The sequence below is a fragment of the Aegilops tauschii genome, chromosome 1, assembly GCF_002575655.3.
Source record: "Aegilops tauschii subsp. strangulata cultivar AL8/78 chromosome 1, Aet v6.0, whole genome shotgun sequence".
NCBI lineage: Eukaryota > Viridiplantae > Streptophyta > Magnoliopsida > Poales > Poaceae > Aegilops > Aegilops tauschii.
The window spans coordinates 47,955,861-48,027,359 of record NC_053035.3 but is presented as its reverse complement, the minus strand read 5'-3'; the positions used below and the strand labels follow the sequence as shown (position 1 = coordinate 48,027,359).

Genomic DNA, 71,499 nt, shown 5'->3' with positions numbered 1-71,499 from the left:
ATTTGGGTGATTTGGAGGTGGTGGAAAAAATCACGTATGTTCAAAAACTGGCTTAAGTTAAGACCAAATGGTCCCTCCGGAATGCGGGCAGTTTTTCGACCACCTCCAAATCACCTCAATTTTGGCACACATGATCTCTTGCACAAACAAAGCTAGTTTTCCAAAGTTTTACATTTTTTTGAATTTTTTATTAATTTATAATGCCCTCTAGACTGACTGGTCAAAACATCGGTCTATACCTCAAGGGGGCATTGTAAAGTATTATTTTTCCAAAATTTCTTTCATAGCCATGTTTGGCACATGTGGGTCACCATGTACAAGAAAATTTGGGTGATTTGGAGGTGGTGGAAAAAATCACGTATGTTCAAAAACTGGCTTAAGTAGACCAAATGGCCCCTCCGGAATGCGGGCATTTTTGCGACCACCTCCAAATCACCTCAATTTTGGCACACATGATCTGTTGCACAAACAAAGCTAGTTTTCCAAGGTTTACATTTTTTTGAATTTTTTATTAATTTATAATGCCCTCTAGACTGACTGGTCAAAACATCGGTCTATACCTCAAGGGGGCATTGTAAAGTATTATTTTTCCAAAATTTCTATCATAGCCATGTTTGGCACATGTGGGTCACCATGTACAAGAAAATTTAGGTGATTTGGAGGTGGTGGAAAAAATCACGTTTGTTCAAAAACTGGCTTAAGTTAAGACCAAATGGCCCCTCCGGAATGCGGGCATTTTTGCGACCACCTCCAAATCACCTCGATTTTGGCACACATGATCTCTTGCACAAACAAAGCTAGTTTTCCAAGGTTTTACATTTTTTGAATTTTTTATTAATTTATAATGCCCTCTAGACTGACTGGTCAAAACATCGGTCTATACCTCAAGGGGGCATTGTAAAGTATTATTTTTCCAAAATTTCTTTCATAGCCATGTTTGGAACATGTGGGTCACCATGTACAAGAAAATTTGGGTGATTTGGAGGTGGTGGAAAAAATCACGTATGTTCAAAAACTGGCTTAAGTTAAAAGACCAAATGGCCCCTCCGGAATGCGGGCATTTTTTCGACCACCTCCAAATCACCTCAATTTTGGCACACATGATCTCTTGCACAAACAAAGCTAGTTTTCCAAGGTTTTACATTTTTTTGAATTTTTTATTAATTTGTAATGCCCTCTAGACTGACTGGTCAAAACATCGGTCTATACCTCAAGGGGGCATTGTAAAGTATTATTTTTCCAAAATTTATTTCATAGCCATGTTTGGCACATGTGGGTCACCATGTACAAGAAAATTTGGGTGATTTGGAGGTGGTGGAAAAAATTACGTATGTTCAAAAACTGGCTTAAGTTAGACCAAATGGCCCCTCCGGAATGCGGGCATTTTTGCGACCACCTCCAAATAACCTCAATTTTGGCACACATGATCTCTTGCACAAACAAAGCTAGTTTTCCAAGGTTTTACATTTTTTTGAATTTTTTATTAATTTATAATGCCCTCTAGACTGACTGGTCAAAACATCGGTCTATACCTCAAGGGGGCATTGTAAAGTATTATTTATCCAAAATTTCTTTCAAAGCCATGTTTGGCACATGTGGGTCACCATGTACAAGAAAATTTGGGTGATTTGGAGGTGGTGGAAAAAATCACGTATGATCAAAAACTGGCTTAAGCAGACCAAATGGTCCCTCCGGAATGCGGGCAGTTTTTCGACCACCTCCAAATCACCTCAATTTTGGCACACATGATCTATTGCACAAACAAAGCTAGTTTTCCAAGGTTTTACATTTTTTTGAATTTTTTATTAATTTATAATGCCCTCTAGACTGACTGGTCAAAACATCGGTCTATACCTCAAGGGGGCATTGTAAAGTATTATTTTTCCAAAATTTCTTTCATAGCCATGTTTGGCACATGTGGGTCACCATGTAGAAGAAAATTTGGGTGATTTGGAGGTGGTGGAAAAAATCACGTCTGTTCATAAACTGGCTTAAGTTAGACCAAATGGCCCCTCCGGAATGCGATGATTTTTTCGACCACCTCCAAATTACCTAAATTTGGGCACACATGATCTCTTGCACAAACAAAGCTAGGTTTCCAAGGTTTTATATTTTTTTGAATTTTTTTAATTTTATAATGCCCTCTAGACTGACTGGTCAAAACATCGGTCTATACCTCAAGGGGGCATTGTAAAATATATATTTTGAAATTTTTCTTTCATAGCCATGTTTGGCACATGTGGGTCACCAAGTACAAGAAAATTGGAGTGATTTGGAGGTGGTGGAAAAAATCACCTATGCTCAAAAACTGGCTTAAGTTAGACCAAATGGCCCCTTCGGAATGCGGTGATTTTTTCGACCACCTCCAAATCACCTCAATTTGGGCACACATGATCTCTTGCACAAACAAAGCTTGGTTTCCAAGTTTTTATATTAGTTTTAATTTTTTTGAATTTATACTGCCCTATAGACTAATTGCAAAAAATCACCATGTAAGTTTGACCAAATGGTCCCTCCAGAAGGCGGTGATTTTATCGACCACCTCCAAAATTTCCACTTTTTAAAATATATTAGAAATGGACGATTCAATCTTGCTAACTTATGAACATTGACAAAAAAAGATTTTCAAAATTTTCTAATTCTTATAATATATTTCAAATGGAAGTTTCAATCACGCTAACTTATGAACATTGACAAAAAAGATTTTCAACATTTTCTAATTTTAAAAACATATTTGAAATGGAATATTCAATCATGCTCACTTATGAACATTGACAAAAAAGGATTTTCAACATTTTCTCATTTTAAAAATATATTTGAAATGGAATATTCAATCATGCTCACTTATGAACATTGACAAAAAAGGATTTTCAACATTTTCCAATTTTTATAATATATTTGAAATGGAATATTCAATCATGCTAACTTAAGTACATTGACAAAAAATAATTTTCAACATTTTCTAAATTTAATAATATATTTGTAATAGAAGATTCGATCATGCTAACTTATGAAAACCTCAAGTCAATGTTTTTTACTATCTATCCTATGTAGATAAGGCTTGTTCTTTGCACACACCATTACCAAGCACATGCCCACTGTATGCAGCATGTCTCATTAGTCAAGCAACATTGAAGCACCTACTGTGATCATTGCAGCATCAGAATATAAACACTGCAACAAAACATAGCTGACCTGCATCTAGACAGTTGATATACTTCAGAGACATACTAGATTAATTAAGTCTCTGCCATACTTAAGAGTCTGCCATACTACTTAAGAGTCTGCCATACTACTTAACAGTTCACAAACACTTCCACCTTCCAGATTCACAGTTCACAACCATACTAGCGCAAAAGTTAAACATCATCAACTATATTGATGATGAGTACCACTACCAGCTTCACAGAGGGTGACTAGATGGGACCCATAGCCTTTAGGAGGGCTGCATGCTCTGCCCTGATCTTCACGTCGCTCCCACTCATTGCTACACCGCGTGCATGGGACATAAGGTGCTCATACAGCCCATCCTTGGGAATTGGCTTAGTGGTGCAGTATGGGCACCTGAACTTGCCCCACTTGTAGTACGCCGCCTTCCCCTTCTCCCTGATCTTGTTGGCTTCATGCGCAATGAAGGTCTTGTGGTTCCACTCTTCCACCTCATCTCCAGAGTTGTACTGCACATACAAATGATTTGCATAAATACATACTTCCCATTTAGAGTAATGTAATTAACAAACATCAAATAATTGCCATTATTTGCTCGTTAATGAACAAACAAACATAATAGCCCATTTACAGCTAATTAATGCACAAACTACAGAATAGTTCCATTTAGAAGAATTTAATGGACAAACAACAGAATAGTTCCATTTATATGCATTCATATATGGTTTCATGAAAAAACATCACACATATCCCATTTACAGCTAATTAATGCACAAACAACACAACTTTGAGAGGAATTAATTGAAAGTACAACAAAACTTTCCATTTTAGAATAATTCAATGGACAAACAACACAATATTTCCATTTATGTGCATTCAGATATGGTTTCATGATCAAAGACCACAGATATGCCATTTAGAGCTAATTAATGACCAAACAACACAACTTTATGATATCAATGAATAAACTATATAACATTCCAATTTAGAGGCATTCATATAGGGCATCATCAACAAACAACATCTCACACAGATTAATAAACAGACCAAAAACAACTTGGGGTTACCTCCTCGTCGTCGTCAGAATCAGACGGGTCGTCGAACCCAGCGATGTCCAGCTTCCTCTTGTTGCCAGCAGCTTCCTCATTCTGCAATATAAGTAATTAATTCAATTATACTACTAACTACATATAACATAGTATGCAAAGGTCAAGCAATCTGCAATGTGCTTCTAATAACCTAAAATGTTACTTTGACCTAAAATTATCCAAAGGTCAAGCATTCTACAATGATAGCTTGGTCAAACTAAAATTTTAGATCATGCTGACTGTGGTCCTTCAAACTATAATGCCAGACTGGGCACCAACAATAATTTTGTGAGTGCTCAGGTCTGCCAATTAATGGAAGTAGTACATTGGTTGACAACAAGTAATTGCATTTACTTCATCTGGCTCATGTAATGTACATAGTGGTGCATCAGCTGCCCTATAATCTGAACCTTATATTGGATAGTATATTGTAATGCCATGAGCTTCAGGAAAGGAAATCTTAGTGCAATTTTTGGTGCTAGGTGTGAAACTATTTCATATGACATTCATTCATGGAATTATGCAACATAAATTTAATATGACCTGGTCATCTGGCATAGTTGCATGTCTAGCAAATCTAATTATGGTTTACTTTATAAGTACAGCAATCCTACAGATCAAAAATAAAACCTACCTACAATTTTAGTTTATGGATAATGAAGTGAAGCTCCTAACTATTTTGAAATTGTGCACTAGTTAAACGTACTGTGTTCATTTCAACAATTAATTGATAGACATCAAATGAACAAAGTAGGATTTTAACCTCATTTGTACAATATCAACTTTAATAGATACACTGGGTGGCGGCTCAGCCCCTGCCGTGGCCCACTGAGAGAATATGCAAAACAAATCTAACAACATATACAGCATAGAACAAAATCTGAGCACATGAGGCAATCCAGATTCTAATATAAAAAACCTAACTCTCATTATGATCTCTCTAGCATTCAACCACGAATCAACTACAAAAAACCCTAACTCTCAAATGGGGTTCCCCATTCAATCAAAAAACCCTAACAATCAGAAGGGGGTGCCGCATTCAATCACAAATCTACAATAAAAACCCTATCTACTAAATCTTCTGCTTAACAACTACAACTAAGAGAGGAGGGGAACGAGAAGGATTACCACATCCACCACCTGCTTGTCGCTCGCCTCCGCACCTGCATCCAGTGCGCCGCCAGACGCCGTCACCACCAGGTCCGGCACGACGGAGTCCGAGCCCACCACCCCCTGCTCCACCAGATCCGCCGCCGCAGCGACCGATCCAGCGACTGCGGGTGCAGCATCTCCCGCACCGCCAACGGCGGCCACTTCTTGGACGGCATCTGCCGCGGTGTTCGCGGCCTCGACCGCAACTCCATGCGCAGTGGCGGCAGCGCCACCACCTTGCGCCATCGAAGCCTAAGAGAACCCACCGGAGAGAGGGAGGCGGTTGGGTTGAGCGAGTAGGTGCAGTGGCGGGGCGATGGAGACGAGGGGGAGACGATGCGGCAAGGAGAGAGGGAGTGAGCCGATTTGGGGGAAATGGTGGGGGCGATGCGGCCGGTGGTGGTTCCCCTCCCTCTTTATAAGATGTGACATTTTTGGAAGTTTCGTGCGCCGCGTGGCCGCGTGGCTAGTGCACGACCGCCGCCGCCCACGCCCACGACCGCCGCACGTGACAAGGGAAAACGAATCGCCCACGTACAATACATGTATACCCCCAGTGTACAAAAGTAATCGGGCCGGTGCGGGCTTGTACAGGGTTGTACGCGCGCTCTCCGCGGGCATAAAAACACGATCGTGCCCCTCTTCACGAATCGTTTTTGACAGATCTCAGTCGTCCTTGTGTTTCTCCCCCTCGCGTTCAGCCCAGGGGGGGTGCATCGGAGCAAACATTTTAATAGAGGGGTTGGGCGTGCTTCGTTACGTTGTTGTTGCAAAAATCCAAACAATCTTCTAAATTGTGATTTTTATGAAAAAATAAAATATTTTCAATTGTCTCAACAAATTTTGGTAAATACGAACAATTTTAAAAATTATGATTTCTTGGATTTTCATATTAAGGTTTTTATTTTTACTTTTTCTTGGGTTTTCATTTTTTTATTATTTTAAATTTTTTTTCCTTTGTTATTTATATTTCACTTCCTTAGTTTACTTTAAAAATTACATTAACATGTTTTATATTTATGTATCAATACATGATCTTAAAAAATAGCTGTATATTTTTAATATTAGAAGAACATTCTATGTAAATATGTGATTACCTTTATCAGTTAGACAATGTTTTTTCTTAAAAGCATGAATACATTTACAGAAAAAGGACATTTTTAAGATATCATTGGTCACTTTTACAATTGCACGAACATTTTTTACTTACATGCTTTTTTCTTAAAAAAATAATTGAATATCTCTACTCCTAATGTCTCAGTTAGTAGTCTCCGTTGGTTAATTTTCGTCCCATCTACCATAGTTTTTCGGATTTGCTATTTTACAGTCGAGTGTTTTTCAATTCGTCGTCAATCAAATCCGTGTCCGTCCATTCTTGCACAGATATTCGTGTTGATTTCTTTTTTCTTCGTGCTGGCGTTCCATTTGTTCGGGTTGATTTGTGTTGGTTTCTCGGGTTTGGTTTTCCTGTCTCAGCCCGTTACCGCCCCCGGCCCGGCACTGCCTCCACTTTCATTTGGGGGGTTCTGTTTTGATAAGGCAAGGAGAAGGGAAGGAGCTCGAGCGGCGGAGGAGAGGAAGCGATTTCTTATGTTCAAGGCGATTCCGGGCTATTCCACCGCCCGATTTCGATTTCTCCTCCCTTTTCTCTTCGATCCCCACTGTCGTGGTTGGTTATCCTTGTCTCTCGCGTTTCCCTGTGTTGTGGCTGTGTAGTTCCGGATCTAGGTAAGTTTTGGATCCGTGGTTCATCTGTTATTGGTGTTGTCCGTGGATCCGTGGTAGGTGCATGTTGCTGCCGTGTTTGTTTCTAGTCCGCCATGCCTAGCGCTCCATTTCCCATCCTTCTGCCCGCCTGAGTTCTGTAGGAGCACTAGTAGAAAAAGAGGCTTCCATACGCCCCCATTAGTCCCCAAAATAATCGAACCGCGACCAAAGGGGTCTTTAGTCGCGGTTCGGGAGGAGACCCGCGACCAACTATCTGGGCCCAGCGCGCTCGGTCGACAGCTGGCGGACGGGAGGGGCTTTAGCCCCGGTTGGCCTGGCCAACCGGGACTAAAGGTCCTCAGGCTGGCCCGAAGGCCTTTAGTCGCAGTTGGCCAGGCCAACCGGGACTAAAGGCCCATCCCTATATAGGACTCAACTCACTTCACTTAGCCACAATTGGTGCCACTTCTATTCACAATATTCAGAAGGGGGGTGGTGGGTTTGCTTTTGGTTCCTCCTATGCACACAAGGTGTTCGATGAAATGCCCGAGAGCATGAAACAAACATGATATGAACTGTCCGAGCCACACTTGAGCTTTCTCATTTATTTTTCCTCCGCGATCGCGGTTAGCAACTTGAACCTTTCATGTGTCATTGATAAAATATGCATGTGTGTAGTTCATTGTTTAATTTGTATTATTTCTAGCTAGTTAGTTTAACAAATGCATGATGGTTAATTATATACTTTATATAATAATAATGCAGATGAATCGGCAATGGATGTACGGTACCCGACTCTCCGGCGAGTTCACTACGGGTTTGAAAGATTTCCTCGTAGTGGCAAATGCGAACAAGCAGCGAGGTTTTATTATCTGTCCATGTGCTGTCTGTAAGAATCAGAAGGGTTACTCCTCCTCAAGAGACGTTCACATGCACCTGCTTCGGCACGGTTTCATGCGAAGCTGTAATTGTTGGACCAAGCATGGAGAAAGAGGGGTTAGAATGGAAGAAGATGAAGAAGGGGATGATATCGATGACAACTATCATGATCATTTCGGTGATACTTTCATGGAGATGATGCTGAAGGTGGGGAAGGGTTAGGTGAAGGTGAAGAAGAGGCACATGATGAGCCTGCTGATGATCTTGGTCGGACCATTGCTGATGCACGGAGACGCTGCGAAACTGACAAGGAGAGGGAGAATTTGGATCGCATGTTAGAGGATCACAAAAAGTCGCTGTACCCAGGATGCGATAATAGTCTGAAAAAGCTGGGCTGCACACTGGATTTGCTAAAATGGAAGGCACGGGAAGGTGTAGCTGACTCATCATTTGAAAATTTGCTGAAAATGTTGAAGAATATGTTTCCGAAGAATAACGAGTTGCCCGCCAGTACGTACGAAGCAAAGAAGGTTGTCTGCCCTCTAGGTTTAGAGGTTCTGAAGATACATGCATGCATTAACGACTGCATCCTCTACCGCGGTGAATACGAGAATTTGAATGAATGCCCTGTATGCACTGCATTGCGTTATAAGATCAGAGGCGATGACCCTGGTGACGATGTTGAGGGCGAGAAACCCAGGAAGAGGGTTCCCGCCAAGGTGATGTGGTATGCTCCTATAATACCACGGTTGAAACGTCTGTTCAGGAACAAAGAGCATGCCAAGTTGTTGCGATGGCACAAAGAGGACCGTAATTCCGACGGGGAGTTGAGACACCCCGCTGATGGAACGCAATGGAGAAAGATCGACAGAGAGTTCAAAGATTTTGCAGCTGACGCAAGGAACATAAGATTTGGTCTAAGTACTGATGGCATGAATCCTTTTGGCGAGCAGAGCTCCAGCCATAGCACCTGGCCCGTGACTCTATGCATCTACAACCTTCCTCCTTGGTTGTGCATGAAGCGGAAGTTCATTATGATGCCAGTGCTCATCCAAGGTCCAAAGCAACCCGGCAACGACATCGATGTGTACCTAAGGCCATTAGTTGATAACTTTTATAGTTGTGGGGCAGACCTGGTGTACGTGTCTGGGATGAGCACAAAGAAGAGGAATTTGACCTACGAGCGTTGCTTTTTGTAACCATCAACGATTGGCCTGCTCTCAGTAACCTTTCGGGACAGACAAATAAGGGATACAATGCATGCACGCACTGCTTACATGAGACTGAAAGTGTACGTTTGGGTAATTGTAAGAAGAACGTGTACCTGGGTCATCGTCGATTTCTTACCCGAAATCATAACGTAAGAAAGAAAGGCAAGCATTTCAACGGCAAGGCAGATCACCGGCCGAAGCCTGCGGAACGTACTGGTGCTGAGATATTTGATATGGTCAAGGATTTGAAAGTCATCTTTGGAAAGGGTCCTGGCGGACAATCAATTCCGCGGGGAGTTGACGGGCACGCACCCATGTGGAAGAAGAAATCTATATTTTGGGAGCTACAATATTGGAAAGTCCTAGATGTCCGCTCTGCAATCGACGTGATGCATGTTACGAAGAATATTTGCGTGAACCTGCTAAGCTTCTTGGGCGTGTATGGGAAGACAAATGATACAAAGGAAGCACGGCAGGACCAGCAACTTTTGAAAGACCCAGATGACCGGCATCCGGAATGGTTTCAAGGTCGTGCCAGCTACGCTCTTACCAAAGAAGAGAAGGTCATTTTTTTGAATGCCTAAGCAGTATGAAGGTCCCGTCTGGCTTCTCGTCGAATATAAAGGGAAAAATAAACATGGCGGACAAAAAGTTCCAAAACCTGAAGTCTCACGACTGCCACGTGATTATGACGCAATTGCTTCCGATTGCTTTGAGGGGGCTCCTACCGGAAAATGTTCGAGTAGCCATTGTGAAGCTATGTGCATTCCTCAATGCCATCTCTCAGAAGGTAATCAATCCAGAAGATCTACCACGGTTACAGAACGATGTGCTCCAATGCCTTGTCAGTTTCGAGTTGGTGTTCCCACCATCCTTCTTCGATATTATGACGCACCTCCTGCTCCACCTAGTCGAAGAGATTTCCATTCTCGGTCCTGTATTTCTACACAATATGTTCCCCTTTGAGAGGTTCATGGGAGTATTAAACAAATATGTTCGTAACCGTGCTAGGCCAGAAGGAAGCATCGTCAAGGGCTATGGAAATGAGGAGGTAATTGAGTTCTGTATTGACTATGTTCCTGACCTTAAGCCGATTGGTATTCCTCAATCGCGGCACGAGGGGAGACTAAGTGGAAAAGGCACGATCGGAAGGAAATCAACGATATGTATGGACGGTCATTCTATGACTGAAGCACACCACACAGTTCTGCAAAATTCAAGCTTGGCGGCTCCGTACTTCGAGCAACACAAGAATATTTTACGCTCGGACAACCCGGGGAAGCCTGAATCCTGGATTGGAAAGGCCCACATGGAGACTTTCGGCAGTTGGTTGCGAAAACATTTAATGAATGACAATGATGTTGGAGATCAGCTATACATGTTGGCCAAGACACCATCTTCGACTATAACGACTTTCCAGGGGTACGAGATAAATGGGAATACATTTTACACCATCGCCCAAGATAAAAAGAGCACCAACCAAAACAGTGGTGTCCGCTTTGATGCAGCAACCGAGAATGGGCAAAAGGTCACATATTATGGTTACATAGAGGAGATATGGGAACTTGACTATGGACCCTCCTTTAAGGTCCCTTTGTTCCGGTGCAAATGGTTCAAGCTAACAGGATGTGGGGTAAAGGTGGACGAGCAATACGGAATGACAATGGTGGATTTCAACAATCTTGGTTACCTTGACGAACCATTCGTCCTTGCCAAAGATGTCGCTCAGGTTTTTTATTTGACGGACATGAGTAGCAAACCGAGGAAACGGAAAGATAAGAAAACGATCAGTACATCATGCGATGATCCAAAGCGCCACATTGTTCTTTCAGGGAAAAGAAACATCGTGGGAGTGGAGGACAAGACAGACATGTCAGAAGATTATAATATGTTTGGTGAAATTCCGCCCTTCAAAGTGAACACTGAGCCAAGCATTAAGTTAAATGATGAGGATGCTCCATGGATACGGCACAATCGTAAGCAAGCAGGGACACAAGGGAAGAATTGATGTGTAATAATTTATTGTACCAAACTTTGTTGAATGGATCATGTGAATTAAAACGTACGATGGCGAATCCGGATGATTTGTATTTGGTCGATGAACTGAATGATGTATCAAACCTTTTGTCAAACCTTCAAGGGATCGAGGATGTAGAACAAAACAATCGGTATCGCCATCATACAGCCCTGCCGTGGCTACTGAGTGCATATATGCATACCAAATGCACGGCAGGACGTATGATGGCGAATCCGGATGATTTGTATTTGGTCGATGAACTGAATGATGTATCAAACCTTTTGTCAAACCTTCAAGGGATCGAGGATGTAGAACAAAACAATCGGTCTGAATTTTTAAAATAAATTAGTTTTATTTTTCTGGATTTTTTGATATATTATTTGTATTTTTAAGATTTTAAAATGAATTAGTTTTATTTTTCTGAATTTTTTGATATATTATTTGTATTTTTAAGATTTTCAAATGAATTAGTTTTATTTTTTGAATTTTTTGATATATTATTTGTATTTTTAAGATTTTCAAATGAATTAGTTTTATTTTTCTGAATTTTTTGATATATTATTTGTATTTTTAAGATTTTCAAATGAATTAGTTTTATTTTTTTGAATTTTTTGATATATTATTTCTATTTTTAAGATTTTAAAATGAATTAGTTTTTTTTTCTGAATTTTTGATATATTATTTATATTTTTAAGATTTTAAAATGAAAGTATTTGAAAAAGGACCTTTAGTCGCGGTTCGTGACACGAACCGCGACTAAAGGCTCTTTCCGCGCGGGAACGAAAACGGCGCAAAAAACCTTTAGTCGCGGTTCGTGACACCAACCGCGACTAAAGGTACCCCTTTAGTCCCGGTTGGGGACACCAACCGCGACTAAAGGCTTGCCCTATATATTCTCCGTGGCCCTCGTCTTTTCCGCGCTAAGGACCAAACGCATCCAGGACCTCGTCTTCTCCGCGGCGCCGCCCTCGTCTTCTCCGCGCCACCCTCGTCTCCGGTAGGTGCCCGCCGCCGCCTACCGTCCTCCTCGCGTGCCTAGAAGAAGAGGGGACCTCCGCCGTCGTCTTCTCGCCTGCCTTCTCGCCCGCCGCCGCCTGCCGTCCTCCTCGTCGCCGCGTACTGGATGCGTGCCTTGCCAGCCTCGCGCGCGTGCGGAAACGGCGCCGCCGTGCGTGCCCGTGCTGGTGGTCACCGCCGCGTGGGCAAACTAAAAATTGAGCAAGAGAGCAGAGAGAGAGAGAAGGAGAGCGCTCGGGGTCGTGGGGCCCACCCGTCAGCGAGCGAGAGAGAGAGAGAGCAGAGAGAGAAAGGGACTTGAGCAGTTTCTGTTTATAGATTCATAAATCCATAACTAATTCATAAATTCTCCAATTTGAGTGATTCAAATTTCTATACATTCAGGAACTCGAGCAGTTTCTGTTTATAGCAAAATTCATAACTTGAATTCTGTTAACTCAAATTGAGCAAACTTGAGCTCTAAAATTTTGTCTTAACAAAATATACACAATGGTATTTTATTTGGGAATAATTGTATAAATTTGACCAAAAAAACATCAATTTTCTGTTCTGGTCATAAAAGAAAAGGAAAAAGAAAATGGCATAACTAATTAAATAATTATCCAAAAATTATGTTTAATACCTCAAAATGTTCAGTGAAACATTTGGCACATGTTTTCAACCTTATACATGCAGTTTGACATCTAAAGTATTTTTGTTTTTGTTGTTTTCGAAAAATGGCTGAAATGAAAGCAAAAATTAATAGCTCTTAATCATTCAACCGTCGCTGCTCCTCCTCTATGTCCCCTTAATCTTATTTTTTAATTCCTTTATACTTATTAATTTTTACTACATGCAGGAGTGACATATGGCGGACGATAGAGCCGAGCCGCTTAGGGATCCGGAGGCTGAACGTTATTTAATGGGCATCATAAACAACGAGATTCCTTATGTGCCGGGCTCAGAAGATGAGCAAGAAGAGGATGTAGTCTCTTCTTTTCTGAACCTTGACGGTGGAACAGACATTGTCGATGATCAAGAAGGTGAAGGAACGGACATTGTCGACGGAGGTCAACCGTCAACAAACGACGATCTCGAATTGCAAGTAGCAACCACCTCCGGCGAGGTATATATATACATTGAGCCTCTCGTGATACAAACTTACTGAAATGTGAATACATATGTATTAACGCGCGCGACTCTCTTTCTTTTTTTAGCCCTCGGCCGGATCGAGTACGACAAAGCGTGGCAAATCCAAGGCGATGAAAACAGGAGAAACATATACCATTGATTTTGTCAGTGAAACCGGCAAGCCCCTACAGCACACCTCAAAGTTTATCAACCAATGCGGAGTCGTTGTTAGAGACAACGTCCCGATCACCGTCCAGGAATGGAAGGAGCCAAAGAAGGCACGTCTTGGTTTCAGTTTTGTCGACAAGAGAACGAAAAAGGATTGCTGGAGAAAGCTTATGGAACATTTCATTCTACCTCCGGAATACAACAAAGTCGATGAATTCGGTAACGAGGTTCCAGGTGGACGTGAGAGGAGGAGGCTAGTTAAAGAGTTCGCTCTTCAGAAGATGGCCGAAGCATTCCGGAACTTCAAGAAAAATTTAACCCGTGACTATGTCAACAAGGGCAAGACTCCGGATTTCAATGGACAACATGAGAAACTGAAAGATGATTGGCCAGAATTTGTGAGGCAAAAGAAATCGGAGCATTTCAAGGAAATATCGAAAAAAATAAGGATAATGCGAGTAAGAAAAAGTACCATCATATTATGGGGCCAGGAGGATACCGCCTTTCGGAGCCTAAGTGGCAGAAGATGGAGGAGGACCTGAGGGTGCGAGGAATCCCTCTAGGTACAGAGGGATGGGACCCAAGGGCCAAAAGCTGGTGGTACGGGCATGGGGGGTCGCTAGACCCGGAGACAGGGGTGTGTGTTCACCGGAAGAAAAAGTTTGCTCCCACCCAAGCCCTTATTGACGCAATGACCCAAGCTCAAGAGGGCTTGATCAAGTTCAACAGAGAGAAATACGCACTGACAACAGCCCTCGGGAATGATGAACACGGAGGACATGTACGAGGCAAAGGCAGAATTCCGTGGAAAGTAGGGTTTTCCCAGGACAATGACCCGTACTGTTACAGAAGCCGTAAGAGAAAGACGGACCGGGATGCAGATCTTTTGGCGAAGTTTGCATCGGAACTCCATGAGTTGAAGCAGACCGTGCATGAACTAGTAAATGAAAAATCGGCTGCAGGGCCATATGAAGATCATGAAGCGGATCGCGGAAGCCAGCAGCGGAGAAGCAGCATGGCTTCCACGGATGCCCCGCCTGGTGCTAATGCACCGACGATCGAGATTCGTGCACCGGAGCCTCACTACCCCGTGGATGATGTAAAGGAGATGAAAGAATGTGATCTGCATTATCCCGTGGGGAACGTTTCCACGAAGGTAGCTACCGGCAGTGCTTTACCTTGTACACCTGGAGCACTCCACCACAACAACCCCATTGCATATGGCTATGCTCGTGTCACGGTGGAAGACATAGTCCAAGAGTTTGAGGACCTGGAGATTGACAAAGCTACACCCGAAGGGGAGAGAAGACTTGGAGATGTCAAGCGCCAGATCATTCTATGGAAAAAGAAGTACATAGTATTTCCAGGCGAGGCGCCAAGGCTAACAAGTCCACCCCCCCTCCGATGGTGGTGGTGCTGGTGGTGGTGGCGGTGGTGGTGGTCGTGGTGGTTCACCTACACCTCCTTCACGCCATTCGACGCTGTCCCCCGATCCACAACCTCCGGCGGGTAAGCAGCCGCCGCCCCCCAATCCTCCTCCGGCGGGTACGACGCCCCCCAATCCTCCTCCGGCGGGTATGACGCCCCCCAATCCACCTCCGGCGAAGAAGCAGAAGCAGGCGGACAGCAAGGAAACCCGCTCCTGGACTATTAACCCGGACCCTTATGTACCTAAGACCACAACGGTACCGGAGCCATCACTGAAGCCTCTCCTCCCAAGGCCTTGGGAACTTAGTGAAGCTGAAACCAAATTGGCCGCGTCTGCTCATTATGAGAAATGGAAGGCGGATACGAAGGCGATAAAAGAGCCTGAGCCCAAGCAAGTATTCACTGAGAAGCAAAAGAAGTGGGCTAAGGATTTTTTGACGACACCGTCCCAAGCCGAGCTGAATATGCCTGACGACTATGGACATGAACTTCGTAGGCAAGCAGAAATATTGAAGGAGGAGAAAGAAGAAAGTAAAAAAAGCGGGAAACAAGTTGACCAGCTCAGGATGCAGAATAAACAATCGATCCCCCCGCTCATAGTGAAAGCCGGTCCGGAAGAGGACCCCGAGATCATAGCAGCTGCGGCAGCACTTGGATTGACTGTAGCGAGTGCCATGAAACAAGCATCCGAGATGGGTTTGACTCTTCGTGCCTCGTTAGACCTTGAGGATGCGCCAGTATGTGAGATAGCATTACAATATGTGCGGAATGGGCCTCTCGTCGAGCCTGCGCGGGAAAAGAGTCTACCACCACAAATGCGAAATCTGCTACGTTGGTACAAGAATTTCATAACATGGGCCGGCAAAGAATATGTTTATGCGGATGTTACAGAGGAGCATCACACCAAACGGTACTCTGTACAAGTTCATATGAGTGAATTGTTCCGGCTGTTCAATCTGCGCGAGCTCGACAAATCTATCCTGAGTTGCTACGTTCTGTAAGTGATTTATTTCTACCTCATCTCGTTCTTCATTGCCTGCACTATATATATATATATATATTGTCCTAACTATATTGTTGCGTACGCTATTATGCAGATTGAAGATTTGGGAATGCAAAATAAGAAACATCCATGATGTTGGGTTCATTGACCCACATATCGTTAATGGACATGTGTTACAAAATCACCCCGAAGACGTGGAGAAATACTTGTACAAGTTTCTTAGAAAGCATCAACTCAAAAGTCATATTCTATTTCCTTACCATTTTGGGTGAGTGTTTCTCTCTTGTGCCCATTCTCTTTTGTTTACTCCATGCATGGTATGTCTAATCGATGAGTTATGCATGACTGTGCATGTAACGTGTCCGCAGGTTCCACCGGATTCTGCTAAATATTGAACTTCACACCTCCAGAGTTCTAATCATGGACTCTATGGATTCGGATTCAAAGCGTTGGGCCGACATGAGAAAAATGCTGCAAAAGTAATTATTTTCAATCATTTGAGCTCTATATCGATCGGTCTCTTTCGTTCATTTCCTAATATCAAGTAACTAATAACTCCCTTGTTCATTTAATTTTCTTTGCCCTATAGGGTTTGGAGACGGTTCTCAGAAGAAATTGTCGGTGAATTCAAACATGAGCTAGATTTTAGAAGGTTAGTTAATATGGATAAGCAGCCACCGGGGACCAATCTATGTGGATACTATGTTTGTGAGAACATCCGGAGACACACCTCTGAGCGGAAGGCATCGGATAGCGTGCGGAAGGCGACGGATAACTTGCGGAGGAGGCTTAGTCCAGAAGCTCGCTTCCGACCAATTCAAGATGAATTAGCAGGATTTTTCATGAGGGAAGTCATCAATCCTAAAGGAGAACACTATACCGAGGACGAAGAAATTTATATGCATACCCGAGATTGAAACTTGTTCGAAGTTGTATATGGTCATCCATCCTAATTGTGTATGGAAACTTGTTCGAAGTTGTATATGGTCACCCGAGATTGAATATATATTATATATTCCTCTTGAATTCTTCTTGTTTGAAATTTCATATGCATGTATATAGTAGCGTAGAATATGTGTACTGAAACTTCATCAAAATTAAAATAAAACACAAAATAAAATATAAAAGAAATAAAACACTACAAATTAAAAAGAAACCAGGTATAGGGGGGCTAAAACCCTAAACCTGCGGAGGAGGCCTTTAGTCCCGGTTAGCCACGAGAACCGGGACTAAAGGTCCTCCGCCCCGACGGACTCCTGGCGCCCACGTGGACGGGCCTTTAGTCGCGGTTCGTAAGAGGCGCGACTAAAGGGGGGGGGGCTTTAGTCGCGCATATTTAGTCCCGGTTGCACAGCCGGGATTAATGGCCTTTGCGAACCGGGACTAAAGGCCTATAAGAGCTTGTTGTATGTGGGGAGTTCTAATCCATCTGCTTGTTGTGGTCCTTTTCTCTCCTGCTTGTAGATGTAGAGGTAGGCGTAGGTTGTTTATTCTGATGTAGATGTAGAGGTAGGCGAAGTTATAGTTGCAGCGGTGGATTCGCCCTATCAATTTTATTTCTGCTGGCCTGGGTGTCTGTTCCTTTGTCGTTAGATGTAGTTGCAGATGGTCTAGCATGGGTTTCTGCCTGCTTCTGCAGTTTACTTGTAGTTGCTGTTAGCTGCTGATGTTTGCTGTTGTAGTCCCTGGAATTCAGTATGATTTTTTTTTGTTAGATGTAGGTGTTCATTTCACCCGGTACCTGAATCTCTCTGAATTTGTGTGTACTAGGCTGCAGTGTTGTTGTAGTGTTAGTCCAGGAATCTCTCTGAATTTCATGCTTCTTTACGGTGTATTTTTACTCCAGACTTGAAGTGTAACTTACCCCTAGAATTACAGTGTATCCCCATCCAGAATTACTGTGTAATTTAACTCATAATTACAGTGTAACTTGCCCCATAATTGCAGTGCATTTACAGTGTATCCTGATGCTTCTTTATTTGTTGTTACTCTGTAATTTGTCCTAGTAGTACTGTGTATTTCCCCCCTAATTACAGTGTAATCCTGATGCTTCTTTCTTCAGTGTAAATTTTGCTATAATTACTGTGTAACATGTCGTAGAATTACACTGTAGGTTACCCTGCAATTACAGTGCAATATACCGTGATTACCGTGTGTTTTTTGTGCTTCTTTATTTGTAATTACTGTGTAATTTGTCCTAGAATTACTGTGTAATATTTCCCCCCATTACAGTGTAATTCTCATGTGTCGTAGAATCACACTGTAGGTTAGCCTGCAATTACAGTGTAATATACCGTAATTACATTGTTTTTTTCGTGCTTCTTTATTTTGTAATTACTGTGTAATTTTTCCTAGAGTTATTGTGTAATATTTCCCCCGTTACAGTGTAATTCTCATGCTTCTTTCAGTGTAAATTGCAGTGTATATTTTTCAGTGTAATACTGCGCCAGTTTCTTTGTTATTTACATTGTAATTTTTCTCAGATGTTTTGCATGCATTCATGTGGTTTTGCACTGTAATATCCCCCATTCTTACTATATAATTTATCTTCAGTTTTTGGCAGTGTACTTCCTCTACCTTTTCATTGTAAGTTGCCCTAATTATTGTGTATTTTGACTCAGAGTTTCACTGTATTTAGGTTAGTTTTTACACTGTATTTTAAGTGATTCTTGCACTGTATTAATATGCCCCATTATTCTATAATTCCCCTGATTGCTGCCTTTCAGTGTATTTGTTGTGAGATTTCCCTTGTAATTGAGCCCCATTACCCTATAATTTTCAACTTTCTTTAATTTCTTTTTTTTCGTGTGTCATGTATTCTGTTTTGTTAGGTTTAGGTCAATGGGGAGACTACGGAAAGTCTCTCACAAGGATGTTTCGGTAGTTTCTTCTATCATGAGTGCTGATTCTTGGAATGATCCTTTTGTGCCTAATGCAAGGTTTACGAGTCGACAAGTCGACGAGTCGACGAGTCGTTCCGAGGTTGAGACTCATAGACTAATCGTGACTAGTCTAGACTAGTGCTGGACTAGTCGACATGGTACTGTAGTACTCAATTATTAATAACTAGTAGTAGTATATAGTATATATATTTTCTGAGCGGTGTATGTAGTATATACTAACAGTACAGTATGCAATAACACCAGAAGTGCTAGGCGACGCTCACCAAGCCCAGCCCAGCGCCACGCAGCAGCCCCCAGCTGGCCCATTTGGGCCCAAGTGGCCAGCCTACTTAGCCCCCCCAGTAACTGGAACCCTAGCTCCCGATCGATCCCATTGCAGCCGCCAGCATCATCACACAAGGGAGCACGCGCGCGCAACCCACGCCTCCGGCCGCTGCCACCGATCACCGCCATGCCTCCTCTCCTCTCCTCTATCTCTCTTCCTTCTCTCTTGTCTCAGGGCCGCGCACTCCTACGTGTCACGGCTATGGCCTCTGCCCAAGCACGAGCTCCGGCCAGGCTGGGTGACTTATCCCCTCAAAATTTTGAGTCGCTCGACTCAAATAGCTCGACTAGTCTGTCAACTGCTCAACTAGTCCCTCGACTCGTAATCAGTGGCCTATTGACTTTGCGGAAGATGGTTCTAATGCTATGTCTTTGGTAGTTATTTCTGTCTTGTTCTCTACTTTTATTTTCGTTTTTATTCTTTCTTTCAGTTTATTAATTTTTTTGTTTGTTGACTGAATTATTTTTCAGGATCTTTCTAGTGATGATAGAGGGTTTGATAAAGCTATTTTTCAAGAATTTCATTGCAATCCCCATGCTTCCTTTTTGTAATTGCAGTGTAATATACCCTAGAATTGCAGTGTAATTTAGCCCAGATTTTAGTGTAATCCCAATGCTTCATTTTTTTAATTACAGTGTAATTTTCCTAGAATTATAGTGTAAACTCCATGCTTCATTTATGTAATTACGGTGTAATTTTCCCCTAATTACAGTTTAAACTTCATGCTTTATTTATGTAATTATAGTGTAATTATTCTCCGAATTGCAGTGTAATTTTTCCTAGAACTTCAGTGTAAATTTCAAAAAAAAATTCTAAACAAAGTAGTGTAATTTTCCTGCTGAACCTCTATTACTTGATATTTGAGCTTCATTCTTGTTCAGCTTTGCTTGAATTACAGTGGATTTTAACTCTGTTTAGTGCGATTATCCTGTGTAGTTCCTTGGTTATTATCATTGTAATCCACTAGTGTGATTATTCATTTCCTTCACTGTCCATGTGTACGAGCACTGTAACAAGCTCTGCTTTTCATTGTCAATATTAATGCCTTCATCTGATAGGACTTGTGTTCTTTATGCTGATAGGTATCTCTTTGTATTCATGACTTCGTCTGAACTTGCATGTGTCTCTGTAATCCACTGAGTTCATGTTAGTTACATTGCCCTGTATCGCAGCAAAGATTTTTTCATGTGTACTACAGCAAAGTTTTTTTCATGTAATTTCCCCATGGTTCATGCTACCTACATTGCCCTATACTGCAGCAAAGTTTTTTTCATGTGTACCTTACACTGGAATTCGTGTTGGTGTAGTGTTTTGACAGTGAAATATTAACAGTTTTACCTTCCGACAGTTAGAACTTTTCCCCCGATGATTACAAACTTTTCACTAGATTGTATGATGTTTTTTTTTTCTACAGGCTAGTTCATGTAGGAGGTGTATGTAGAGCAGCGGGGTGAGGAAAAACATGGAAGAATTCAATAGAAGTGTGATCAAAAGGAGTAGGACATTACGTGAGCTGTGGACCGTCTCTTGGATGATCTTCCTCTGTCCTCCACCAATTATTCGGATCTGTTCTTCCCCCTTGCTTCTCTCCAGGTACTTGCCCCTCTGATGTGCCTCTCTGACTTGTTTTTGTTCTTCCTTCTTCTCACTCCCTCTCTCCCATGACGTCTCTCTGATGTTTTTCTACTCTTTCTTCTCCTCATTTCCCCTATCCCATGGCGCCTCCCAGATGACTTGTGTGATGCAAGTTAAAGGAGGGTCCTGGGAGACGCCAGTATTCTGCTGATTTTTGTTCCTTTTCTTCGTCAGGTGATTTGTTGTCCAGGAAAGGAAAAAAGAGCGTGGGCAACAGTCCAGGTGGGTTTCGTGATAGTTGCCTTGTTTTGTTTTGGTTATTAGTTAGAACCGGGTCAGATTTTAGCCGCCCGACCCATTTTTTTGGAAATACAAGCATACAATTGTCCATGGTATTTGGACATAGGTGTCAGCGCTTGATTTGTCAGGAAATTTGACTATAATATAGTGCTTTTTACCTTTGTATTGGATGACTTTCTTGGTTATTTAACTTGTTTACCCCTAACCCGGGTCTGATGTTCACCCCACCCCTGACCCGTTTAGGCGTTCTTTTTTGCTTTATGTTGATTTTCCTGCTCATACAGGTGTAATGTGTTGATTGGTCAGGAAATTTGACTGTTTTTGAATTAAAAAACAGTCAAATGTCAAATAAACAGTCCCTTTTCTAGTTTTTTTTCGTCCTCCCTCCTACCTCCACCGATTCCCCCTGAACCGACGAGCAGCAAAAAAAAAAACTCGAAGCAAACCACCTAACGATGCGTCTGCGTACTCCCCTCGCAACCAACATAACCAGACGAAAAAAATCTACGAAAAAAAACCAGCGAAAGAAAACGGACACAACCCGCACTCCCATCAAGCCGCCGCCGATCCTGGAGCTACCACCATCCCTTCGGCGCCGCCGATCCTGGAGCCCCCCCCCCCCCCCTCCCGCGCCAACGCTCCAGGCGCACGGCCGCCTCCACGCGCCGTCCGGGCCGCTGCGCCCACGTTCCAGGCGGACGGCCGCCTCCACTCGCCGCCCGGACCGCCGACCGCCGCGCTCACGTTCCAGGCGGATGGCCGCCTCCACTCGCCGCCCGGACCGCCGACCGCCGCGCCCACGTTCCAGGCGGACGGCCGCCTCCACTCGCCGCCCAGACCGCCGACCGCCGCGTCCACGCTCCAGCCGAACGGACACGTCCTCCACGCGCCGCCGGAAATCCACCCTGCAGGTCTCAGATTCTGGTTGCAATGACATTTTTTTGTTTAATTGTTCGCATGTTCAATAACACAGGGGAAGGTGGGAGAGGGCGCCATCGGCATCTCTGTCCTCCTCTACTTGGTGGCCGCCATGTACGCGGAAGACCACGAGGTCGCCGGGTCCGTCGCTGGCTGACCGAAACAGGGTACCCAGATCCTGCCGTCGGTCGCAAGCCTCGCCGTCTACCTTCACCAGCCACCCCGAACGCCATTTGTCCGGCTGGGCGGGGATGGAGCGACGATTCGGAGATGTAGCAGAGCGCTTGGCGGCAGCTGCTCTCGGCACGCGACGGCGTGCCCCACATCCAGAGGCTCGCCTCGGCGCCCACATCGTCCTCCTACTACTTCTCGGTGCCGCTGACCCGGCGGGTGCCAAGGGAGGTGACGTACATCCAGAGCGTCTGCGCGCAGATGAACCGGCTCTGGTGCTCCATCCCCGCCAGGCGCAGCGCGAAATCTGGAAGAGGTGAGGATGCTCTTCTTAATTTGCTCGGTTATACGTTTCTGTATGCCGCGTGAGTTTAGTACTGATGAGTTCCTCGTGCGGGCGGGTGGGCGCAGATCACATCTTTACTGTATGCTATTTTCGTCATGTTGATTCCTTCGATAATAGCTACAATGTTAACAATTTTCGTTACTTATTTGAACAAAATAGCCAGGGATGCTGTCCAGCTGATGCTTGGTATCGACTCGAAGTTCATCATCCATTGTATTGAGGTTATCTACCTGGACTCTATAGTGACTTTATATTTTCTATAAAAATATGAATTTCATGCTAGGTTATTCCCACAAAGGCACTGAATAACTGTACATTCCGACCCTTTCCTCGCCCATGTCAGCAAACATCACAAAACAGAACCTGTTTATGTCATCAAAGTCACACAACCCACTAACTACAATCAAACTGAGACTTCATTTTCCTTTTACTTTGTTGCACATTTGCATCCAGGTCAAATTTCCCATTTGTACCTGAGAGTAAACCATGCTTGTATGCATGAAAAAATGAGCACGTTTTCGACAGTCCTTGGTAGAAAAGATACATACTGATGATTGCCATCTCAAGTTTAGTGTTGTCAACTTCAAGTCCCTGGTCCCTGCTGCTCTGAACTGAGACATATTTGACCCACAGTTGGCTGCACACTAACTGTTGGACAGAATGTTGACATGTTGTGCTTACTTTATATCATGATGTATGATTACTTTATAACATGTTATATGTCTTCGTAAACGGTCCCAAAAAGGCAAAGATAACTTCAGTTTTGTTTGGTGATTGCCAATGCGGCCCTAGCACAGCACCACTCCAAGCTCGAGAAGGATTGCATTTTTTGTGTTTTGTGCCATCACATATTGTTCCATCGTCACGTATGTATAACAGTATAAGTGAAGAATTACTAGACCTCTCCTAGGCACATGCTGATCCATTTCATATTCTTCTAAATTTAAGAGTCACATTTAAATTGCCCTGGATTAAAGCTACGTGCACTGATATTTATTAATTGTTTAAGCTCTATTTTTTGTTCAATTTTGGCTAGGATCTCTCGATGATGATCAGCAGTATTGCAAGTTCGGCAGAAATAAGTGAATACTGGTCAGTATAATTATATGACGATAATATTGGGGTACAAGATCATTTCCTATTTTTCATGGAGTTAGAGAACAAGATGGTGCGTTGCATGTTGCACATTCAGTATTGCTACATAATTAGCAGGTGATCTTTAGACAAGTGAATGTCTAACTGCCATTGTCAAGTGACAGTGAGAAGAACAACGTTTACAGCCTGTGGAGTATCTTCCAAGTTAGATATACCATCCCGCAAGGTCAAGATTTACTGAAATGGATTATACTTAGAGTTGGGACGTCGCCTTACTTTTAACATTTCAAACAGTTTCCCTTCTCTAGGTATGGGTGTTTCTCAAGCTGTCGCTCGAGTTTCTCATCATGCTCTGCAATTATATTTTCTACCTCTTCATGATCATTGTCCTGACAAGCGAAGTCCAAGATGGGTAGATTGTCGTACATTCGCTTGGTATCTGGTACTTAATTACTTGCTTACTCTTATTACTCCCTCCGTAAACTAATATAAGAGCGTTTAGATCACTAGTGATCTAAACGCTCTTATATTAATTTAAAGAGGGAGTACTTGACTGCTGAGCTCACAATCAGAAGTTCAGAACCACAGCTTGATGAGAACATTCTGAGCTAACTAAATATAGTGTGCTTCTCTTTTTATTCTACATTCTTTGGAATACTAATTATAGCATGGGAAGGTATGATCTTGATGGCCCTCTCTGCTGCTATCAGGTCAGATTAGTTACAACTACATGTATAAAATGTTACTCTTTGCTCAGATAGTTCTTAGTAGTGCATTTTCCCAGTCACAAAATTTTCCTTTATACCCAAGGATAAGTTAGAGCATAAAAATGAAATCAGAAACTGGGGTGGATATTGTTAGGAAGGGCATATTGTTGTACATCTATGCCTGCCTGCACTATGCACCATTTCATTCACGCGGGAAGGTATTGTAACATCCGAAATAACAAGCTAGCTGAAAAGACATGCATACTATTGACTTAACGGTTGTGAAACTCAAATATTTGGAGTTGCCCCAAAGGGAAATAGAGGTTCAGAGTTACAGTGGAAGCCACCACCCACTGAAACTGCAACGAGTTGACTGGGAAAAACCACCTTCAATATATAAGAGTTCCTTCTTACACCTACACTATAAAAAAAAAAGGAGTATGAAAAAGTCACCTTGGATCATAATTCAAGGAATCTATTACTCTTTGCTCCGTTCTATTTAAATTACATATTGTAACAATTAACATGTTAATGTGTGTCTGGTTATGTCTTGCCTTGCTACTTGGGTGCCACCGATGTCTGCTTATTGTCTTCCATGCAAATAAAAGAATCCAAATACATCAGGTCTCTTAATATTTGTACCTACTACTGATATTTGTTTCATTTTTGGCTGAAGCTCTCAAAGGTTTAGCCTTCAAGCTTTACAATATGGGTTGGGATTTCAGAGATGATTTGTGCATTATAATTGTAATTTGGGCAATTTCTTGGTTTGAGGAACATAACTGCAACTCGAGTGACTGAGCACATGCAACACTGCAGGCGTACACCTTGAAACAGACACCTGATGGCCTGGCAAGTTCTACTCCTGAAATCAACGTCTATGGCTTGAGTAAGTGTCAGCGGCATCCCTAGGTCCGACAACAATCATGCGAGAGCAATCTGTGGTGGTAGATTTCTGCATGATGTATCTTGAATAAGGATGTCACAGTTGTATTAATGTATGTATCCTGCTAATTTTGCAAGACAGTTTTTGAAATGTAACTCCAAAATTCAAATGACTTCCTTTCATCACTTTATGAATAAGGAAATTGGTGCATCTCTGACGGCCGCTCTCACGGCGACCCCGGAGGACGCCGCCGCTCCCCCTCCCGCGCTCCCCTAGCTCGCGGCGTCGTCGTCGTCGTTGCTCTGCACAAACGCGTGCAGCATTCGATTACTCGCGAACTCGAAATGGCGAGTTGAATTAACTTCACAGGAAACTCGAATTCGACTCCAAAACTCGACCACCAGCGCGCTCCCAATCCCCGATTCGACTCGAATGCTCCCCACTCCGCCCGAAATGGTGAGGCCCGAATCGGACTCGAAATCCCCCAAGCCAAATCAAAAGCGCTCGACCACACGAACTACCACCAGGGAATCAACTCGAAACTCGGAACCGAATCGCTCGAGACAACAGAGATGGGGAACAGCCGCAGCTTCTCGCGTCCCCGAACCCCTAACTCCGGAATTGGCCGCGGCGAGGCACGCACCGGCCCGAAATTCGCAGACGCGCTCGGGAACACGAATCGAACAAGCGCGAGAGGGAGAGAGAGTGAGGGGAAGGAAGGTAGGGTGGTAGGATCGTGCCGGTGGTGAGCGCCCGCTTGGCGATCTCCCGCCTCGCCTCCATCCCCGGCAACTCCTCGCTCGCGCGCTCACACCAGACGAGGGAGGGTCGGAAGCAGCAAGAGTAGAACACGAGAGAAAAAAAAAATAAGACCAGATTACAGATCAAGGTTCTCAGATTACACGGGAAGGATTGGGCGTGTGCAGTTTTTTTAGTCTATTGGACGTGTGCATATACTCCCTCCGTTCCCAAATATTTATCTTTCTAGAGATTTCAACAAATGACTACATACGAAGCAAAATGAGTGAATCTACATTCTAAAATATGTCTACATACATCCGTATATTGTAGTCCATTTGAAATGTCTAGGAAGACAAATATTTGAAAACAGAGGGAGTATATAGCAGCAGAAGAGGACTGGCGACTATTGGGCCAGGCCGATTGGGCTTACGCCAGATGTTTCAGTGGGTTAGAGCCTGTTCGTGAGCTCGCCAGATTCTGCACGTGGAGCGGCGCCGAAAAGAGGACAGTTAATATTTTCTTTTGCGTTGAAAAAAAGAAACAGTTACAAGAGGACAAGTCACGTACAGTACTGGGGCATTGGAGCATGTGGATGACATGCTGCAGTAACAGTTGTGGCCAGGAGCAGCAACGGCGATCGAGTTTCTGGGAGCTTCTTCAGTTGTTTTCTCAGGTTGTATGGATGCAGAGATTGTTGAAGCCCTTGCAGTAAGGAAGGCGCTATCATTGACAGATGACCTGCCCGAAGAATTAAAATCTCTTCAAACTGTCTTGAGTTTAGCAACACGCTGAAGGAGGGATCCAAATCAGTGTACTATTATCTCGCATGAGATTAAGGCTAGAGGTGCGCAGTTTAGCGGGGTTGAGTTCAGTCGTGAGAAGTGGATTTCAAACTTTGAAGCCCACAGGCTCGCCCGATCATCGCTCCGGAGTAATGTTGATTTGGCTTTTAGATCAGCCCGAGGGCTTATGTATCCCTAGAAATATTGTAATTTGACGTGCTGGGGTACTACACCACTAAAAAAAATCGTATAATACATTAGGCCAGTTATGTAAGTCTGGCATTATTGGGGGCAGCCCAGTGCAAATTGGCCGAGCGCGATGCTCGGCGAAGGGGTCGGTAGAGGACTGCCCCGCTTTGATGGATCCTACTCTATCCTCGTTGCCATCGATAAATTCTCGAAGTATGGACACTTCATACCTCTTAAGCACCATTACACGGTGGCCATAGTGATGACTTTGTCTATCGTCTGCACGACATGTCTCAAGTTGTCATCTCATGAGTATAAAACCTACACTTTTTGCTTCCTTGCCAATTGCGACTCTTGGATGTGTATGTACGTATAGGTTAGGGTCATGTATTGTCACGCCTCCTTTCTCCTACATACAATGTATAGCTTGGGAGACAAGTCGAGGTTGTGCACCATTGTACCTATATATGTGCACTTGCACATGATCAATGAATTGAGTCGCATGCAATCCAATCTTTCCTAACAACAACGACGGGCGAGGTTGTCTGTGGTTAGCACAACTTCCCTTCGAAGATACCACATAAAATTTTTAACTTTAGTGGAATCTTCGACATCCAAATTTTCTTGTTATTATCCACTGGGACCTTTGAGTGCTTGAGCGCACAATATATAGAGTCGACTGTGAAAGACCCAAATATAGTGAGGTTCAAGCGAAACACATTCCGTCCTTGTGTCGGGTTAATCGATTCCAATTGGAATGACAGATTTTGCCATGACATAAGACAGATGCCAATTAAGTCTGGCCTGAAAGAAATACTCGGCGGGGATGAATTATGCACATTCGCAAGAGTATCATTCTGATTACGAACAATGGCCCTGTTTGGATATTCTAACTCAGTTAGAGGTTAGAGTTAGATTCTAACCCTGAACTAACTCTAGTTAAAGAGGTGTTTGGATGGCAGGGTTAGATGGAGCGCGGATACGGCGATGCGCCTTCACGGGCGGTGCGAGAGGGAGGGAGGGAGAGGACGAGAAGCTTCGAGGAAGTGGGGAGGGATCTGCTGCGGGGAGAGCGAGAGAAAAAGGTGTTTTTAGTGGTCCTAAGAAGAACTAACCCAAATAAGCACATGTAAGTGCATCTAGTGCCACCCCTAGTTGGTTTTGGAGTATTGACGACAAACCTGGTTGAGGGACTAATGTGTTTGTGAGAATTGCAAGATAACACAGGTAGTAGTCCCTCATTGATTCGGTTTACCTACCGGAGATGGCCCCTAAAAATGTATGAAGACATTGAAGACAATGGTGGTATGTGAAGACATTCACATTGAAGACTATGACAAGAGAAGACATCACGTGAAGACTATGGAGCGTGAAGACTCAGTTGTTTCGTTGTTTCCTTTTCTTCTTTGTTGAGTCATAGGGACCACCGTACTGTTAAGTGGGGTCCCAGTGAACAAAGTCAGAGTGACTGAAGTGATGCTCAACCAAAATCCTATTTCTTCGAGCGAAGACAATGAGAGCAAATCTTATCCAGAGCTGGATGAGTCAGCTTTACTTGTAGCCCAAGTCAAGCTGCCGCGTATGTATGAAATCTGACCGTTGGAACACGTGTCAGTTCCTTAGTGACCCAGGGTCATTTCGGACAAATCAGGTCGGGTTGCCTAGTGGTTATAAATAGCCCACCCCCTACACCATAAATTGGTGGCTGCTCAGAGTTAGTGCACGGCTTTTGTCGTTTGAGAGCAACCCACCTCCGAAGCTTTTGAGAGAGAGAAATCCTTGCGAGGGCAAAGCCCAAACACCCAAAGCCAAAGAGTGTTAGGCATCACTGAAGTCTTTCTGTCCGCGTGACCTGAAGACTTGTTACACTTGAGGACTGTGAATCCTCCAGCCGGTTAGGCGTCGCGTTCTGAGCATCCAAGAGTCATTGTGGATCGCCGGTGAACGAAGTCTGTGAAGGTTTGGAAGTCTACCTTGAAGACTTACCAGAGTGATTGGGCGAGGACTGGGTGTCCTTAGCTCAAGGGGAATAAGGCGAAGACATGGTCTTCTGAGTTGAATCTCAGCCTCCCTAACCAGACGTACAGTTGTCACAACAGCTGGAACTGGTCCAACAAATCATGTGTCCTCACCAAGTGACTGGTTCTATCCTCTCCCTCTCTTTACTTACAGTTTGTCTTCGTGAAGTCATTGCCTGCTTGCACTACCTGTTTGACTTCGCTGTGTGACTACTATCATTGTTTGGCTTCATACTATCTTTCATCCTGATCTTTACTACCTAGTTGCTATTAGTCTTCGTGCTTTCACTTCATTGCATACTTGACTATGGCTTGCTTAGTGTAGTCTACCTTCCGCTGCATATCAATAGGTTCATTTCTATTGTTTGTCTTCGAAACTTTCATGTTTTGAAGACTTTCATAAAAATCGCCTATTCACCCCCCCCCCTTCTAGTCGATAACTAGCACTTTCAGCACCTCTTGGGTGGGTTAGATTTTTTGGATGGGATAGATGCATCTAACCCAAACTAACCCTCCTGTTTGGATATTTTTGGGTTAGTTGAGTTCAAACTAACCCAAACTAACTCTAACCTATGGATCCAAACAGGGGCCAATGCGGTACAAAGGTGGATATTGTTCTTAGAGACTGACATTGCCTAGCCAAATGTTGTCTCAGAAACGAATTTCTGACCCATCTTTTATCATGAAGGATCCAAAATGAAAAAGATGTTTGTTCGCAGCATTAGACCAGCCCAAAAGTGCAAATCACCAGGTTTTCAATAGGTCTGGGACACATATTTATGGCCTACTCCCTCCGTTCCTAAATACTTGTCTTTTTAGATATTTCGAATGGACTATCACATACGGATGTATGTAGACTTATTTTAGAGTGTAGATTCACTCATTTTGCTTCGTATATAGTCACTTGTTAAAATCTCTAAAAAGACAAATATTTAGAAACGGAGGGAGTAGATACTTATTGCGAAGTAGGGTTTGCCAAAACCATCCTCAATAAGTAGTTTGAACAACCATTTACTAAGTAAGACATCATTCTTAATTTGTAGGTCATGAATGCCAAATCCACCTTGGTCTTAATTTTGGCTTACAAACCATGCTCCAATTAGCGAGTCTGCACCTTTCCTTTTTATTTTCTCCTTGCCAAGAGAATCTGGATCTGAAATACTCCAACCTCTACAAGACCCCTTTTGGGAGTTGAAAAAAAAGAAAGCATACAGAGAACCATATTTGTAAGGACGGAGTTGATCAAGACTAGTCAACCGCTTCTCTAAGCGTGCCTCTACATATTTCCACTCCGCATTTATGAGACATCGATAATGAATCAGAATTTTCAAATATTTAATCGAGAATTGACATTGCGCACAACCAAATAGGCCAGCGTAATCAGCCGCCGCCTCACTGGCTTCTCCAAAGCAGAATAATTTTCTTGTATGAAGATTAGTTATGTGTTTATTGTCGAACGATATTTCATTTTTGTATTTTTTTTTTCTTTTGAAGCCAAAGCCACTGTGCATAATTATGTCCAGCTGAGACAGCCTGTGGGTCTTACGGAGGCCCTACTGGGCAGTCAGATCTCGACACATGCAAGCTGAGCGTGTGCCGATAGATTCTTGCCGAGCTGCTCGTTACAATATTTCCTCAAAAGGGTCACCCTTCTCTAAGAAAATAAGATCAACCCTAGAATACAGTGGCATCCAGACCATTATTGGAGTAAAATAAACCAACAATTCGTCTACTTGGCCATACATATTTTTCTATTGAAGCTGCAGTACTTCGGTTCAGAGGGGTAGAAACATAACTATTCTTTTCCAAATTATGAGATCTACTAATTTTTTCTAAATCGGATTTTCCGAATCAAATGTATATAGACATGTTTTAGTGTGTTTGTTCACTCGTTTTAGTCCGTTTGTACTCCATATAAAAATATCCGAAAACATCTTGTAATTTGGAACAGAGATGATAGTATATTCTTCACAAAAAATAAACTTAAGTACTAGTATATATTATACCTATGACATATGTGGTGCAGTGTGAGTTCTGGTCCGGTTCCATTCGAGGGAGGCTCCAAGTAGGGATGTTGCCAAGTGCGCAGCCCCAGTTGACTTGCCCTTTCCCCTCTTCTAGTTCTATCCCAATCCCCCCATCGATCCCTATTCATGTCTTCTTCCCTAGCTACTTATTGAAATTCCTGTTGAATCGTCTGGGCAGATCATATGCATACTGTTGCTAAATATAGGATAGGGTTAGCGAGATGTTCCCAGATGCCGGTGCAAGCCCATACTTCCTACAAAATCAGCAGCAGCTGTTCCATGGAATCAATGGCATTGGAGTGGACGCCGCCTTCGCCGGAGACGGCGGGCTGGCGGTGCCGGTGCCCGACACCCACCGCAGCGCCCTGCTGTACAACCTGTCCGTGCTCAAGGACAAGGTGCAGCAGCTGGAGCCGCTCGTCGGCCTCGCGGTCGGTCGCGGCCACGGCCACGTCGTCGACCCCGTGCTGCCCGGAGCCAGCGCCGTCGTCCAGGAGATCATCACCGTGGCCACATCCATGCTGTACGCCCTACAGCACCCTTACGGCCTCGGCGCGTTGACAACATCCGGTTATGACGCGGCCACGCGGGAGGGTGTGGTCGACGGCCATGCAAAGAACGGCGCAGCGGATGATGACCAGGAGGCCATGGTGGATGCCATGCGGCAGTGGCAGCAGCAGCACCATGGTGGCGGCCACGACATCCCCGGAAACTCCGCGGAGGCGGCCGCCGTGTCATCTTCGACGCAAGCGACGACGGCCTCGGCGGTGGACACGACGATCATCGAGTTAGACGCGGCCGAGCTGCTGGCCAAGTACACGCACTACTGCCAGGTGTGCGGCAAGGGGTTCAAGCGCGACGCCAACCTGCGCATGCACATGCGCGCGCACGGCGACGAGTACAAGAGCAAGGCGGCGCTCGCCAACCCGACCACCAGGTTGTTCGCGACCTCCGGCGAGGACGCCGCCGCCGACGCCGCGGGGAGATCAAGGAACAGCAAGTACTCGTGCCCGCAGGACGGCTGCCGGTGGAACCGGAGGCACGCCAAGTTCCAGCCACTCAAGTCGGTCATCTGCGTCAAGAACCACTACAAGCGCAGCCACTGCCCCAAGATGTACGTCTGCAACCGCTGCAACCGCAAGCACTTCTCCGTCCTCTCCGACCTCCGCACCCACGAGAAGCACTGCGGCGACCACCGCTGGATATGCTCCTGCGGCACCACCTTCTCCCGCAAAGACAAGCTCGCCGGGCATGTCTCCCTCTTCGCAGGCCACCAGCCCGTCGCGCCGCTCGCTGCCGGCAGGCACGGTAAGAGATCCTCGTTATTGTCCACGTCCTCCTCTGACCTTGTTGGAAACTGCGCCACCACCGGCTTCTCCATTACATGACATGCATTGTGCAAAGTAATGTGATACACGTACCTACCTACGTGAGCCCATGAAACTGTAGATAGATACCCTGGAAAATATATAGGGCTTGATTACAGTATGCATGGATTGTTTTGAAAATATATAGGGCTATCATACCCTGGAAAATATATAGGGCATTCGTACGTCTAAGTTTTCTCTCCTCTTCTTTTTGATATCAACTAGCCATACCCCATGATGCGTTGCCTCCCACGAATGGGAGATTTGATTTCTCAGTGTCGTATGCAATATAAATTCATTTCTTAAGATACGAAATATGCGAAGATTTGTACGACAAAACAAAAATATTAACTTGAAAGGTTGAAGATTTCATAACTAATTAATTGTGATCAGATTTAAAATCCACTTGAAACGCACTAATGCATGCTGCATGGTAGTAATAGGGAGGCTCATGTCTAGATCGGACGGATGATAATGGACAAGCTAGCAAATCCAGCGGCTGGACAATTTTGATGATGTGTAGTGGGGCTTGTCTATTGATGATAAACATGGCTTGTCATCAAACTGTTGCCACCCTGCCTTGGTGACTCCTGCTGCAAATGCAAGGGAGGATAAATTATAATCAACAGAAACGATGGGCGTGACGGTTTTCTTGGGATAAGCCCTAGTAGTTCTTTGATGCAATTTAGAGAGAAAGGGCAGTGCGAATTAGAAAAAAATTGCGATGTGTAATCATCATGTAACAAAGAGCTCCATATATAAATGTCACTACATCCTCACGAAGACCACACCCAAAATGTTAGGGGCTGTTTGGTTGCTGCCCACGTTCACTTTGCCAAATCGTAGGCCGACCAAAAAATTGGCGAGCAAATCACTCGCCCTGTGGGCGAGCTAGGCGTGTCAAAAAATCGGGAGCGATCCAAACTGACGCCCTAGTCCCAGTCAACGACAATATTTTGGCTTGGCAGTTGAGGGCAGCGATCCAAACGGCCTCTTAGTACCAAGCCTCGTCTCAAATTGTCCAATTTTCGCCATGCATGTACTCCTACCGAGCCCTGTCTGGTACGCCTCCTTGGTTGTATTGACAAAGCAACGCACATACACCTCCTTGGCTATATTGACCAAGCAGCGCACATACACCTCGATCGGAAATTTTGATAAGTAAGAGTGTCGAACCCAACGAGGAACATAACAAAATGATAAGCGGTTTTCAACAGGGTATTTTTTGCAAGTACTGAAAATAGCGGTAACAGGTAGTTTGATAGCAACATAATTCGTAACAAGTAACAAGTAGCAATAGTGAGAAAGGTGCAGCAAGGTGGCCCAATCCTTTTTATAACAAAGGACAAGCCAGAATTTTCTCTTATATAAAGCAAAGCGTTCTCGAGGACACATGAGAATTATCGTCTAGTCACTTTCATTATGTTTAGTTGATTCACGTTCGCTACTTTGATGATTTGATACGTGGGTGGACCGGTGCTTGGGTGTTGTTCTTGATTGAACAAACATCCTACTTACGATTACCCCCTCTCGCAAGCATCCGCAACTACAAAAGAAGAATTAAGATAAATCTACCATATCATTAAACATATGGATCCAAATCAGCCCATTACGGAATAACGCATAAACTAGGGTTTAAACTTCTATCACTCTAGCAACTCATCATCTACTTATTACTCCACAATGCCTTCCCTTAGGCCCAAGTATGGTGAAGTGTCGTGTAGTCGATATTCACATGGCACCACTAAAGGAAGAACAATATACATATCATGAAAATATCAAACGAATAACAAATTCACATGATTACTTATAACAAGACTTCTCCCATGTCCTCAAGAATAGAAGTAACTACTCACAAATCATTTTCATGTTCAAGATCAGAGGAGTATTGAATATCATTAAGGATTTGACCATATAATATTCCACCAAATAAACCAACTAGCATCAACTACATGATGTAATCAACACTACTAGCAACCCACAGGTACAATTCTGATGTTTTGATACAGAGATTAATACAAGAGATGAATTAGGGTTTGAGATGAGATAGTGTTGGTGAAGATGTTGACAAAGATTGGTCCTCCCACGATGAGAGGATCGTTGGTGATGTCGATAGCTTTAATTTTCCCCTCCCGGAGGAAAGTTTCCTTGGTGGAATCGCTCCGTCGGAGAGCAAAAGTGCTCCTACCCAGGTGAGGGAGTCCTGGACTAGGGGGTCCTCGGGCTGCCGGCCTACCTCTTATGGGCCGAACAGGCGGACCATTGTATGATTACCAAAAAACTGAGCTATAAGGCAACTCCGTGTCCAGACAGGAAACCCTCGGAGTCTTGGTGTGTCCTCCAAGTCAAGATAGAAGATTCGGCATGCCTATCCCCTTGTTTTAACCGACCATATGTAACCCTAGTATCCCTGGTGTCTATGTAAACCAGAGGATTTAGTCTGTAGAGGCTAGAACAATAACCATCATCCTACTCGCCTAGGGTTTAGTTCCTTTGATCTCGTGGTAGATCGACTTTGTAATCATCCTATACACTTCAATATATTCAAGCAGGACGTAGGGTTTTACCTGTTGGGAAACGTAGTATTTCAAAAAAAAAATCTTACGATCACCCAAGATCTATCTAGGGGAAGCATAGCAACGAGCGGGGAGAGTGTGTCCACGTACCCTCGTAGACCGAAAGTGGAAGCGTATAGTAACGCGGTTGATGTAGTCGAACGTCTTCGCGATCCAACCGATCCAAGTACCGAACGCACGGCACCTCCGCGATCTGCACCCGTTCAGCTCGGTGACGTCCCTCGAACTCTTGATCCAGTTGAGGCCGAGGGAGAGTTTTGTCAGCAGGACGGCATGGTGACGGTGATGATGAAGTTACCGGCGCAGGGCTTCGCCTAAGCATTACGACGATATGACCGAGGTGTAACACTATGGAGGGGGGCACCGCACATGGCTAAAGATCAACTTGTGTGTCTATGGGGTGCCCCCCTCCCATGTATATAAAGGAGGGAGGGAGGAGGAGGCCGGCCAAGAGGAGGCGCGCCCAAGGGGGGGGAGTCCTACTCCAAGTAGGATTCGGCCCCCCTTTCCTACTTCCACAAGGAGAAGGGGGAAAGAGGAGGAGGAGAGAAAGGAAAGGGGGGGGGGCGCCCCAACCCCTAGTCCAATTCGGTTTGGGCTTGGGGGGACGCCTCCCTGGCTGCTGCCTCCTCTATTCCACGAGGGCCCATGAAGGCCCATTAACCCCCTGGAGGGTTCCGGTAACCCCCCGGTACTCCGGAAAATACCCGATACACTCCGGAACCATTCCGGTGTCCGAATATAACCTTCCAATATATTAATTTTTATGTCTCGACCATTTCGAGACTCGTCGTCATGTCCGTAATCTCATCCGGGACTCCGAACTACCTTTGGTTCATCAAAACACTGTAACTCATAATACCGATCATCATCGAACGTTAAGTGTGCGGAGCCTACGGGTTCGAGAACTATGAACCTGGATGCTCATATTGGCTCCTACATATTCTACGAAGATCTTTATCGGTCAAACCGCACAACAACATACGTTGTTCCCTTTGTCATCGGTATGTTACTTGCCCGAGATTCGATCGTCGGTATCACCATACCTAGTTCAATCTCGTTACCGGCAAGTCTCTTTACTCGTTCCGTAATGCATCATCCCGCAACTAACTCATTAGTCAGATTGCTTGCAAGGCTTATAGTGATGTGCATTACCGAGAGGGCCCAGAGATACCTCTCCGACAATCGGAGTGACAAATCCTAATCTCGAAATACGCCAACTCAACAAGTACATTTGGAGACACCTGTAGAGCACCTTTATAATCACCCAGTTACGTTGTGACGTTTGGTAGCACACAAAGTGTTCCTCCGGTAAACGGGAGTTGCATAATCTCATAGTCATAGGAACATGAATAAGTCATGAAGAAAGCAATAGCAACATCGCTTAATCCGTAGTCCCTGTTTCGAGTTGCAAATATTAGCAATAGAACTAGTATCAAATACCCAGGTGCTACTTCGAGCTCTAGTAAGGTACATATCAATAACATGTATATCACATATACCTTTGTTCACCTTGCCATCCTTTTTATCCGCCAAATACTTGGGGCAGTTCCGCTTCCAGTGACCAGTCTGCTTGCAGTAGAAGCACTCAGTCTCAGGCTTAGGTCCAGACTTGGGTTTCTTTTTTTGAGCAGCAACTTGTTTGCCGTTCTTCTTGAAGTTCCCCTTCTTCTTCCCTTTACCCTTTTTCTTGAAACTGGTGGTCTTGTTGACCATCAACACTTGATGCTCCTTCTTGATTTCTACCTCCGCAGCCTTTAGCATTGCGAAGAGCTCGGGAATTGTCTTATCCATCCCTTGCATATTATAGTTCATCACGAAGCTCTTGTAGCTTGGTGGCAGTGATTGAAGAATTCTGTCAATGACACTATCATCCGGAAGATTAACTCCCAGTTGAATCAAGTGATTGTTATACCCAGACATTTTGAGTATATGTTCACTGACAGAACTATTCTCCTCCATCTTGCAGCTGTAGAACTTATTGGAGACTTCATATTTCTCAATCCGGGCATTTGCTTGAAATATTAACTTCAACTCCTGGAACATCTCATATGCTCCATGACGTTCAAAACATTGTTGAAGTCCCGGTTCTAAGCCGTAAAGCATGGCACACTAAACTATCGAGTAGTCATCAGCTTTGCTCTGCCAGACGTTCTTAACGTCGTCAGTTGCATCTGCAGCAGGCCTGGCACCCAGCGGTGCTTCCAGGACGTAATTCTTCTGTGCAGCAATGAGGATAATCCTCAAGTTACGGACCCAGTCCGTGTAATTGCTACCATCATCTTTCAACTTTGCTTTCTCAAGGAACGCATTAAAATTCAACGGAACAACAGCACGGGCCATCTATCTACAACATAGACAAGCAAAATACTATAGGTACTAAGTTCATGATAAATTGAAGTTCAATTAATCATATTACTAAAGAACTCCCACTTAGATAGACATCCCTCTAATCATCTAAGTGATCACGTGATCCAAATCAACTAAACCATGTCCGATCATCATGTGAGATGGAGTAGTTTTCAATGATGAACATCACTATGTTGATCATATCTACTATATGATTCACGCTCGACCTTTCGGTCTCAGTGTTCCGAGGCCATATCTGCATATGCTAGGCTCGTCAAGTTTAACCCGAGTATTCTGCGTGTGCAAAACTGGCTTGCACCCGTTGTAGATGAACGTAGAGCTTATCACACCCGATCATCACGTGGTGTCTCGGCACGACGAACTTTGGCAACGGTGCATACTCAGGGAGAACACTTTTATCTTGAAATTTAGTGAGAGAACATCTTATAATGCTACCGTCAATCAAAGCAAAATAAGATGCATAAAGGATAAACATCACATGCAATCAATATAAGTGATATGATATGGCCATCATCATCTTGTGCTTGTGATCTCCATCTCTGAAGCACCATCATGATCACCATCATCACCAGCGTGACACCTTTATCTCCATCGTAGGATCGTTGTCCTTTCGCCAACTATTGCTTCTACGACTATCACTACCGCTTAGTGATAAAGTAAAGCAATTACAGGGCAATTGCATTGCATACAATAAAGCGACAACCATATGGCTCCTGCCAGTTGCCGATAACTCGGTTACAAAACATGATCATCTCATACAATAAAATATCGCATCATGCCTTGACCATATCACATCACATCATGCCCTGCAAAAACAAGTTAGACGTCCTCTACTTTGTTGTTGCAAGTTTTACGTGGCTGCTACGGGTTGAGCAAGAACCGTCCTTACCTACGCATCAAAACCACAACGATAGTTCGTCAAGTTAGTGTTGTTTTAACCTTCTCAAGGACCGGGCGTAGTCACACTCGATTCAACTAAAGTTGGAGAAACTGACACCCGCCAGCCACCTGTGTGCAAAGCACGTCGGTAGAACCAGTCTCGCGTAAGCGTACGCATAATGTCGGTCCGGGCCGCTTCATCCAACAATACCGCTGAACCAAAGTATGACATGCTGGTAAGCAGTATGACTTGTGTCGCCCACAACTCACTTGTGTTCTACTCGTGCATATAACATCTACGCATAAACCTGGCTCGGATACCATTGTTGGGGAACGTAGTAATTTCAAAAATATTCCTACGCACACGCAAGATCATGGTGATGCATAGCAACGAGAGGGGAGAGTGTTGTCCACGTACCGTCGTAGACCGAAAGCGGAAGCGTTAGCACAACGCGGTTGATGTAGTCGTACGTCTTCACGATCCGACCGATCCAAGTACCGAACGTACGGCACCTCCGAGTTCAGCACACGTTCAACTCGATGACGTCCCGCGAACTCCGATCTAGCAGAGCTTCACGGGAGAGTTCCGTCAGCACGACGGCGTGATGACAGTGATGATGTTGCTACCGACGCAGGGCTTCACCTAAGCACCGCTACGATATGACCGAGGTGGAATACGGTGGAGGGGGGCACCGCACACGGCTGGGAGATATCAACAGATCAACTTGTGTGTCTAGAGGTGCCCCCCTGCCCCCGTATATAAAGGAGCAAGGGGGGAGAGGCGGCTGGCCAAGGAGGGCGCGCCAAGGGGGGAGTCCTACTCCCACCGAGAGTAGGACTCCTCCTTTCCTTGTTGGAGTAGGAGAAGGGAAGGAAGGGAGAGAGGAGGAGAAGGAAAAAGGGGGCGGCGCCCCCCTTCCTTGTCCAATTCGGACTAGAGGAGGAGGGGGCGCGCGGCTGCCCTGGCCGCCCTTCCTCTTCTCCCACTAAGGCCCATTAGGCCCAATATACTCCCCAGGGGGTTCCGGTAACCCCCCGGTACTCCGGTAAATGTCTGAAACCTCCCGAAACACTTCCGGGGTCCGAACATAGTCATCCAATATATCGATCTTTACGTCTAGACCATTTCGAGACTCCTCGTCATCTCCATGTTCATATCCGGGACTCAGAACTACCTTCGTTACATCAAAACACAAAAACTCATAATACCGATCGTCACCAAACTTTAAGTGTGCGGACCCTACGGGTTCGAGAACTATGTAGACATGACCGAGACACCTCTCCGGTCAATAACCAATAGCGGAACCTGGATGCTCATATTGGCTCCCACATATTCTACGAAGATCTTTATCGGTCAAACCGCATAACAACATACGTTGGTCCCTTTGTCATCGGTATGTTACTTGCCCGAGATTCGATCGTCGGTATCTCAATACCTAGTTCAATCTCGTTACCGGCAAGTCTCTTTACTCGTTATGTAATGCATCATCCCGCAACTAACTCATTAGTCACATTGCTTGCAAGGCTTATAGTGATGTGCATTACCGAGAGGGCCCAGAGATACCTCTCCGACAATCGGAGTGACAAATCCTAATCTCGAAATACGCCAACTCAACAAGTACCTTTGGAGACACCTGTAGAGCACCTTTATAATCACCCAGTTACGTTGTGACGTTTGGTAGCACACAAAGTGTTCCTCCGGTAAACGGGAGTTGCATAATCTCATAGTCATAGGAACATGTATAAGTCATGAAGAAAGCAATAGCAACATATCAAACGATCAAGTGCTAAGCTAACGGAATGGGTCAAGTCAATCACATCATTCTCCTAGTGATGTGATCCCGTTAATCAAATGACAACTCATGTCTATGGCTAGGAAACTCAACCATCTTCGATTAACGAGCTAGTCAAGTAGAGGCATACTAGTGACACTATGTTTGTCTATGTATTCACACATGTATTATGTTTCCGGTTAATACAATTCTAGCATGAATAATAAATATTTATCCTGATATGAGGAAATAAATAATAACTTTATTATTGCCTCTAGGGCATATTTCCTTCACTACTTTCCAATTCGGGAGAAGGTATAATTACCTCATCAAGTTCTACTTTCCTCCCACTCACTTCTTTCGAGAGAAACTCCTTCTTTAGAAAGGATCTATTCTTAGCAACGAATATCTTGCCTTCGGATCTGTGATAGAAGGTGTACCCAACAGTCTCCTTTGGATATCCTATGAAGACGCATTTCTCCGATTTGAGTTTGAGCTTATCAGGTTGAAGCTTTTTCACATAAGCATCGCAACCCCAAACTTTAAGAAACGACATCTTAGGTTTCTTGCCAAACCACAGTTCATACGGTGTCATCTCAATGGATTTAGATGATGCCCTATTTAACGTGAATGCAGTTGTCTCTAATGCATAACCCCAAAATGATAGTGGTAAATCAGTAAGAGACATCATAGATCGCACCATATCTAATAAAGTACGGTTACAACGTTCGGACACACCATTACGCTGTGGTGTTCCAGGTGGCGTGAGTTGTGAAACTATTCCACATTGTTTTTAAACGAAGTACAAACTCGTAACTCAAATATTCACCTCCGCGATCAGATCGTAGAAACTTTATTTTCTTGCTACGATGATTCTCCACTTCACTCTGAAATTCTTTGAACTTTTCAAATGTTTCAGACTTGTGTTTCATTAAGTAGATATACCCATATCTGCTCAAATCATCTGTGAAGGTCAGAAAATAACGATACCCGTCGCGAGCCTCAACACTCATCGGACCGCATACATCAGTATGTATTATTTCCAACAAGTTTGTTGCTTGCTCCATTGTTCCGGAGAACGGAGTCTTAGTCATCTTGCCCATGGGCATGGTTCGCAAGCATCATGTGATTCATAATCAAGTGATTCCAAAAGTCCATCAGCATGGAGTTTCTCCATGTGCTTTACACCAATATGACCTAAGCGGCAGTGCCACATATAAGTTGCACTATCATTATTAACTTTGCATCCTTTGGTTTCAATATTATGAATATGTGTATCACTACGATCGAGATTCAATAAACCATTTATATTGAGTGTATGACCATAAAAGGTTTTATTCATGTAAATAGAACAACAATTATTCTTTGACTTAAATGAATAACCGTATTGCAATAAACATGATCCAATCATATTCATGCTCAACGCAAACACCAAATAACATTTATTTTAGGTTCAACATTAATCCCGAAGGTAAATGGAGTGTGCGATGGTGATCTTATCAACCTTGGAATCATTTCCAACTCACATCATCACCTCGCCCTTAACTAGTCTCTGTTTATTTGCAACTCCTGTTTCGAGTTACTACTCTTAGCAACTGAACTAGTATCAAATACCGAGGGGTTGCTATAAACACTAGTAAAGTACACATCAATAACATGTATATCAAATATACCTTTGTTCACTTTGTCATCCTTCTTATCCGCTAAGTATCTAGGGCAGTTCCACTTTCAGTGACCATTTCTTTTGCAGTAGAAGCACTCAGTTTCAGGCTTGGGTCTAGTTTTGGGATTCTTCATGGGAGTGGCAACTTGCATTCCATTCTTCTTGAAGTTCCCTTTCTTTCCCTTGCCCTTTTACTTGAAACTAGTGGTCTTGTCAACCATCAACACTTGATGCTTTTTCTTGATTTCAACCTTCGCCGATTTCAGCATCGCGAAGAGCTTGGGAATCGTTTTTGTTATCCCTTGCATATTATAGTTCATCACGAAGTTCTAATAATTTGGTGATAGTGACTAGAGAACTTTATCAATCACTATCTTATTTGAAAGATTAACTCCCATTTGATTCACGTGATTGTAGTACTCAGACATTTTGAGCACATGCTCACTAGCTAAGCTATTCTCCTCCATCTTGTAGGCAAAGTACTTTGTCAGAGGTCTCATACCTCTTAACACGGGCATGAGTCTGAAATACCAATTTCAACTCTTTGAAACATCTCATATGCTCCATGTCGTTCAAAACATTTTTGAAGTCCCGGTTCTAAGCCGTAAAGCATGGTGCACTAAACTATTAAGTAGTCATCATACCGAGCTTGTCAAATGTTCATAACGTCTGCATCTGCTCCTGCAATAGTTCTGTCACCTAGCGGTGCATCAAGGACATAATACTTCTGTGCAGCAATGAGGATAATCCTCAGATCACGGAGCTAGTCCGCATCATTGCTACTAACATCTTTCAACTTATTTTTCTCTAGGAACATATCAAAAAATAAAACGGGAACTACATCGCGAGCTATTGATCTACAACATTGATATGCAAATACTATCAGGACTAAGTTCATGATAAATTAAAGTTCAATTAATCATATTACTTTACGAACTCCCACTTAGATAGACATCCCTCTAGTCATCTAAATGATCACGTGATCCAAATCAACTAAACATGTCTGACCATCACGTGAGATGGAGTAGTTTCAATGGTGAACATCACTATGTTGATCATATATACTATATGATTAACGCTCGACCTTTCGGTCTCAGTGTTTCGAGGCCATATCTGCATATGCTAGGCTCATCAAGTTTAACCCGAGTATTCTGCGTGTGCAAAACTGGCTTGCACCCGTTGTATGTGAACGTAGAGCTTATCACACCTGATCATCACGTGGTATCTCGGCACGACGAACTGTCGCAACGGTGCATACTCAGGGAGAACACTTATACCTTGAAATTTTGTGAGAGATCATCTTATAATGTCACCGCCGTACTAAGCAAGATAAGATGCATAAAAAGATAAACATCACATGCAATCAAATAAGTGATATGATATGGTCATCATCATCTTGTGCCTTTGATCTCCATCTCCAAAGCACCGTCATGATCACCATCGTCACCGGCTTGACACCTTGATCTCCATTGAAGCATCGTTGTCGTCTCGCCAACTATTTCTTCTACAACTATCGCTACTGCTTAGTGATAAAGTAAAGCAATTACATGGCGATTGCATTTCATACAATAAAGCGACAACCATATGGCTCATGCTAGTTGCCGATAACTGTTACAAAACATGATCATCTCATACAACAATTTATATAGCATCATGTCTGGACCATATCACATCACAGCAAGCCCTGCAAAAACAAGTTAGACGTCCTCTACTTTGTTGTTGCAAGTTTTACGTGGCTGCTACGGGCTTCTAGCAAGAACCGTTCTTACCTACGCATCAAAACCACAACGATTTTTCGTCAAGTGTGATGTTTTAACCTTCAACAAGGACTGGGCGTAGTCACACTCGATTCAACTACAGTTGGAGAAACAGACACCCACTAGCCACCTGTGTGCGAAGCACGGCGGTGGAACTAGTCTCATGAACGCGGTCATGTAATGTCGGTCTGGGCCGCTTCATCCAACAATACCGCTGAATCAAAGTATGACATGCTGGTAAGCAGTATGACTATTATCGCCCACAACTCTTTGTGTTCTACTCTTGCATATAACATCTACGCATAGACCTGGCTCGGATGCCACTGTTGGGAAACATAGTATTTAAAAAAAAATTCCTACGATCACGCAAGATCTATCTAGGAGAAGCATAGCAACGAGCGGGGAGAGTGTGTCCACGTACCCTCGTAGACCGAAAGCGGAAGCATTTAGTAACGCGGTTGATGTAGTCGAACGTCTTCGCGATCCAACCGATCCAAGTACCGAACGCACGGCACCTCCGCGATCTGCACACGTTCAACTCGGTGATGTCCCTCGAACTCTTGATCCAGTTGAGGCCAAGGGAGAGTTTCGTTAGCACGACGGCGTGGTGACGGTGATGATGAAGTTACCGGCGCAGGGCTTCGCCTAAGCACTATGACGATATGACCGAGGTGTAAAACTGTGGAGGGGGCACCCCACATAGCTAAAGATCAACTTGTGTGTCTATGGGGTGCCCCCTCCCACGTATATAAAGGAGGGAGGGAGGAGGAGGCCGGCCAAGAGGAGGCGTGCCCAAGGGGGGGAGTCCTACTCCAAGTAGGATTCGCCCCCCCCTTTCCTACTTCCACAAGGAGAAGGGGGAAATAGGAGGAGGAGAGAAAGGAAAAGGGGGGCCGCGCCCCCAACCCCTAGTCCAATTCGGTTTAGGCTTGGGGGGGCGCCTCCCTGACTGCTGCCTCCTCTCTTCCACGAGGGCCCATGAAGGCCCATTAACCCCCCTGGGGTTCCGGTAACCCCCCGGTACTCCGGAAAATACCCGATACACTTCGGAACCATCCCGGTGTCCGAATATAACCTTCCAATATATCAATCTTTATGTCTCGACCATTTCGAGACTCCTTATCATGTACGTGATCTCATCCGGGACTCTGAACTACCTTCGGTTCATCAAAACACATAAACTCATAATACCGATCGTCATCGAACGTTAAGCGTGCGGAGCCTACGGGTTCGAGAACTATGTAGACATGACCGAGACACCTCTCCGGTCAAAAACCAATAGCAGAACCTGGATGCTCATATTGGCTCCTACATATTCTACGAAGATCTTTATCGGTCAAACCACACAACAACATACGTTGTTTCCTTTGTCATCGGTATGTTACTTGCCTGAGATTCGATCGTTGGTATCACCATAGCTAGTTCAATCTCGTTACCGGCAAGTCTCTTTACTTGTTCCGTAATGCATCGTCCTGCAACTAACTCATTACTCAGATTGCTTGGAAGGCTTATAGTGATGTGCATTACCGAGAGGGCCCGGAGATACCTCTCCGACAATCGGAGTGATAAATCCTAATCTCGATCTATGCCAACTCAACAAACACCATCGGAGACACCTGCAGAGCATCTTTATAATCACCCAGTTATGTTGTGACGTTCGATAGCACACTAAGTGTTCCTCCAGTATTCGGGAGTTGCATAATCTCATAGTCAGAGGAACATGTATAAGTCATGATGAAAGCAATAGCAACAAACTAAACGATCATAGTGCTAAGCTAACGGATGGGTCTTGTCCATCACATCATTCTCTAATGATGTGACCCCGTTCATCAAATGACAACACATGTCTATGGCTAGTAAACATAACAATCTTTGATAAATGAGCTAGTCAAGTAGAGGCATACTAGGTACACTCTGTTTGTCTATGTATTCACACATGTACTAAGTTTCCGGTTAATACAATTCTAGCATGAATAATAAACATTTATCATGATATAAGGAAATGTAAATAACAACTTTATTATTGTCTCTAGGGCACATTTCCTTCGTTACCTCCATCAAGAGGTTCCATTTTTTGACCCTTTCTCGATTTGTACTTGAAGCTTATGTGCACTCTTGACTGAATGATTTCCTCCGCCATCAAAGTGCCAAGCCATGAAGTCCTCAACCCCTCACTGAGTAGTATCTATAGGAAATGGTGTACATCATCAGGCCAGAAAATATCTATCTATATCTATACATCTATATCTATCTATACCTACTAATAAATCAAGGTGTGTTTCGCCAATTTTTTCATCCGTTCACCAAGAAAAGATTTTTTTTCTATCCGAGACGGTACTAAATTCTTATGCGTTCGTCTGCTAAAAAAAGGCTTTCCAGAATATCGTACATGGGCCATGCACTGTGGCCCAGCGAAGCCAGCCCACTTATTTTTTTGCCCACGCGGCTGTGAAAAATTCTATTTTCCGCGCAAGGCGACAAATAGTCGAAGCTTCGTACAGGGCAACCATTAATGGGCTGGCCCATTTTTCTTTGTTTCTGTGTTTTATTTCTCTTTTTATTCTCCTTCCCTATCTCTTTTGTCACTTTCAAGTTTATTTTTCTTATAGAATTTATTTCATAAATTCAAAATTCTTGAAAAGCATTCAGAATTTCAAAAATCAAATTATAGAAAATGTTTAGAATTCCAAAATTTGTTGCTATTTAAAAAATATTCGGAACTTGAAAAAAGTTTCCCATTGTTTTGAATTTTTTTTGTTTTTCAAAATTGTTCGAGATTTATAAAAAGAAAATGACAATTTTAAAATGCTTCATATTTGAAAAATATTCTTGTTTTAGTAAAATTTTCACAATTCAAAATAATGTTGAAAGATATAGATTGTCAAAAAATGTTATGAATTTTTGACATATGTTCCCGATCTAAAAAAATGTTTACAAGTTCAAATAATGTTCATGTTTGTATAAATTTTTTTTGATGTTTTAAAAAATGTTTGTGAATTTTAAAAGATGTTCATGTTTCAATTTTTGTTCACGTTTTTTTTGAAAGAGTACATAATTCTCAAAAACTGGTCAGGATTTAAAAAGGGGTGCATGTTCCCTACAAATATTCAGAAACTTCATACTTTAAAATCTCCTCGATTAAAAAGAAAAGTAGATTCAATAATTCATGGGCCTTCTCTGGGATACGTTGATGTAACAAAACTCTTAAATGCCCTCCATCAATGAATGAAAAAATAGCGGATTGATTACTTCACACCCGGCGAAACCGAGAAGCTAAATGTTCCTTTTTCACATGCGCACAGGGTTTTGCTTGCACATATAATTCTCACTAACTTGAAATGCATACTAATTTTTCTCCCGTTGCAACGCATGGGCACATGCGCTAGTCCCTGACAATGCATGCGAGCAACCAAACATCAGGTAAAAATATCTTTCACGATACAGAGACAACGTATGCAGGCGACCAAACCAAACATCATATTTTATGATGTATTTCCTCAAGTAGTCTCCACTCAGCCTAACTCGATTTTTCTATACAACCACCGAAAATGGGTACAGGGTAACCAACGGCGTTACTCCACACGACGGAGTACGGATTCGCCCACACCTTCGGACTCAGATTTAATGCCACAGGCAATCTGCTCCTTTCATTTCTGATCTAACGGTTGTGAAACAAAGTCAGGGAACTGTGGCCGAGTGACTTTGCTTCACCACGTTAGCGGATCTGCCGCCGCCACCGCCACCGCCCCATGGATCCCGGCATCGGGTAGCCTGCGTCACGTCGCCGCCGGTAGCACCGTGCCGCCCCGCGACCTCTACGGCACCACCGACACCTACCGCCTCTTCCCCACCCGACGCCGACGCCGACGCCCCCGCCACCTCTGCTCCGCCCCACCTCCGGCCGTCAGCTCAGGGCAGCTCCTGATCCCGCGCGCTGCTCCGGCGGCGAGAATGGCGTTCGCCAGATGGGTCCCCGGGCCCTCACGGCCCGTTCTCTTCTTCCTCCTCAAGACGCTACCGCTGCTCGTGCTCCTCACCTTCTCCTCCGCCGCGCCCCCGGCGGCGTCGTCTCCCGCGGCTGTGCACAACAACAACTGGGCCGTGCTCGTCTGCACATCCCGCTTCTGGTGAGACCCCCTCTATCATTGTCTGCGTCATACCGATACCACGCCGTTCGTTGCTTCCTAGCTGTGCGTCCGTTTGTCGTGGATCAATGCAACTGTAGTGGGTTCAGGTTCAGTGTGCCAAATGTAGCAGTGAGAGGTCTAGAGAAACAAGGGCGTTGCTGCAAGTGCTGACAAGTGCGCGCGGTTCATACAAGGATCTGGATCCAATTGGTGTAGATTGCATTCGCCTGTGTATTCATGAGTTTATGCATCCCTGTTTGCTAAGTATTATATCGATGTCACTGTACGGAGCGATTTGATTTTTCTCATTGGCTGAGATCCATCTGTAGTGCTTTATTCTTCTGATTGCGTATAGTTTAATATTGTCATCAGTGGTGGAGCCGTGCTGATGAACATTTGCCAATGAAGCTCCCTATCGAATTCTCCTGCCCTGCTATAGATTGAACAAAGGTTCCAGGATGAACCTGGGCAAGCCGCCCAGGGTCGCCAGGAGGTGGCTCCGTCATTGATTATCAGTATGACCGGAGATCTCAGTGGTTTTACAACTAATTATTGAACAGAGTTTATTCGTTCTCTCTGTGGGTGTGTAATAATAATGATGATGGCTTAAAATGTCTAGACTGTAATGATGTAAGTTCAGCGAGCACAAGTGTCTTTCAACAGACATTTTGGTATGAACACATGCACAATTGTAGTTTTTCCTCGAATACGCAGAAGAAGAATGCAAGAAGGCGCATATGCACAATTGTAGTTGTGTTAATACCAGCCAATGTTTTAGAAGTTCTGCCTTTGAGATGCATGTTTAGTTCCCATCTGCCTATAACATTTGAATATGTGGCTTATGCTTTTATGTTGTCTTGTTGATGTTGGGTTCTGCTGCTTATCCCTGTTGTCACTTAATTCTGACTTTATTATTGAAATGTTATGCAGGTTTAATTATAGACATATGGCCAACACGCTGTCTTTGTACAGGTAGTATACTTAATATAGTTATGCCATTATATGCAATTGTTAATCAATGTCCTATGTAAGGTTATTTCTTATTACTGAATATAGCATTTTTTCCAGGACTGTTAAGAGATTAGGAATACCTGATGAGCGGATAATACTTATGTTGGCGGATGATATGGCTTGTAATCCTCGGAACAATTATCCTGCCCAAGTGTTCAACAATGAGAACCACCAGCTTAATCTTTATGGTGACAATGTTGAGGTGAATCTCTTTTACTCTGAAAATATTGCTGCTGAATTCATAACATTGTAGTTTGATAGCCCCTAGGGTGCAATATTTTCCCAAGCCCATGGTGTGCATGTATCATTGATACCAATGAGGTACCAAAGCTACGAAATAGTTGATGATATCTAAGCATGCATGCCCACAGTAAATGACACACTACGACTACTTGACCTCTTTTTCAACAAGTAGACGCCCATAGGCATATGATTGATTTATTGCAATACCTACAATCTTGATTTTCTCATTGATAATATCATGAAACAATGCCTCCTAAAAGATGGTCAAATTTTGCAAAACGATGGATACTTAAGGCACTCTACACAGTTCAATATGGCCAGTTAGGTCATTTACGGAAGGTGGCAGCTGAAAATTCTCCAAGTTGTCCACTCATAATGCTATGCAATCTGATATTTGTATTAAAAAAAGTAATATCTGATCTTGGTATGCTGATGTTACTCTTTTGGTTTTCTAATGACAGGTTGATTACCGAGGTTACGAGGTTACAGTTGAAAACTTTTTGCGAGTTTTGACTGGAAGACATGAGAGTGCTGTACCAAGATCAAAGCGTCTCTTAAGTGATGAAGGAAGCCATATTCTTTTGTACATGACTGGGCATGGTGGGGATGAATTTCTGAAGTTCCAAGATAATGAAGAACTTCAGAGCCATGATTTAGCAGATGCAGTAAAGCAAATGAAGGAGAAACATAGGTTGACTTGGTTAATTATCAACATTTGGATGTTGGCTTCCGCCCCTTCATTTCTGGCTTCATTGGTTCTGACCATTTCACCTTGGTCTTCCTTTCAGATTTAAAGAGTTGTTGATTATGGTAGATACCTGCCAGGCTGCTACTCTGTTTTCACAGGTTTGTTGCTAGTTGCCACAAGTTCGTCGTCTTGACACATACTGAATCATGGATATACATATTATCCATTTCATTTTGTAACTGTCCAATGTTTTTAACTTTTTGGGTACAGTTCACAGACGTTCATATATTTGTTGGCAAGTGTGCAAACTATAGCATGTTGTACATCTATGCATTTTCTTCACAATTTATCTATTTATTTTTGGCCCAACTAATTCCAGGTTCATCTTTCTGAATTTGTTCTCCATATGACCATATACACTTTGTAACATTAGTTGTCGCTGTACATTACCTTTTTGTTATGAAATACTCCCCGTCCCATAATATAAGAGCGTTTTTGACACTGGTGTAGTGTTAAAAACGCTCTTATATTATGGGACGGAAGAAGTAGCTGTTTGGCATATAGTAGCGGCAAATGCTGCATATGGCAGGCTTTTGTGCAAATTGTATGCTAACCACCTGCGTTTCATAATTTGAATAATACTCTCTCCGTCCCACAATATAAGACGTTTTTGCAAGCCATATTAGTTTGCGAAAACGTCTTATATTATGAGACGGAGGGAGTAGTTCACATAGTTATAGATTCAGACAAGGATCTGTTCTGCTTGAGTAGACTTCACCCTTTCGGCTTTTCTATATCTGAAAATTGTGTCTAAAGGCTGTACCTGATATGTTTAATATATACAGCTTCAATCACCTGGCGTTTTGGCGATTGGCAGCAGCATGAAAGGGGAAAATTCTTACTCTCACCATCTTGACTCAGACGTGAGAACATAATAATTGCAAACTTGTTATTACCTTATTACTTGTCATGAAGCTGGTTAATGTTAAACATTTCTGGTGGCAGATTGGTGTTTCTGTTGTGGATAGGTTTACCTTCCATACACTTGCTTTCTTTGAGAAGCTGAACATGTATAGCAATGCTTCATTGAACAGGTAATAATACTTTGCATGTTATTCTCTTGGATTATGTATACGGTTGAAAGTTCATCAATTTATCTGCATGACAAGGTGTTGAACTTTGTGTTATGTCTTATTGTGATGTAGTTACTGAAAAAAATAGCCATTTTTTTTTTTGTGTTGGGTGTTGAACTTTGTGTTATGCCAGGTGAAGGTGATGATTTAAGTGTGCTGTACAATTTGCTTCACTGTTTCTATATTAAGATATAGTTGATGTTCTTGTTTGATTTTCAAACTTCTATGTGATATGACGTGAAAGGGAGGTCTGCATCATGTGGGTGCTTTCTTTTGAACTTGCATAAAATAATCGAAATTCATGGCTTGTAACTGCAGGCTAATAAGATTGTAGTGAACTTTAAATTCAATGCTGACTGTTTTCTGTGTACACTTAAGAATTAATATCAGCTGTTTCCTCTATTCTAAATTACGTACAATGGCACTCAACTAGATTCAATCTTATATTTCCAAAAACAAGTACCTGGGTGGTTCTCCACATTAGCATTCGATCTTCATAATTTTGTGTTAACCTTGCCTTTTATGTTCCAGTCTTTTCAATTCATATGATCCTTCCATGCTGCTGTCTACTGCATATTATCGAATGGATCTTTACAAGCGTGCCTTAAACGAGGTAATGGCAAGATAATATCTATCTCTAATGGCTGCTCTGCTGTCCATGACTATTTTGCTTTTTTCCCCCTTCTATTTTGCTTTGACCAGGTCCCAGTGACAAATTTCTTTGGATCAGTCATGAAGACTATCCATACTGATTCAGCCTACACAGGCTTCTTAGCTGCACATAACGCAGAAACCCCCCTTCCTATCGGAAATGATATAGTTGACGATGTCATGCTACAGAATGAGGCTAGTGCAAGAAGATCAAACATAGAAGAGACGAAAGTGAGTTTTAGTAAATTTTGCAAAATAAAATAAAATTCTGAGACTAATACTTTGTTAATTTCAACATCCAGGAAGCACAATTAAGGTCGCATGGATGGACAGAGGCCCTGCTAGAACAGCTGGAAGGCAAGAATTCTGATGTTGTTGTGATGTATGGCCTGGGAACTATGGGCATACTGTTGGCAATTTCAACCTGGCTATCAATGTAGGAAGGAACTCTGAAGTGTGCTGTTAACACATCTTGCAGAAGAGCTTAGTCATACTAACTCCGACAGAATAGGATCAAAAAGAGTGTAAATAAGGGAGATACTTTGGAGCTCTGACATTTTGTATTTTGTACCTTATCTTAGTATCCAGTCAGTTTTTTTTAATATAATTGATGTGCGTAGTTTTTGTATGGTATGCTCTACTTTTTTTGGATACGTAGGAAACTATATTTGGTGGACATTTTTGTGCATCTGTTGTTCCAGTTCTCTGGAACACATATCACATATGTCAGATTATTTCGTCATTATAGTTGAAAACATTTAGGTACAGATAAGAACATGTACTCAAAACCCAAAATTCTGAGGAACTTTCTTTTAGCCAAATGTGCAAAAATTCAGATGTTACGTAAGGAAAACACTAAGCAGTGTTAATATTATGCTTAGAAAGCTAGTTCCTGGCACCAAGTTTTGAGCTTTGATCATGCTTTATACACCAGTCCTATCTGACACGTACAAGGTGTGGAACTGATCATTACTTTCTTCTTCCACTTGAAGGGATATTGGCTCAAGCTGTAGTTTGAGAATCGAAATGTTTTTTTCTTCCTTTTTACAGTGTTGGACACATCACCTACTCATTCTAGATCGCCAGACATGGCATCGACTTGGGTAGTTTTACGCTGGTATCTGCATAGATGGGTATAGCTCCTCTAAAGTCTATTTGCTCATGAAAATTGTATATAACCCCTATATTCACATCTTAAAACGGTTGCCATCGGCTGCTGATAACACTTCTTATATACTAAGATCACGTCTTCGTGCAGTTTGTGCCGTCTCCCTGAGTATTATAATAAGATCATGTCTTCGTGCAGCTTTTTCCCGCAAGTACTTTTATGATTTTTAAAATTGTTTTTGTCACCACCTTAATCTCTAATTTCTCACAGGTTTGATTTTTTTTTATGGTACCTTATACTGCTGGTTGAGGAATAGCAGTCTAACTCAGAAATCTAACCATCAATTTTAGGACGACTAAAAAAAATCAACTTTAGGGGCACCAAGGACAATTTTCCATTGGATTGTTTTTCTTCGGAGGGTAGTTTCAACCAACAGTTTTGTGTCAGACTAGGTTTGATCTGTACAAATATCTGCGAGACTTCACGTTGACATGGCTGGAAAAGTCTATGACCGGAACGGTGCTCTATATGAAAAAACTAAACTACTGCCTCCGGTCCATATTACTTGTCCCAGCTTTAGTACAAATTTGTACTAAAGTTGCGACAAGTATAATATGGATTGGAGGGAGTACTGAACTCTTTGAAATTAACTACCATCAAATCTATTAGATCATCTCTAGTAGATCTCTCAAAAGTTATTTAAGAGAGAAATTTTTGGTTTGAGGGATTAAGTGATATCTAGCAGATCACTCAAATGTGTAGTAGTTCTTAAAGAACAAATATAGGTTTGTATCCCTTAAAAGTTTGCTCTCTAACCTATTTTTACTCTAAGAGAGGGCATTCTCAGGCCAGCTAAAAGCCCAGGGCTGCCGCCCCGAAACCTAGCCCATCCCACCGCAAACCTATTTTCGCAGTCGTCGCTCCCAATTTAAGCTTCTCCTGCTGCCAAATCAGGTCGTCACCGCCTTCCTTGAGCTCAAGGTTGCGGCCGCCGGTCGAGCTCCGTCCCCTCCCGAACCTCGCATCGCCTCCAGTAGATCTCGTGCCGCCTCTCCGACATTGCCACCGCTCCGCACGCTGACCCGACCACCCTCTTTACCCCACCACCACCTTCCCGAGCCGTCCCCGAACCATCTCCCCCGACTACGTCGCCGCCCTAGGTGTTGTTTGTTTGCCACCATAGCTTCAATCCCCTGTGCCGTTTCCCTGAGCTTTGTCGCCATTTTCGCAGCCATCAGCACTGTCATTATCGTCCAAGCACGATGTCTGTTGCCGGCCGTGGGGCAAGTTTGCGGCGGAGATCCGCGACGCCTTCACGAGCCGTGTGTGGCTAGGCACATTTACCACCCTAGAGGAGGCATCATGCGCTTACACTGCCGTCGTGTGTCACTTCTTCGGGCCGCGAGCGAAAATTAATTAACCTCCCCGCCAATGCGGCGGTTGTGGCCGATCACGCCCCTCCTACCATTCGTATCGTCTACCGGGCCGAGGAGAAGGAGCATCGGAATGTCGAGGCGCAATGCACGACCAAGCGCACTGATGCCGACTTGCTGGCCAAGCTCATCGAGGAGGACTCAAACCTCCTAGCCGAGAACCAAGCCTTCTTCGAGTCAGTGGCGGACGAGCGCACAGTCAACCGCTTGACTGTCTCCAAGCCAAGAAGATGTTCAATGAGCTCAGCGATGAGTAGGAGGACAAGGACGAGATGTGTCGTGGAGTCGGACAGCCCCAACCTCAATGAGGCCCGTTACCTCCTTTGACTAAGACTTCTCGGATTACGTTAAGGGCGATGACAAGTAGACCTATGTACTGTGTAGTTTTAGTTATGTTTTATATCGATCATTAACCTAGTTCGATATCGATGTAGTGTCAATGGGCTGTTTAATCGTGCTATATATATTATGATGTTAATGTGCTATGTTGTTGAATTATTCAATGAACTAGTTTAAATTTGCGTTTGAAGTGAGTTTGTGTACAAAGAGTTGTGTTCAATTCTTTGGGGGGATTAAGTTGTAGGGAATCAACTAGATGTAGAAAATATTAAACTGTAAAAATTATATTTTTTTTCTTAAATAAGGGTCACATTTTGGACTTTTAGGACAAGAGATCAACTAGAGATGATGTTAGGTGCAACAAGTCGTGATCTGCCATAGAACCTTGGAGCTCCAGTACTTGGTGGGGCCACAAACAATTGCAAAGAGCTTCTGAAGCACACCGAAGGCTATCTTCACATCTTTCCTAGTCGTTTCTTGACATTGGGCAAAGTGAATGTTTTTGTTATCTTTTGGACGTGGAGTTGTTTAGACTAACTAGATGATACCCCGCGCGTTGCTGCGGGATCTCTTTGTTGGCATTAAAAGTAGCATAAAAAACTTAATAGAACCACAAATAAGCACTATAAATTCCAAGTGAACAATGTAACAACAAAGATAACAGTTTCTCCACAAGTAGTAGACTGGGTCTTGTGGATGTATGGCTAGAGTATAGATATCAACATTCTATCCTATTGTATGACCAATTCTTGATAGTCAACGGGATTTCTGTGAATTGCATTAAAGTAGTGTATCAAAGTATCAAAGCATGAACAATCCCTTGATACTAAGATAGACTTATTCTATGCTTTTGCCCTTTGAATTATGGGAGTTTCTTTTCAATTCCCATTGATTAAGAACAACTTGTTTGGCTTCATAACTTCTCACAATATAAATTCAAGCAAAAGTGGATTTTGTCTAAATCGATTAGCAAGACATGGACCAATGAATGGTGACCTAATAAATAGCAGACTGGGATTAAACATGCTCACAATCATAGCCGCTATGTAGATCAAAAGATTGATAAGATTAGTGACTGTACAATTCTGAAGATATTTTACAAAAGTGAACAGGAAATCACATCTATTGGATCGAGCCTACATCCATTATCGTCCTTCAGGTACAATTGTTATTTTTTCATGGGAAAGTGCAGTAGTTTTCAGAATAGTCTGTTCGGGGATACATTGGTTGGTTGAAAACACATCTAAGAAAACATGCGTTAAATATTGAACTTTCCACAAGTGTGTTTGGAAAATATCAGTTTCTGTCGAAACTCCCATTTTGGATCATAAAGCATAGCCTGCAGCGGTATATATTTGAGATTAATTTAGAAATACCTAATATCATTACTAATCGTAGGTAAATGCACCAAATGTTCGATGGACATGCAACCACAAGTCATGATACAACGATTTCGCAAAAAAAAAAAGTCATGATACAACGGTATACATATTGTAAATAAAAAAAGGCAGCGCTCCAGCTATGCGATAGAACTTATCTATATTTGCAAACGTGGAGAACATACCTCATACTTCCATCGATCATATCTGCAGCTTCGCTTGTGTACAAAGATCTATATGTGCCATAAACATTCATACGATCAAGCAATTAGGAAATCAAAATTTTGCCCAAGCCACGTACAATCAATAGCCATTACATAAGGAACACGTGTAGAAAAAAAATGGTAATAATTTAATTTTTGATGGATCTGTAACAATGACTTGCCTGAAACAACATGCAGATAAGTACAGATCGATAAAAGTGTAGTTATCATGTCTGGATTTGTAACAATGGCTAGCCTGCAAACAACATAAAGAGGAGTACAATTCCATGGAAGTACAGTTATCAAGATGAGCGATGGTACTGGCTCATGTATCATCATAAAAAAGATATAGCATCATTCACCGTGCAGGTTGGGGAAGATGAACGTGCGTCCTGCAGTTTTGAATTCTTCCAAAGCAAAAATCAATTCGAAATTGCAGTCAATTAGGTATGGACGGGAAAAACCAACTGCTTCGTCTGGTACATCCAATCCACTTTGAAGCAAACAATCGGAATCTGGTACATGGGAATCAAACACCGATCCCTTTTTTGTTGGCATGCGCATGAAAATAGGAAACTGCATAAATTTCGGATTTGAGGATGGGATAATCATTACCAACATAGGTTTTGTGGTCAATCTCCCCGTGTACATCGAGCTTCTTGTGGCCGAGCTCGACGGCGAGGGGTCGTGGGTGGATATTCTTCTCGTGACTTGTAGTGCCCTCTCTTGTCAAGGCGCCTTCGCTGTATGTTAGCGCTGTCTCTAGGCATTCCTGTTAAGAGGGGAAGTAGAGGGGGTGGAGAGCGCCGGGGAAGAAGCTGAGAGATGTATGGGTGGGAACTGGGAAGGGAGTAGACGTACTTGAGGAGAAGCATTGGTCGGGACTGGGGAGAGGCGAGGATATATAGATAGATGCTGGTAACACAGGACAGAAGAAAAACCGATGCATTAGACTAGCCACAATGGGTAGTAACATAGAGTAGTAACATCGACATGTTACTAGTCTATGTTACTACCTCTATAGTGGGGAGTAACATATGTGTGGTAACATGGAGCACTTCATTTATTAGGCTATAGACACATCTTGCCTTGATATGTGTGATGTTACTACTACTACTAGTAACTAGCTATGTTATCACTTTCCACTCTTTCTTCATTTATTACTTGCCACATCATCTATTTTATCTAGATATGTGTGATGTTACTACCTATGTTACTCCCATTGTGAGTAGTCGGAGATGGAAACGGAAAGCATGGCATGGGAAGAGACGGTTGCGCTTCTTCTTCCTGAAATAGTATGACTCGTGTTTTCACGTCTGTTGGTGAGCCGAGACTATTGGGCTTCGGTTGGTACTCCCAAGTCTGTATAAATAAAACGCAACTGATTGATGATGTGGCATAACGCTGATGTGGACAGTGTGCATGATGAAAGAATAGGTAGAAGTGGGGAGCAACTTCTTAAGAATGTTAGATGTGGCCCATATGGGGGATGGATGCCATCCGCAAGGTAGTAACCCATCGAGTAGTTGTGCCCATTGACTGAATAGTTGCAAGTAGGAGCATCTCCTATAATAAGCTTAACAATTAGTGGTGATCTCAGCAGCACATTCAGGTCATTGTAGAGTCAGGCAAACCAAAGAATGAATGTCATATCCAAAGATCCTTGGTTGCAACTGCCTTAAGAATGATTGTTGGATTGTTGTAGTGATCTTTGTACTAACCCTTCCACTCTGCAGGACAATTCTTTCAGATCCAGTGCATATAGTCAAGTGATCCAAGCCTCCCTGGCCATCCTCTTGCTCCACTCTCTGTCATTAGCCGTGTCTTCCTCGTTGGGTGCCCTCAAGTACTCCAGTCCAAAAGCATCAATCATTGCTCTACTGAACCTTCGGACAGCCTCCAAGATTGTGTCTTCACCAATGTGGACATAGTCAGTCAATTGCATCGCCGAACACCCATATGCCAAAACTCGAACAGTTGCAGTGCACTTCATCAGAGGGCTTGCATTTATTTCTCCGCATGCATTCCTTTTAAGCTTGAACTAATCTCATACTTCTCAACGACAATGGTGATAAAAAAAACTTGTGTGCATCCGAAAGCACGACAAAAGTACATCTCCGGATAGTTTGGATTTGGATCAAAAGTAGTCTCTCATGATCTAGGCACGACCCTCCGCTCTATCACGGTTGAGTTGTATGCAGCCAAACGGCAGTCCTCTCCTCGGTCGCCGAATATCATCATTGAAAATCAAGCCAAGAACAGTTTCAAAGTCTTCATCGTCTTCTTTCTTTTTTGCTGAAGATGAGTCATCAAAGACCATCTCCCTCAACCTATTCATATTTAATTCAAATGACTCGGTTCAATTCGAGTGTACAAAACAAATCGAAACGGAGGGAAAAAAGTCAAAAAACTCATCTAGGCAAAGCGTCGAACACTTGTGGTGCGGTGGTGGTCAACCGGTCGGTTGGCCTTGTTTAGGACAAACCAGCGGGCAGCGACGCATGGGAATGCCCTGTAATGATGCACAAGCAAAGGTCAGATGCGATGGCCACCAAAGAGGAAGAATATCTGAGAGCAATCCAACGAATCGGTTATGGCAACGGCCACGAACGGGCTCCGGGTCAGGCAGAAGGGTGGCAAGGGCCGAGGGAGGCAACAAGGTAGCGGCGGGGCCGGCGAACGGTCGCCGGGAGGTGCGCCGGCGAAGAGGCAGTGGGGGGGGGAGGAGCTGCGAGAGAGGCGGATTTTTTTCCTCCAAGCGGTAGCGGTCGAGTATATTTAGGCGCCAAATAGGAGGCGGAGTAAAAATTATTCTCCTCTGTTTGGTTTAGGGGATCGGCTAGGTGCCGGTTAGGAGTAAAACCGAAATTTTACTCCTCTAACGCTAGATAGGGGATCAGATAGAGGTGGCCTTAGATGATTCAGACTCCGGACTCATATGTTGGGTTAGCCGACTCGTACGTAGCACTCTTCCCGTAAAGAAATATAAGAATGTTCATATCACTGTTAATGATCTAAATACTTTTATACTTCTTTACAAAGGGAGTACATACTCACAATCCAATCGCAGGGCCGGCCCGGGGGTACCAAACGTCCCTATCGGTATTGGTGATCCATCTCTTCATTAAAATGGCCAGCACTAAGCACGGGACGACCGATCCAAATTTCGGTCGGTCGCCCACGCAGCTGCGCGATAGACGCCTCCATGACCACTCGATTAAGTCGATGGGCCCTCGCACGAGTCCCTTTCTTTTTCTCACGTGACAGCTTTGGTAGTGCCTCATTGCCCCCTTTAGCCGCTCAGGGCGCGGCTTGCCGTCGCCGCTCGCTGGCTCTAAGATTGCAGCGCTGGTACCCCCCGTGTGGTTCCGCTCTATGCAGAAAATTGTGCCAACGGTTCCAGCAAATCGACCCACAAGTTGCAGCACCTCGGTCGCGCCGTTGTAGCAGGCGGTTGTGCTGGTTCTAGCATGCCGTCGCCGATATTCCAGCACAAGGAAATGTCGTCAGCAGCACCAGCTCGTGCCGGTTGCAGCATCCTTGATGTCGCCGCAGACCCATTGTAGCTCCCAGCATCACTAGTCTCAGTACCGCCCCTGTCGGTTGCAGCACAGTGGCCAGCCCCAGCTTCCACCATTCCCCGGCTGAAGCTTTTTTGGTGTTGCTTGTAGCATTTCCCCGTAGCTGGTCCCAGCATTTCCCGTGGCCAAAATTTCCGCCATCTCTCAAATTGCAGCTTCCGCCGTCTCCAATGCAACAAAAAAACTTGCTGGTCCCAGCAAAAGAAAATGAAGGTTCTAGCAAAAAATCCTTCGCCATCGCCGGTTGCAGCTAAAACTCTTGTCGGTCCTAGCAAAAACTGTCGCGGGTTGTAACTCTGTGTTATGCCGGTTGTAGCACATCAACTTCGTCTGCCGGTGCCACATAGCGCTACGCTCCCAGTCTTCTGCAGTTGCCCCGTTTTGCAGCACCGGTGGTCATCGTTCGCAGCTCCCAGTCTTCTGGTTGCATAGTTGTTGCACGATCATGTAGAAATTACTAGATCATGATGGCGCGCGTTGCTGCGGCCGTCTATTTTGTCACTAAAATAATAGTGATTGATGTAAATATATGATTGGATTAAAGTTAGTAACAAAACCAAGTTGTATGGTATTTAACGACAGAAGAAAACTGAAGATTAGAAGATAAAGCACCGGTAATTGTGCTTAGCAGACTGCAGCTATAAAATCAGTTACCCAATTCATGCATTGTCTATTCTGACAACACAACAACAAATCTACAATCCAACTCAAATAAAATACAATAAATATACAAATATATGAGAAATCCCATAAGGTACAGTATTCCTTGGATAGATGCACGTTTAGCATGGTCCATGGTAAACTGCAACATGCCATTGATAGCAAATAGCCAAAAAAACACTGTGCTACTTTTCTCAATTATTATGTGCCAGCCTTAGAACCACTGAAACCAAAGCATAAATAGGAGAGAAAGCACACCAAGTGTAGATCAACATGGTATGGTATTGGAATCCAAATGGTTTATTATCTCTAGTGACATTAACTACCTTCCTGTAGAACACAATGATGAAGTTGTCAGTATTATTTTACAGAAAAATGTAATGCAAATAGAATGTGTACAAATGGGAAAACTCTGGTCTGTGCAAGTCGCGGCAAACATGGTTCACCTTATAATTGTTATTATAACAGATAGTTATGTATGGAATGCAATGCCATGTTAAGCTAAAGAAAATAATGTGGACAATTATAGAATTGTATAGATAACGTAATCAAACATATATGTAAGAAGCATGATCCAAATAGTACAATGTATTGGTTATCTTTTTGGCTTCAATAGAATTTAATAGAGAGGCAAAAAGTTAAGCATGATCCAAATAGGAAAAAAAGAAGTCTCTTACTCAATGATATATTATGTCATGCCTCTCTTTACTTTCAATCAACTAAATTTCAGCTTCAAGACTACATAATTTTTTTTATCCACAAAAGTTAAGCAGATAGAAAAGCTGAGCTGACCTCCAACCATGCAGCGAACTCCTAATGTAGTTGTTCACGTCTGGTACCAAGCAGCAGTAGTGCAAGACATCTCCTTTTAGAACACTTCCTCGGATAATTATAGTTGTGACTACAACTTTACAGAAGTATTTTTTTGCCTGAACCAAGCCCAACCAAGATAGTTCAGAACTCTATAATATAATTACATGGTCCCAAGTGATGGAACGTACCACTCCATTCTATTTTCATCTAGAAAGGCATGACATAATATATAACTACACTCCAGAATCTGCGAACATGAGAATTTAATAGAGAGGCAACGCACCACAAGGACATACCAAAAGGCAGACTCTGACACTGAAATTCGATGCATTTGCCATACAAAATACGAACTGTCAAGTTCATCAGTAGACCAATTGTTTTCACTCCATTCTCCAGTTCATGGGTAATATCACAATATCATGGCCGTAATCGAAATCAAGAACGGACTGGCGACCTAGCAATGTCGCGCAATAGAGCAGTCAGTTCCATCTAGAGCAATCACACTGCAGTAGAGCGGTCAGTTCCACCTAGAGCAATCAGACCATAAAATATGAAATTGCGTCGCAAGATAATTAACTTGAGGCATAATAGTGCACGAGCACTAATCTGTTTGTTAGCCATTGGAGCTTCATAGAATCTACTGGAAGGTAGAAAACAACCCAGAAGAAGCAGCAGACCAAGTAATATGGAGCTCGAATTTGTCCTCCTAGAACACAGGGATTTATTTCAAATTATGTTAGCATAAAGCACAATTGCTGGAAAAACATAATTACATGTTTGAGTACATGTGCTTAATATGAAGCATTTGAAGATTGAAAATTGAGGATATAGAAGGCACTACATGTCAGTCTTGCTCCTGCGACTAAACGTGACATAGAATGCATAAGAAACGGATGCTTGTGCTATGAAAGATTCAAAAGTAACACTAAATAGGAAAAATAATTAAACATAAAAGGGCAAGTAATACTGTACAATTCTGATCAATACTGAAAATTAATTTATAAGTGTGATTATTGTGGTTTCTGGAGAGGTAGTAGAGCGTGATGGCAAAGGGCCTAAAGGGCAGGAGCACGTCGATCTTAGCCCTGAAGATGATGATGTGACTGCTTTTGCTCGTGAGCACAATCCACCGCTTGATCTTGGGCAATAGTGACTCACCGACCCCACGAGTGAGTCGATATGCATGAACCGGAGTGCCCACATTTTCATGGCCGAAGGAGCGGTGCCAGCCACCATCTCTTCCTCCACCTCCTTGAGCCCTCGCTCAGACTACTTCTCCTCCACCTCCACCATCTGCACAAATCCAAACCAATCTGAGTCAAGATGCGACACTTATTTGTGCAATCCGCGATGAAACATCAATCCCACCTCTAGGGCGAGACGAACAAATCACGGACTATGACCTTGCTGGCGATCTGGTGACAAAGAACAAGATGAATAAAAAATCCTTGCAGAATTTGGTGGCCATGGGAGAAGGACGAGGAGCCACGGGAGGGTAAGAGAGGATGCCCTGCGAGAGGGGAAGAGAAGAGTTTCTTCTCAGTTTGGTTTAGAGGCAAGGAAAGGGGAGATGGAGGTGGCGGTATCACTCCCCTGCATCAGATGATGGTGAGGCCGAGGGCGGCGAGACGACGTCGCTGGGAGGGTTGCAGCAGGGAGTCGAGGTTGAAGAAGATGCAGTCAAGGGTCGCAGGAGAATCGAAGATTCGCAGTGGAGTTAGATCGGTACCGAAATGAATCTAGCGCGGAAAGACGACGGCGAGAGGAGCTGCGAGACGGAGAACATGGTGGCGGCGGCGTCACCTAGGTCTCGTCAGCCGCCACACGATGGAGAAGAAAGGACGGTGGTGTATTTTTTTTCAAGGATGCACAAGCGGAAACTCGTACAAGCCCATTAGGCCCAATTTTATACCAGACACCCAAAATTGTCACCAGAATAGCGGCCCAGCAAGGAAACCTCTCAATTGTAGCGAACGTAGCCAGCCAAAGCGGGATTAAGAGGAAATCCAATAGCAAAAAATGCATCAAACGGATGATCTGACGGTTGAAAACGCTAATGGCCTGAGAGGCAGGAAAAATGCTCAGTTATAATGTATCTAAATAGGATGGTTGAATATTTTTGTTCTATTGTGTTTTCTTTTTGCAAAACTGTGTTCTATTGTGTTGACCCTCATGAGGGATTATATAGAGTATACGAGAGACGGATTGGCTTGGAGTACAAGGCAAATTGTTTAAACCTATTTTTATCTCTAATATATATATTTATTTCTAACTCTCAAATATTATATCTCTAACAGGCCACGCGGGGGACATGTGGCGTGGCGAGTCGAATGATAAGATAGATGTAAGCAGAACGAGAGAGATGGAGAATCATGGGACGATGGGAGACGCACGATCTGTTTTTGTGATCTAACGTGCCGTCCGCGTATGCACAACTAGTAACTATAAATACTCCCCTTAGTAGGTCCAAGAAAAGGAACGGCGTAACCCTGCATCGATCTCTTCGCTGCGTGGCCACCATGTCTTCCTCCGCCGTCCGGCCGTGTTTCCTTTGCCTCCACGCTCCCGCTTCGTCCTCCGGCCTCCTCCCGACCAGCCGTCGGCATCGCAGCAGCGCCCTGCCGCCGGCACATGGGCGTAACAACCGGAAGCCCGTCGGCCACGCGATCGTCTGCAGCCAGGCCGGCGCCGGCGATGGTCACGCCATGACGATCAAAATCAACCCCCGGGGTCGAGCGGAGAAGGATTATGTGAGACACTTGACCTGATCTTCCTCTGCTTTTTAACTAAGTACTTGATCTCCCAGCGACACACAATTTAACCCCTGTTGGAGTTGTTGCCTACGGGGGTGGATTTGTTTGAACTTTTCACTCCAGATTGATGTTGTGATCAGGAGCTTGTATCATGGTAGCACCTAAAGCTTGGTACTCCACATATATTTTCCCGTTGTGATCAACTGAATATACTCTCTTTTTTACGTATGCGTTCCAATATCAGAATTTTAAGCCTTTTCTGGTCATCCATTGATGCATCTAAATATTAATGTACTCGTTGTGTCATCATCCCATTGGGTATTGGCTGTTCAGAGACAAATGTTCCCCGACACAGTTAATTCTACAGAAACAATATGCATGATCCCTAAGTCCAAACCAAATAAATTTGTTTAAAAAAATCCTATTGCTACTATTGTTTCAATTCCGTCTGGCTGTTTAAAAAATTATTCCAGATATATCGAAGTATTTTCAGCAGGGGCAACAGTAAGTATTTTTTTCTTGGTTCATCCTATTTTTCCATATTTGTTTGTCATTATTTATTTCCCGTTGAATCATTCTCTCCCTGAATGGAAAATTCGAGGGCATTATATTTGCAAGCTTAAGCTGAAGTTCACAACTGTACTAGACAACATATGAGATGTACTTACTAGTAGATAAAACAAAGTACTCCCTCCGTTCCAAAATAGATGACCCAACTTTGTATTGAAGTTAGTACAAAGTTGGGTCATCTATTTTGGAACGGAGGGAGTAAGACCGAACATTGAAGGATTCCAGAAATAATGGACTGAAATTATTAAATATACAGTACTTTACTTTATAATTAATAAAATATCTTGCTTAGCGTCTTGGTCATATAGTCTTATATCTGAAGTCCCTTTTTTCTTCTAAAAGGAGTTCCGTGAAGAAGGAGACAGAATTGAGGAGTACTTCAGGAAGTTTTCTAATGCCGGCACATTGGTAACCCTTGTCCCTAACAGTATATAATCATTTATATATATGAGTATGTACTCCCACACCGCATATACTAGTTGGACGAGTCGGTTATACCTTATTAGCAATTTCTAATACACTTTGTTAGAAACGACCAGATACCGTGAAGTGAGTTCTGTACAAAAATTATTTCGAGTCCTATATAGGAAAAATAATCCTACTACCGCATGTCTCTAAACCCATGTCAGGTAGTATATATATAGTATTTTATCATTTAAAGTATTTTCAGGACCGTTTTTTATGTAACTTTGAAGCAAACTACATGAAAAAAATTGTGAGCCCATAGTTTGAGGAATATTTTGAAATACCTTCATAATTGTAGATAGGAAAATATATATTTTTAAATGTACATACTAGCAACAAAACGTAGTATATATAGTACCTAAGCAGCCTGATAATACATACTCTTCGTCTAGTGTCGAAATGGCCTGATCTTTCTTTTCTTTTTTTGCGGTGAGCAGCACATGGGGTTAGCAACAATATTTCGAGGTTATATTTGCAGGATCGCTAAAAATTCTGTGAGGCTGGCTTCTATTGTCATGGTAAACTAATTGTTTCTGGTATCAACACCAGCTGCGTACTCGCATTGATTTCTAACACATTCTCTGCTAAACACGGTGACAATATCTTCTACTTTTCTCTCTGATATGATTACAGGGTAAGCCAGGCATAATTTCTGAAGATGCACGTCTCACCACACTGATGACTCCAAGAAAGGGAGAAAAGATGGTAACACAATAGTACTGTTTTTGTATTCCATGAAAAATTGATGTGGTATATACACTATGGAGCACTAACTAGTTGATTGAACTCACTCGGTACTAAAACATACCATATAGGCTCTTGGGGTGTACGTGCGCAACTTTGTCAGTACAGCCGAGGATGCGTACAATGATAAGGTCACTGAGGAAACTATTGTTACCTTTCTTGGTGCTCTTCAAGGTGTGGCAGCAATGAGCTACTTCATGGCCCAAGACACCCTTGCAAATATTGGTGATGATGAAGCTAGTTCACTGGACTGCGGTCCAGATTCTGTTTTCAATAGACCTTGGCTGGAGTACATGAGGAAAACAGACAATCTGAGACGTGAATTCAAGACGGCTCCGCCACAAGACCCGGACGGGGTAGGGTGAACTTCCGTTCGTTTGGCCGATTTCCTCTACTTTCTTTGCTGTCGTACTGACATTTTTGCATGGTCGCCGTGCAGATTGTGATGAATACGGTGACTGAAGCAATGAAACTCACGGAGTCCTTTGTTAGATTGATGACTGTTCGTCGCAGAACTGCGCTACTAGGCCTTATCCCAAGTAAATATTATCTTCATGTATTTTGAGTCGTCACCATCTTTTCTGTTGATGTTAATCTTTGCCTCCCCTTGCATGGCGGCAGCTGTCACCACAGGCTCGGCGGCAGCAGTTTGATGGCAAACCATATCTATGCTTCAGAAAGAGAGTCACAAGTTCCTTGGAAGATTAATTGCAAGTCTGAATCGGATCAAGTCCACTTTAGTTTACCCATATGCAATACATGCAACTTTGTATAATATTAATACAGTTTTCATGCGACAGTTCAGGTATACAATATATGGAAGACAGACTAGAGATCTCACAGTTAATCCAAATTCCAAATATATATAACATCATCAAGTTAGATGTATACTTCTGTTTAAACTCCTTCTTGCTCTCCTACACCTTGATATCTTCTTTATCCCATCAGCATTGTAGCCGACCTAGGAAGCGTGCCCGCCGTGTCACCATCGGTTCATTGATGCCCTCTATAGGCTAAACCCTTGGTGCTTTTGGACGGTGGTGGTCAACAGGCTTCATCCGGTCGTAGATGAACAACTTGTGCATGTGCTTACGTAAATCTGGCGCAGCGGCGCACGAGATAGAGGTGGATGGTGGTATTACGAGTTTACATCGAGATTCTATTGTATTTGGAGGGAAGGTGTTTGCTCGAAGTTCTGTTGCGAGGATGATAGCCCCAGGTTTGACCTGTGGTTGGATTAGTTAACATTGGTGTGCGAGTGACGATTCATTCCTAGAGGTGTTGTCTTTTGATACTTGCTCCATTCATTAGGTCACATATCGCTCGACTCATGGATTATGGTCCACCATTATAAGGTTTGTGCTAGGATTATTGAGATGGTGGCGTGAGACTGATTCTACATTGATGGCCCTGGGTTTTTTCAAATCGATTTATTCATTGTCAATGTCTGACATTACTTTCGATAATAAATAGTAATAGTATATAACTTATATGAACCAATCGATATGGATGCTAAGGGGTTATCCTCGTTGGAAATAATAAGCCCCACCTAGTGAGAGCCGTAGAAACAAAATAGGTTAGGAGAGTTGGGGGACTCCGGTGGGTGTGGAAAGAGGGATGAACAATGAAACAGCTAATTAAATGAGGGAATGCTCTCCCTTGATGATTGCCACTATTAACGAGTGTCATCGCTGACTGGCTAGCCAATCAATGATGGCTATGTAGAGATGGCCGAAATGTTGAACAATGCAGGGAAATATCTTGTGCACCAGAGCTTGTAGTGCTACCGGTGCACTGAACTCATATTGCGCTTTTAAAATGTTCAAAAAAATCTGAAATTTTTTTAGCACATTCACAAAATTTCAAGTCAAAATTTGAAAGATAACTCGAAAAACAAAAATCACAAATTCAACACTGAATACTACATAACATAGGTTGGGCTTTAGATTTGGCCCATTATCACACAAATGTCAAATTTGTCATTTTTGTATCTTAAAAAATGTTTCAAATTTTGATACAAATTTTGTGACATCATACATTGATCTTGTGTTAATGTGCTATATGTTTTTAGATTTTTTAGAATGTTCGATGGCATCCGGTGCACCGGTAGCATCATAAGTGCGGGTGCAAAGGATACATTCCTTGAACAATGCAGCCCTAGCTACACCATACACCCATACACAAAGCACATATATGTAGTCACATTCACACATATGTGGAGTATTGCATATCACTAGCAAAACGGCCCATGCGTTGCAATGGGACAAACAAAATCATAATCTCCAATGGTCATGATCACATTTTGCTGAATCGCCGAGATACACTATCACTCCCATTTTCATGAAATCGTGAACAATTTTTGAAAAATCATGAACATGGTTTTAAAATTGTGAACATATCTGAAATTGTAAACATTTTTCAAATTCGTGAACATTTTTTTGCAGATTTTCGTACATTTTCTAAAATCATGAACATTTTTTGAATTCAAGAAAATTTTATACTATTTGATAACATTTTTTTAATTGTGAATTTTTTTAATTATTTTTCTTGAATAGGCGAACATTTCTAGAGTCCACAAACATTTCTTTGGAAATTGTTTGGTGGAACAATATTTGAAATTCGCAAACTTTATTTGATTTAGCGAACATTTTTTGAAATTCATGATCATTTTTTGAATTAGCAAAATTTCATGAATCAAAAAACTATTTTGTAAGTCACGAACGGTCTTTGAATTTTTAGGATATTTTCCAATTCATGAATATTTTTTGAATTGGCGAAATTTTGTTCAATTTCATTAACATTTTTAATACACCAACTTTTAAAAAATTCATGAACATTTTTTTATTTTTCAAACATTTGATTATATTTATTGTATATGCTAATATTTTTTTTAAAATCACAAACATTTTCTGAATCCACAAACATTTATGAATTATTAAACATTCTATTTCAAAATTCTCTTTTTTAAAAAAAATTGGAAATTTTTTGAAGTCCCAAATTATTAAAGTAGAAAAAAAGAAGACGAAAAACGAAAATGAAAAATAAAAACAGGCCTCCTGGACATGGGCTGCCCAAACAGGCGTTGTGTCTTCTCCTAGCTTGCAGAGCGCAGTATGGAGGACTCCTGTTTGGGCCGGCCCAAGCAGGGATTCCCCTGTGTGAAACTTTTTTTTATCACTTATAGGTGGCATTGCAGGGTAATATTCTGCAACTTTGAGGGCAAATTCGATATCGTACCGCCAGAAGCAATAGCCCCTTTAGTATTAGGTATAGATAAACAATTGACAAACATATACAACCAAAATATACATTCCATATAATTGTATTCATTTATATTATTAGTCACATGCATCTTGCATATTTACAATATCCATGTCATTGTATACATGTACATTCATGTACGACACAAGATAAAAGCAAACTTTGTGCCTTTTCGGTCCGTGCAACCATCTGGATCCGTTTTCCGACCAACGCAACCCATGCCTGGCGCGTCAACTAACAAAGCGAAAAGTCATCAGTACCCTCGGTAGGGTGCCTAGCGCGGCCGGATGTGCCACGACGGGGCCCACACACACAAGTTAGCAGGTTCGGGCCTCCGATGAGGAGTAATACACTACATCCTGCTTGTTATTGTTATTCAAGGTGAGTATACCTCGCTTGAGGGATTATAATAGAGTTTAGATGTCTACCAGAGTTTATCCCATCAGATTCCATCGGAAGGAGAGCTCCCTACCCTCCCCTTATATACATGGTGGAGGGTAGGGTTTTACGGAGAGAGATGCAATTGATGCCTCCGCCATCATAGACTTGGGGACCAAGATGATCCTAGGGGTGCTCTTGGGCCGCTCGAGACCTCTCATCTCCTTAATGGGCTTAATGCCCCCTTGGTCAACTTGGTTGACGGGCACCCCTAGGGAGGCCACCCCCGATGTGTGTGGCACCGTCAACCGTTCACGGGGCTGGCGTGGCCTGATAAGTCTCCAACGTATCTATAATTTTTTATTGTTCCATGCTATTATATTATCCATCTAGGATGTTTTATATGCTATTTTATATGATTTTTGGGACTAACCTATTAACCTAGAGCCCAGTGCCAGTTTCTGTTTTTTCCTTGTTTTTGAGTATCGCAGAAAAGGACCAAACGGAGTCCAATTGACCTGAAATTCAACGGAGATTGTTTTTGGACCAGAAGAAGCCCACGGAGTACCAGAGATGGGCCAGAAGAGTCCCGAGGCCACCACGAGGGTGGGGGGGCGCGCCCTACCCCCTGGGCGCGCCCCCTACCTCGTGGTCGCCTCGGAGACCCCCCTGACTTGTTCCCGACGCCAAAACCTCTTATATATACAGAAACCCCCAGAACATAACCTAGCTCGGGAGTTCCGTCGCCGCAAGCCTCTGTATCCACCAAAAACCAATCGGGACCCTGTTCCGGCACCCTGCCGGAGGGGGGATCCATCACTATTGACCATCTTCATCATCCCGGCGCTCTCCATGACGAGGAGGGAGTAGTTCACCCTCGGGGCTGAGGGTATGTACCAGTAGCTATGTGTTTGATCTCTCTCTCTCTCTCTCTCGTGTTCTTGAGGTGGTACGATCTCGATGTATCGTGAGCTTTGCTATTATAGTTGGATCTTATGATGTTTCTCCCCCTCTACTCTCTTGTAATGGATTGAGTTTTCCCTTTGAAGATATATTATCGGATTGAGTCTTTAAGGATTTGAGAACACTTGATGTATGTCTTGCATGTGCTTATCTGTGGTGACAATGGGATATTCACGTGATCTACTTGATGTATGTTTTGGTGATCAACTTGCAGGTTCCGTAACATTGTGAACTTATGCATAGGGGTTGGCACATGTCTTCGTCTTGACTCTCCGTAGAAACTTTGGGCCACCCTTTGAAGTTCTTTGTGTTGGTTGAATAGATGAATCTGAGATTGTGTGATGCATATCGTATAATCATACCCACGGATACTTGAGGTGACATTAGGGTTTTGGTTGATTTGTGTCTTAAGGTGTTATTCTAGTACGAACTCTATGATAGATCGAATGGAAAGAATAGCTTCGTGTTATTTTACTGCAGACTCTTGAGTAGATCGATCAGAAAGAATAACTTTGAGGTGGTTTCGTACCCTACAATAATCTCTTCGTTTGTTCTCCGCTATTAGTGACTTTGGAGTGACTCTTTATTGCATGTTGAGGGATTGTTATATGATCTAATTATGTTATTATTGTTTAGAGAACTTGCACTAGTGAAAGTATCAAACCTAGGCCTTGTTTCCTAGCATTGCAATACCGTTTGTGCTCACTTTTATCATTAGTTACCTTGCTGTTTTATATTTTCAGATTACAGAAACCTATATCTACCATCCATATTGCACTTGTATCACCATCTCTTCGCCGAACTAGTGCACCTATACAATTTACCATTGTATTGGGTGTGTTGGGGACACAAGAGTCTCTTTGTTATTTGGTTGCAGGGTTGTTTGAGAGAGACCATCTTCATCCTACGCCTCCCACGGATTGATAAACCTTAGGTCATCCACTTGAGGGAAATTTGCTACTGTCCAACAAACCTCTGCACTTGGAGGCCCAACAACGTCTACAAGAAGAAGGTTGTGTAGTAGACATCAAGCAGTTTCTGGCGCCCTTGCCGGGGAGGTTAGTGCTTGAAGGTATATCTTTAGATCTTGCAATCGAATCTTTTAGTTTCTTGTTTTATCACTAGTTTAGTTTATAAAAGAAAACTACAAAAAAATGGAATTGAGGGTGCCTCATATGCTTCATCTTTTTAATATCTTTCATGAAAATAAGGATACCGATAATTGTGCTCAATTGCTAGAGGAAGAATGCATTAGAATGTTTGGCACTAAATCTTTGAATGATGAGCATGATCGCAATGTTGTTAGTATGAACTCTTTGAATATCCATAGTACTAATGATGATTGCACTAGTTATGATGAAAATGTCTCTTATAAGCATGTCAATTTTTGTGGAGTGCATAGAGTTTGCAAGTACACACCAAATAGGGGAGATAGATTTTGCAAGAGGCATAAGTATTTAGAAACTAAATGGTTGCAAGAGAGGCTAGATGCTTGTGCTGAAAATTTAAAATTTCTTTGCCATCCTTGTGAACTTTGCAATGAACGTGATCATTTAAATCCCCAATGCAAATTGTTTCATGATCGTATCGTGTCCAAAAATTGTGATGACTTGATTTCCCTTGCACATCATAATGAACTTAGTTTGCTTTTGGGTTATGAAGAAATGAAACATATAACTAA

The 71,499-nt window shown here is 43.1% G+C and overlaps 4 protein-coding genes and 2 long non-coding RNA genes across 20 annotated transcripts; 5 read left to right on the top strand and 1 right to left on the bottom strand.

Moving 5' to 3' along the window:
- Positions 1-12,943: 12,943 nt before the first annotated feature.
- LOC141039277 (uncharacterized) lies at positions 12,944-13,964 on the top strand. The gene is made up of 2 exons (XR_012200200.1): positions 12,944-13,344; positions 13,436-13,964. It is a non-coding gene; the product is annotated as an uncharacterized lncRNA (long non-coding RNA).
- Positions 13,965-17,352: 3,388 nt separating this feature from the next.
- On the top strand, positions 17,353-25,356 carry LOC109755699 (uncharacterized). 12 transcript variants are annotated; one of them, XR_012201554.1, is made up of 7 exons: positions 17,353-19,550; positions 19,647-20,769; positions 22,025-22,456; positions 22,650-22,707; positions 23,523-23,654; positions 23,746-23,807; positions 23,890-25,356. XR_012201554.1 is itself a non-coding variant. In XM_073507591.1 (6 exons), exons 3-6 carry the CDS (start codon positions 20,639-20,641, stop codon positions 23,586-23,588), a joined length of 687 nt encoding a protein of 228 aa, XP_073363692.1. In that variant the 5' UTR covers positions 17,353-19,550; positions 19,647-19,734; positions 20,591-20,638; the 3' UTR covers positions 23,589-25,356. The 12 variants fall into 12 exon arrangements, 3 of the variants coding, with proteins under 3 accessions (XP_073363692.1, XP_073363694.1, XP_073363687.1); XR_012201551.1 differs by having other exon boundaries at positions 23,746-25,356; XR_012201552.1 differs by having other exon boundaries at positions 23,523-23,807.
- A 5,029-nt stretch (positions 25,357-30,385) lies between these two features.
- Positions 30,386-33,103, top strand: LOC109755672 (protein SENSITIVE TO PROTON RHIZOTOXICITY 2). Its single transcript, XM_020314569.4, has one exon. The coding sequence runs from the start codon at positions 31,153-31,155 to the stop codon at positions 32,317-32,319; it is 1,167 nt and encodes a 388-aa protein (XP_020170158.1). The 5' UTR covers positions 30,386-31,152; the 3' UTR covers positions 32,320-33,103.
- Positions 33,104-46,964: 13,861 nt separating this feature from the next.
- LOC109755697 (uncharacterized) lies at positions 46,965-51,796 on the top strand. Its single transcript, XM_020314588.4, has 10 exons — positions 46,965-47,442; positions 48,373-48,414; positions 48,511-48,655; positions 49,158-49,387; positions 49,485-49,542; positions 50,230-50,307; positions 50,390-50,478; positions 51,049-51,130; positions 51,220-51,399; positions 51,471-51,796. Exons 1-10 carry the CDS (start codon positions 47,267-47,269, stop codon positions 51,606-51,608), a joined length of 1,218 nt encoding a protein of 405 aa, XP_020170177.1. The 5' UTR covers positions 46,965-47,266; the 3' UTR covers positions 51,609-51,796.
- Positions 51,797-59,844: 8,048 nt separating this feature from the next.
- LOC120969568 (uncharacterized) lies at positions 59,845-63,008 on the bottom strand. 4 transcript variants are annotated; one of them, XR_005763943.3, is made up of 5 exons: positions 62,053-63,008; positions 61,843-61,977; positions 60,981-61,390; positions 60,664-60,800; positions 59,845-60,201 (listed from the first exon to the last, which is right to left on the bottom strand). It is a non-coding gene; the product is annotated as an uncharacterized lncRNA (long non-coding RNA). The 4 variants fall into 4 exon arrangements; XR_005763928.3 differs by having other exon boundaries at positions 60,981-61,138; positions 61,262-61,977; positions 62,053-63,005; XR_005763912.3 differs by having other exon boundaries at positions 60,968-61,977.
- A 161-nt stretch (positions 63,009-63,169) lies between these two features.
- LOC109755684 (uncharacterized) lies at positions 63,170-67,114 on the top strand. Its single transcript, XM_040393718.2, has 7 exons — positions 63,170-63,434; positions 64,350-64,415; positions 64,910-64,990; positions 65,106-65,177; positions 65,288-65,572; positions 65,656-65,755; positions 65,838-67,114. The coding sequence occupies exons 1-7, from the start codon at positions 63,204-63,206 to the stop codon at positions 65,867-65,869; spliced, it is 867 nt and encodes a 288-aa protein (XP_040249652.1). The 5' UTR covers positions 63,170-63,203; the 3' UTR covers positions 65,870-67,114.
- Positions 67,115-71,499: the final 4,385 nt, after the last annotated feature.

Coding starts and splice junctions, on each gene's coding strand:
- LOC109755684 (XM_040393718.2), top strand. CDS start 63,204: ATGTCTTCCTCCGCCGTCCGGCCGTGTTTCCTTTGCCTCCACGCTCCC. Junction 64,991..65,105: donor GGCTGGCTTCTATTGTCATG/GTAAACTAATTG, acceptor ATATGATTACAG/GGTAAGCCAGGCATAATTTC. Junction 65,756..65,837: donor GCTACTAGGCCTTATCCCAA/GTAAATATTATC, acceptor GCATGGCGGCAG/CTGTCACCACAGGCTCGGCG.
- LOC109755699 (XM_073507593.1), top strand. CDS start 20,639: ATGGAAGAATTCAATAGAAGTGTGATCAAAAGGAGTAGGACATTACGT. Junction 22,457..22,649: donor CAGCGCGAAATCTGGAAGAG/GTGAGGATGCTC, acceptor CAAAATAGCCAG/GGATGCTGTCCAGCTGATGC. Junction 22,708..23,522: donor TCATCATCCATTGTATTGAG/GTTATCTACCTG, acceptor AATTTTGGCTAG/GATCTCTCGATGATGATCAG.
- LOC109755672 (XM_020314569.4), top strand. CDS start 31,153: ATGTTCCCAGATGCCGGTGCAAGCCCATACTTCCTACAAAATCAGCAG.
- LOC109755697 (XM_020314588.4), top strand. CDS start 47,267: ATGGCGTTCGCCAGATGGGTCCCCGGGCCCTCACGGCCCGTTCTCTTC. Junction 51,131..51,219: donor ACAAGCGTGCCTTAAACGAG/GTAATGGCAAGA, acceptor TGCTTTGACCAG/GTCCCAGTGACAAATTTCTT. Junction 51,400..51,470: donor CAAACATAGAAGAGACGAAA/GTGAGTTTTAGT, acceptor TTCAACATCCAG/GAAGCACAATTAAGGTCGCA.